At 43.0% G+C, this 72089-nt stretch overlaps 1 protein-coding gene across 1 annotated transcript; it reads left to right on the forward strand.

The window, feature by feature from the left end:
• Window positions 1–4018: 4018 nt before the first annotated feature.
• spop (speckle type BTB/POZ protein) lies at window positions 4019–32573 on the forward strand. Its single transcript, XM_056406976.1, is given in 8 exon segments — window positions 4019–4091; window positions 6441–6530; window positions 6533–6567; window positions 22407–22429; window positions 22431–22567; window positions 27835–27878; window positions 31017–31139; window positions 32433–32573. Coding segments are annotated over 8 exon segments (666 nt in total).
• The last annotated feature ends 39516 nt before the right edge of the window (window positions 32574–72089 follow it).

Below are 72089 nucleotides of genomic sequence, written 5' to 3' on the forward strand. Positions count from 1 at the left end.
ACCCCCCCGCGGTGCAGGTTGTGTAGAAAGGGAAACAATTTTTCCTGCTGAGAAACGTTCCCCGATGTGAACTTGACACCCCACCCTCCCGGTGTGCTTTCATTCCCTCATTTGCTCTCTAAGACCTCTCTCTCCTCTCTTTCCCATTCACAATATCACTTTCTTCTTTCTTTTATTCCTTTTTTATTCCACATCTGCCCCGTAATGTCAGCTCTCAGAGGCTCAGGAAAACTGAACCTACCTTATTGTCCTTTAAAGCTTTCTCTCCTGGCTATTATGCCGTACGCCGGTGGCGACGTGGCATTGCGGAGAGGATTTACCTGCGGTGTGAGTAATAAACAGATTTTTTGAGGTGTATGACTTCACTGCTTGGCCATTTCGTGAGCACTGATCTCCTAAATGACCCCAGAATATCCTGAATGCGAAGAATACCGAGTGAAGTGAAGAGGATCTCATTTTCCTCTGCGCCTCTCGTTTGTGTCTCAAGGGGTTTCGCCTCTAAATGGTGTGCTCTATGGTGCACACCCCATCCCATTCTTGCCATATGCCCTCCTCCAATCTTCCCACAATCCCCCTGGGGAGACCTGGGCCTCTCATCTTCGCTCGCCGTGTCACAGGAGAAAATTACCCAACTGCCACCATTTTTGTGACAGTTAAGTGAGCGCGCCATCTAAGAATATGGCACTAAAGATTGCTCTATCGGTTCTGGATCATTTAGAATCCAATTTAATCGAGGCCTCCAGCTAAAAAGTCAAAATAAAAACAAAGTACCTTAATTAAGAAAGCTGGGTGGCGGTGGACTGTTTACGTGGCAGATCACTGTTTGGCCTTCTCATACTTTGTCCCTGTGGAGACCGTTTTCTAATACAATATTAGTTCTCATACTTTATGGGAACAGGAGTAGTTAGTGAGAATAATTACTGGATAATCAGAAATGAAGGGAACGTTTTGAAATGTACAGTGAGTGCACCGTTTTGAAATATAGCAGGTAAATGATAAAAATCCCCCTGAAGGAAATGCTCCGTGCTCAACCACTGAGGAGCTGAGGCGTGTGTTTGACGTGTCAGATTGGATTTCTGTCTTTTGAAGCTTTTGGATGAGGCAGACTCTCAGGCTGTCATGCACGCAAAGGCACTGGCCAAACACTCATTGTTTGATTTGACCCAGTCTGTGAGCCGGCATACATTTTGATTTGCCTTAAAGCATTCCTGCAGTACTCAAAGCAAGAGGGATGAAAACAATCCAAGATCTGAAGGCTGTACTACGCCGGCGTATTTTCACTGGAAAGCTTGACATCATCTGATGAAACACCACATCCGCTTCAGTCTTCCCTTGAGCCCCCCCACTGGAGAGTGTGTGTCTGTGTCTGGATCCTCTGATGGTCCCCCACTTGCTAATTGAGATAGATTCAGGCAACAGCGGTAGCCCCCCCCCCCCTCCTCACACTGTACTCGGGTGGTCTCGACTTGGCCACATCATTTCTCTCCCTGGCTTAATGTGCTGCTTCTCTCCTCTGAGGCTGCTGGGTGGGTTGTAACTTGTATCCTCCTCCTTTCGCCAGAGAAAATCCTCCTGTTCTGACAAGTCTGAGAGGAGAGAGGGAAAGTTCTCATCCTCGGCCGCAAGCTGTTTTGTATTCAAATAGTCTCCTTGTTAAGTCTCCCCGACAAACAATGGTGTTGTTGTTGCGTAGCCAAAGGCAAAGTGAGCATATGTGTGTCGAGTGGAGTTGCTGTGGGCTGCTTCTTTATTTTGTTGCTGGAGATTCAACGTTTGTGTATTTCGTTGTTTGTTTTTCTGCCCTCGGTAACTGAGGGAGGTGTTCAGGCAGTCCGGTGTGGGTGAGTGGAGCACGGCCGACGGAGGAGGAGCTACTGGTCAGCCTAACATAATCAGATGGTATAGACATTGGTAGAAAGGATGTCAATAGACATGTTTGTGCTGACACCAGTTTATAGAGCTCGGTCTTTAATGGGGATTAGATTTTCTTCTGGGAAAGACTCATGTTTTTACGTGTTTTCTGCTTCATGCAACGTTAATCAATGCGTCTCGGGAATTATCTTTGATTTCTGATTTCTTGAACTCTGTTCCTGGTGAGATGAAGATTTATAGACGGCTCAGTTAACGGATTTGCTAATTACCCTTTCCCGTCAATATGTTTTGAGAGATTGGGAAGTGGTCGTGAGCGCGGTCCGTCCGCGGTTGTGAGTCGGTGGTTAGTGTCAGGATCTCTGCTGAAGTTGAATGTGTAAAGGAGAGGGCCAGAAGAGTGACAGACACGGCGAGAGCTGTTGACTCTGGCTGCTGTTTCATCCGTTATTTTTCAGCATGCCAGCTCGTCTTCTGGCGACCTTCTCGCTCTGTGTGCCAACCGAGCCCCTGAGCCGTCTTCCTGAATATGGATGCCGCCGCTCACTTATCATCTTTTTTTTTTCTTCACCTTCTCCATCACCTTCAGTATATTTTTTTTGTCAGGGTGACAACTGTAACCCTTCGATGCGTGAGTATTATCACAGGGCACATGTCTCACAAGGCGCATGTCTCACAAGGAGCATGTCTCACAAGGCACATGTCTCACAAGGCACATGTCTCACATGGCACATGTCTCACAAGGAGCATGTCTCACAAGGCACATGTCTCACAAGGCACATGTCTCACAAGGAGCATGTCTCACAAGGCGCATGTCTCACAAGGCGCATGTCTCACAAGGAGCATGTCTCACAAGGCGCATGTCTCACAAGGCGCATGTCTCACATGGCACATGTCTCACAAGGAGCATGTCTCACATGGCGCATGTCTCACAAGGAGCATGTCTCACAAGGCGCATGTCTCACATAGCACATGTCTCACAGGGTGCATGTCTCACAAGGCGCATGTCTCACATGGCGCATGTCTCACAAGGAGCATGTCTCACAAGGTGCATGTCTCACAAGGCGCATGTCTCACATGGCGCATGTCTCACAAGGAGCATGTCTCACAAGGCGCATGTCTCACATAGCACATGTCTCACAAGGAGCATGTCTCACAAGGCGCATGTCTCACATGGAGCATGTCTCACAAGGTGCATGTTTCACATAGCACATGTCTCACAAGGAGCATGTCTCACAAGGCGCATGTCTCACAAGGCGCATGTCTCATAAGACGCATGTCCCGCAAGGCGCATGTCTCACATGGTGCATGTCTCACAAGGCGCATGTCTCATAAGATGCATGTCTCACAAAGGCGCATGTCTCACAAGGCGCATGTCTCACATGGCGCATGTCTCACAAGGAGCATGTCTCACAAAGGCGCATGTCTCACAAAGGCGCATGTCCCACAAGACGCATGTCGACCTTGCGAGTCGGGTTTTTCACACAAATTCCATATTACTTATCAACTGCGCTGTGACACAAAACACAACCTCCTCTTCGGCACTTGTTCATCTTTCCACCAGTCTTTTTCACCACTGACACTTTCCCCATTAGATACCCCCGTTGTGCTGACCCCCTCCAGCTCTGTTTGGTGTTCTGGCAGAGGGGGTGTGTTCACGCCACGTCGGCCAACTCACTAAAAGAGTAAGCAACAGCCATCTGACCCGTTTCTGATGCCCCACGAGAAATGGCAAATTGGCATTAGCTGATCCCCCCCCCCCCCCTTTCCCACACACACACATCAGCAGTGCTTTTATGCATGTGCACATTCACACATGCATACACACACACACACATGCACCTCACTGCCTTGGGTACACACCAAAGAAGTCACACCTCTCTCCCTTACCCCCCTAGTCTAGTGGAGCTTTTTTTTAGCACTCCTCATCACCTCTCCTCACCTCTTCCTCTTGGCTCGCTTCCTCCCCCCTGTCTCACTCTCATGCCAGCCTCTCTCCTCACACCCGAGTTCAGCTTCAGATACTGCCACTGGGGAAGTCCTCACTCATCACTGCTAGTCTTGTTTCATACCCAAATAACACAACTTCACAAGGAGCGTCCGTGCCTCGGGACTTCATCTGGGTCTCACATTGGAGGTCTTATCAAACATGTTCAAAGGACATGAAAGTGTGGCTGAAAGTCAACAGAAAGAGTTTCTTCAGACCCTGGAGAGGGATACAGGTACTGTTACTGCGTGTCTACCCAGCCTATAGCAGTACAGTGTAGCGAGGCCACAGCAGTTTGAATCTCTTTTCAAACCTGCTCAGCTTCGGATGAAAGCTCTACAACAATCACTCTTTTTTTTAAACATCGACACTCTCTCTCTCTGTTTCACTCGGTGGCAGAACAATGAATGGAGGAGAGAGCTGTGAAAAAGCAGAAGCATTGGATTTGTAATTTTTGTGCTTGCGTGCTCATGCATGTGTCTGTTTATGGTGATTTCTGTCGGCATCTTTGCATACGCCGTCTCCAGAGGGAGGGGATTACAGTGAAGAACCGCTTGCATGAGCAGTGGTGGGAATAACTGCATATGCACTGCACTCCTCCACCAATCCCCTCTTAGGCCGCCTGCTGCCTCAGATCCCAACAGAGGATTTGACACTTCTTACAGCAGCGTTGACACTCCGTCTTAGTGCTTCCCACTGATCTGCCAGCAGATCTCCTGTTGGGATCTCTGCACAAGAGCAGCCTGAAGACAAATCTGTTTGAACTTCTGGGGCTAAACACATGTTAGTCTGCACACACTGCAGATGAGCATGAGAGGTGACGACCTCTTGGTGTGTGGTGACTTTATAGCCCGTGTCAGTCGATGGTCTAAGGAGTCTTTTACCGCTTCATGTCCTTTTTAACTGGGTCTGAATAGGGCTAGGAGGTTGTTTTTGATGATTTCCCATCATCTGGCATTGACACATGACTTGAATCTGTAGAATGTCCATGGATATAGGTTGTATGCATCTCCACAGACGTCTGAAATGTCTTTAATGATAAGCTGGAGTCATTTGAAAATACGAAATAAATCAATTCAGTAGAGGCTTAAACATTTTTATAGTCTGTAGATTTCTTTTCTTCATCCTTTTGGGGATAAAATAACATTTACATTAAATTAATTCTCATCAAATCCCAGCCGGATGGGGACCTCCCTGCGCTCCTCATACTCCCTTTTAGATCTGCATGTATGATTCATGCACAAATGCTCCTTTACATATATGATAATGTATAGAGTTGATATGTTGGATGTAGACGAGCGATACATCTCCATTTACCGCTGGGCAATACTCTGATATTGTATCGCTAACTTATAGGAGACCAGATCATAATAACGCGTGATAATAAGTGTTGTCTTTTCCTATTAAAAAAGGCTGAAATACTCGCTGTTCTATTATTTGCCTTAACTCACTTACTCATTATATCTACATTATAGGTGATTATTTATTAAAAATCTCATTGTGTTACTATTTTGTGCACCAATATTGATATAATATAGATATTGAAGTATTTGGTTTACGATATTTTGATATGATCGCTATTACACTTCAGTCAATTGGGTTTGGCCAAATGAGCACGAGACAACCTCTGCTGGTGCTTTTGTTGCGTTTCTGCTCCTCAAGACACTCCAATCCCCCAGATGCATGTTATCATCATGTGTACGACATGCTGACACCAACCAAACAAAGGAAAATAATATATGAGTGAATTGGTTTCAAGTGGCTTTCCTGCATCCTTTGATGCCATTTCTGCCATTATCGGACAAGAAGTATAATAACGGATATATACAGCCTTCATTTATTAAATGTCTACCCTGATTGGACAAAGATGTGTCCTCACACAGAAACGGTCTCAGCTGAAGTCCCAGGGCCCGAGGAAGCGTTTTTGACTAATTAACAAAATGGCGGATGATGTAATTTCTCCAAAGAACGGTGTCACATTCCTCCAAAAGAGCTACCTTTCCATCCTCAATGAGCTTTAAATTGTTGTGATCTTTGCTGCAGTCATAGTGCATGGTCATTATCCTTTGACCTTGTATGAGAGCATTTGTTGACCGCCCCCACAGCGTGACTATTGTCCACACAAGAACTCCAGGACCGTTGCTGTGTCTTTGTAGTGCAGCCGAGTGTTACAGAATCCTTCCTGCCACTGTCAGAGATAATTGGCACTCCATAAATACATGATAATTGGACTTCTTTGATCCCTGCAATTTCTCACTTCTTGGCTAAAGAGGCACAGCAGTTCTGTCTCATGTTTACCACTCGTCTTTATGTGGCAGAGAGAGGATACAGTGGGTGAACCAGGGGAGAGGGAGCGACAGAGAGAAAGGGATTCTGTTTTCTTCTGAAGTGTTAAAAGCTTCAGGCAATACTTCCTGCACCCAGCCTCTTTCGCCATTGTTTCTCGGCCGCTTATGGCCATGACTCTTAACTAGAATAACTTTGTCTTTTCGCGCACACATTCACACGCATGCAGAGCTTTATCACGTTGTGAATTTTGTCTCCAAATAATCTAGTTTGTCCATGTGTTTTTTTTCTTTTCCAGCGAGCCAGAGAGCGTAACGCTTTGTCCAGGGGAAAGACTGGGGCTTCAAGAAGTTCATCCGGAGGGACTTCCTGCAGGACGAGGCCGACGGGCGCTGCCTGATGACGAGCTGACACTATTCTGTGAGGTAAAGGCCGGACGCAGATGATTTGTTCATACGGTCTTCATTTTCTGACTCGTAATCATTCCCAAAGAAATTCATAGGACAAAGAGCACATTCAAAAATGAGATCAAAATGATTATTCATATTTCAACATTGCAGACAAACTATTATTATCTTTTAAAACCCAAACTGTGTGAGGGAAACTCGTTGTAATTCCACAAAATGTATAATTTTAAAAGGACCTAAAAATATGGACTGTTGTTGAAATATCTAAATGTATTGTTTGTATGGGGGATTTTGCCTAGAGGGGATCACAACTGTAATTCCTGTCTCCCTCATCTTTCTTATTCAACACTACAGCTCATTTTATGTCCCTGTTAGTAAATAATATATGTTTTTATTGGTGCTGCACAGCCTCCAGGGTTTCGATCTCTCTCTCTCATCATCAACATACAAGCTGATTGTCATTCAGCCGGCGTGGAGGCTTGGCTCCGATTCCTCTGATCCAAAGTCGGCTGCTGCTCCTCATTGAAAATTCCCTTGTTGTTTTTCAGCTGTAACACAGGGGGCAGCAGAGGTCAACTGTCCTCTCTGTCGTCTCCCTCTGCTCCTCATAATGGAGCCGGGGAGCAGAGAAGAGGTTAAACTTTCTGGATATGTTAATGTCTTGGTTGTAATGCATGCACCCATAAATGTTTAAAAAGCATGGCATTGGCTGTTTAAAACAATTCTAATTAACCCTGCGGGTATGGAAGAGAGCACGTCTTGAAGATTTCCCTTTCTGTAGCGCAGCGATGTGCAAGTCTGTTTAAAGTGTTTCCAAACTGGACTTATTGACAGAGGGGTGGGAGGGGCAGAGTGCTGCCTCAGAGCCATGTGGGGGGGCGGTGCTTCCTGTATCTTATAGGCATATATTGTGTGTGTGTGTTTGTGCAGGTGTGTCTCGTTGGGACCTAATTCTGAGGCTGAGACTGTTTGCTGGAGAGAAGGCTGTTTCCTCAAAGAGAGCTCACGCTCTGAATGCATCCCCTCCCCTGAAGGGGAGGAGGTGGGGTCGCTGGTTGTAGTCCTCTGCCGCCACTTCCTTCCCCGTTCATTTCTGGTGCAATTAGCCAACTTCGCTGATGAACAAGCACAAAAAGGCATACCTGATTTATAAAACGAATTTCATCCACAAGGACAAATCTATGTTGTTAATATACTACTGTTAATACAAGTTGTGTACCAGAGAAAAACAAGATGAAAGGCGGAAAGTAGATACATGAAAAGGGGAGGGACCATTTGTATGTTTAAGATTGAAAAACAGTCTCATGAGGTCCTGCAGTGTGATGCCTAATAACCTAAGCTTTACTGTGTGTGTGAGATGTTGTGTGTGTTGTTGTGTGCAGTAATCAATAAAAATGACCAATAGTGAGGTCCGGTAGCGTTTTCGACCAACATGTGACATGTGATGGTTGGTGGAGTTGGGTTTTGGGTGGATGGTGGTAGGAAAGTGCAGAACGGGTGTTTGAATCTTTTTCGCTGGTGTTTCTCGACGTGGAAGTGAAGCCCAGGGTTTAACGCCAGAGTCCTGGCTCCGCTTTCGTCCAGATGGTCTCGTCCCGCATCTGAGAGAACCCCATTGCCCGAGAGCCCAGCTCTCTCCCTCTCTTCTCTTCTCTCATCCTCTCCACTTTTTCCCCTCTCTCTTATCTCTCATTCAAGCCAAATCTCCTCCTCCTCTTTTCTATCTTCCTTTCATCTCTGGCTGTCTCCCATTTTGAGCATCACAGTTTCTTCACCTTTCTCTGTGTCCCTTGTCTCTCCACTCGGCTCAGCCTCCCATACTCCCCCCATCCTCTCTTGTCTTTCTTTCTCTTTTACTCTGTGTAGTTGATTGTCAAAGAGGACGGGAAGGAGGAAAGGCCAGATCCCTGTTGGAGGGGAAACACTGGCTCAATCTCTCCTCCTGATCCTTGGACCCCGCTCGATTCATCGGCCTCTGGAGACATTAGTAATTCAAATGTAGCACAGGGAATCTGACGATATGTCACATCGGAGAGGGACTGAACAACACCAGCCGCTGTTCTCTCACTTTTTGTCTCCCCCTTTATCTCCATCTCTCACTCTCTCTCTCTTGCTCTCTTTCCACCACTGCCAAAGCGCTGCAGACACCTGCAGGTATGTAATGAGGAGATAGCTCCCATTAAAGGTGCTGCGTTGGTTGTCAAAAGAGAGCATGAGGGACAGAGCGAGATAAAAGAGGAGGGGAAGGAGACGTAGTGAGAAGAGATTGGAGGAGAGGCCTTCGAAGGAAAAGTGGGCACACTATAGGTGGCATCGAGCCAACTGGGATGACGAACAGACAAAGAGGAAAAATACAAGATGATTCGTCATAAAAAAGAAAGAAAAAAAAAAAGAGGTCAAGATGGTGGGGACTGGATTTAGTTACAGGGAGAATGTTTTGATGTTGATGAGATGTTTTTTTTAAATTTTTTATAAAGAGTTTAAATCCTCTCTTTCTCTTCACCTCTCCTCTGTTTTTCCTGCCAGGCCCGCATGGTAACCTCCTGCTCTGAGGTCATTGCTATCCATAGCTGTCCATGCTACAGGTGATGCAGATGCTCTGAGAGATATAAGAGTGAAACTAGTCAGGAAAATCTTGACAACTTTGTGCTGCCGTGATTTGCCTGCAGACGGAGTCGTGTGGACAGACTCTGGAAGGGTTACTCCACTGGAAGTGAGTTTTGACTGACTAAAGGAAGAAAAGTGGGTTGTTTTGGAATGAAGAAGTTTATGGCAAAACTTATCTGTCAGTCATGTTAAATTGGCTGCTGAAACCCACCCGTCCACCTTTAGTCAGCCAGAAGTAGAGCAAGTGAACGAGTGCTGCAGGACACATTTGGTTTATTTCTCAGAGGAGACCGACTCCAAGGAGTCGAACGCCCGTTCAAATGAACCTGGCAGGGGGGTCAGAGCGGAGGCCATTTATATGTGTACCTGTTGCCATTGCGATCGCTGTCGTGGGCTCACTTTGGTATGAAAGAAACTGACTTACAAAAAGAGCCAGATTACATGAGTAAAGTGTAATCATTTCTTGTAGAAATTCAGATTTTCCTTCCTCAAAACAGTATCCTCAGATTCATGTGGGCCTATTTGAAAGTATATAAATCAACAGGGATTTTGACAATTACTATAATTTAATCAAAAAAAACAATATTCAAACTCAACAAGTAGAATTAATTAAAACTAGCTCTTTCTCAACAATCACCAACTCTGGTTTGGTTGAAACACACCCTAGATTCCCGGAGTGAAAACATAGTGGCTCTTCCCCGCTGTCTATCTCTGCAGTAGCCGCTTCAGTGCTATTAATAGCTCGCTGAACAAGTCTGTCGCTGCATGACAAAAGTTTGAACTTTCTTTTACATGAAGCTTTGTAGATCTAATATGACTGAAGATTCAGCAAATGTATTGGCAATTTTCTCCCCTCAAATTTGTCAGGAAACAGATTTTATTTTTAATAAGGAAAGAAGATGCATCATGTGAATAGGATGGTGGGTGTTTCAGGACTGTGGAGGACACACTTGTGTCCTTTAGAATCCCCTGAAGTCCTCGTATGATCCTCAACATTTGAACGGTCCTTCGACGGGGTCCGATGATGAGCATCCTTATTATTCAGCCGTTGAAGAAAAGAAACAGCCAGTGTGTGCGAGTGTTTGACCCAGAGGACGGCCGGCACGCAGTCGATAGGCACCACTATTGTTCTTTGTCATGTCGACACGATAATAAACGCTTTGGTACTTCCGTACCGAAGCAGCGCGCCTTGACTCGTTTCTTTTTTTGTGGACATGAGTTGCCTACCACTTTTTCAGGATCATCTTTTCTTGGGTCACATCGCTGTCGGACCAAGAGGTGCTTCCTCATTTATTTATTTTATGCCGATATATTGTTTCTCCAGTATGATATGAGCCTTTTTAAACTTTGATCCATTTTACTGTCTTCTCCACAAGTTACATAACTATGCAGAAGTGCATAATTGGCTGAATTAGACATACATTAAGTGAGAGCGGCATTGAAGAGTTTTCTTTTCCAGGTGAAGTAAACTTTGCTGTGATGTGAGACAAAGAGGTCCAGATTCACAAAGACTTAAATATAACGTCAAAGATATAACTCATTCTGCCCCAAACACATATGCTGTATTTATTAATCAGTTTCACCAAGTAGAATGGAGTCTGAGTTTGCACGTCCTTTTTAAAGTGTCAACCCTCTACTCATTGCATATGCATTTCAGGGTGAATCCCACATATGTGAGGAGGAACATGTTAACATAGATTGTGTGGTCTGATGGATTTGCTGAGGTTTTTCTCTGCCTCTGAGAGGTAGGCGTGAACGCAGCAGTGATGGGATGTAGAAGTGGGAAAGACGAAGGCTAGTAAATACAAAAAAACACAATTAGAAAATCAGACTTTTCATTAATAGACTATCTGACGACCAAAATGCAAACAAATAATGAACAGATGTTGTTTGTGTTTATCAAACTTGGATTTGCACTTGACCACCAATGAACTGTGAAGTGTGCATTTAGCTGCAATTACCTCGGTATTAACATGCATATCAACACCATCTCTCTTAATACGCTAAAGACTAGTTCATTTTACAGTGACAGTGGAGTTTTTCTCTGTATTTGACCAATGTAAACATCTGTAATCCAAATGACTGAGGTATTACACATTAAGAGATGACAATGAGTACAGGGACGCAGGATTAGAGCTTTGAAAAAGTGATTTTTACTTCACATTTTTACTGTCTGGAAATGATTCAACTGCAGCCAGAGCATGTATGTCCATGTATGTGGGAGGGGGTCGTAACTCATTATTCACATTGGTAATTGCAACATGTGCGGGCTAATAATAAAAAGCTGTGCTTATGCATATTTGGTTAACATCAATGTACTGTTACAGTAACCAGGCGTTCACAGCTGTGTGACCCACAGAGAGTGATGAATACATCTGTGAAATCAGCGTCTGCGTGTGTAAACTGGAAGAGGAGCTGGTGTTTTCTTCCCCATTGGTTTATCTTCTACAAATAACCAATCTTTGATGCAATTTACCGAAATATATGATAACCACGTGGCCACGTCCAGCCGATTCGAGGTCTTCTCTTCAAGGCTCCTCCAGTGCCTCGCTCTCTCTCGGGGCGGGGTGGCAGCGGGAGAATAAATGAGTGGGGTGCTGATGTTCAGCTGTTTCCTCCTCTTCCTCATGGTGTTAGTGTGGCTCTCCTCTCCTGTCGGTGGGTAAGCACTTTGCCGGGTGACAGCACCCATCCTTCACAGCGCCCTGCCATATGCCGTGCCGATGTCAGAGGAGACGACTGCAGATGCTCCAGCTGCTCCCTCACTGCACGATGAGACACACACACACACACACTCCTACACACACGCACAACCAGCTCTCTGGGAAAAAGCGGCAGAGGTGGGAGGATGTGACGAGGGAGAAGAGATGCATGTAGAGATTTTGGTTTGGGTGAAAAGGGGAAAACAGTTCATTCATGGGTATGAGGTTAAATATATATTTATATAGTTTTTTGCATGATCAGAACAGGGAGCAAAAAAGTAAAATCGGTGAGACGATTTGGATCATTTAAAAAAGGTCTTTGGGACCTCATCAAAGTGATGGAAAAGCAGATGCTGGTTGAGACGGTGAAGCAAAAGAAGAGAATGAGCTTGATTTTCTCATCTTGTATTTTTACCGAGATAACTTATTGTCGCCGCTTTTTGAGCCACAATGGATCCTCTTGCCTGCCTTGCAGCAGCACCACATCAACAGGTCTTTTATATCCCATCAGAAGCTCGTTGCTTCTCCCAGAGTAAAGACATTAGACATTGAACAAACAGGCAACCTCTGCCTGCTTATTTATTTGTTTTCTTTTGTCCAAACATTTCCTTCAAGCACTTTAGATCGTGCCTCAGAGTCTCAAAGCTATCACTTTAGTGTCCGTGATTTTCCAGCAGAGAAAACAAAACTACTTAAAAAGAGACCCAAATGGCTGGTGCTTTCAGACGACAGGCTGCGGCTCATGCTCACTGCCAGCGGTGAAACCGAGAGTGTGTGTGTGTGTGGAGGTGAAAACCCTACGTCTAAAAGCCTGTCTGCCTGTGTGTGTGTAAGGTCAGGGTTGGCCAGGCACGCCTGGCTGTAAATCTGGGCGCAGGCCCCGACGCTCGTTCAGCAGCTTGGCTTCAAATCATGCATGAAATATGCCCCGTGCAGATATACCTAAATGCCTCTGTGTCAACGGCCGGCCGGCTGCCTGTCTGTGTGTGTCATGGACACAGCTGGGGCCCTGCAAACAGCCAACCGAAATGACCGCTCCGACGCAACACATGGGGACATGCATTATGTAATATTAATAATCTAGTTAAGTTTGTGCCTCAACAGGAAGTACCGTGGCACAACAAGTTGTTTAAGATAACCGTCCTCCTTCTTCTTTACTTTCAAAAGAACAGAAACTATTTTTTTTTTACCAAAATCTACTCCTCTTGGTTACCTTGCTGATAACAGCGGCTCATGACACTGTCTTTAGTCTCTGATTTGTAATGTGCGTTGCTTTGTTCTTGTGATGTTCTCTGATGTGGCGCTCGTTTCTCTTCCTCCTCCAACGTGATATCAGCCTATATCTTCCCAGTTTTTATTCTGTTTTCTGCAAAACAAGACCCAGAAATACAACGCATGTCACACATTGCGCTACAAAGAAAAGAGCAAACGCTATCTTGTCAGGACAGCGACTGTAAATTGTCTTACAGGTGAATAAGGTGCTTGGAAAAGAATTACAACCACTTTGCGTCAAATGAATAGCCTATTATGAAAAGAGGTTCTAGCTCTTGTCTTGTGAGAGCGCTGTTTATTTTGGACTTTTATTTAATAGTGCTGGGACTTGGGGCTTTGTTTGTTTTATGGTGGCACGGGCAAATCCGATTCTGCTATTATTTTCAGTTTGAATCAGTTGAGTCACCTTTTGTATCTGCACAATGACAGATTCTGAAACAGGATTCAGTCATTGTTAAAGTGTGTTTTTGATTTCTGGGGGCGATACCATTTAGAAGTGGAAGACAGGAAGGAAGAAGGAGAAAAGGAGCTGCAGAGTGGGTCACAACATCGAGCCTGGAGAGTGGAGGGCGAGTCCTGATAAAAAGCTCCTTATGAGCTTTAAAGATGCTCGAGCTACTGGTCTCTTTATCCTTTCTTAAATTTTTTCAGCGAATGCAGACCCCCCTTGTCAAGTCTCAGATATTCACCGTGTGATAACAAATGTAATATACGGTATTACCCTTGAACACTTGATTCAGGTTGAGTTACCATCAAATATTGACTTGGTAACAGATGAAGTCCACGATGTAGTACACTGCTGCTCCCCTTCTGTAAATGAAAATTAAACAATTTATATTGAATGTATTAGTTGTGATTCTCTCCAGCAGCATCACACAGACTCATATGATGTCTGAATTGAAACACAGTGTCGGTATAAAACAGTTAAAGCTGTAAAAGAAAGACGACCTGTATTCACGCGTATCCAATGCTCCGAGTGTAGAAGCTTTACCTATCGGCCAATCAGAGGGCTGTCCTGGCATTTATTCTGTTGCAAATAAAAAGGGAAAGTTAAATGTGGAATAATAGAAATCTATTGATATCCTGTCTTCAACAAAGACCGTCGACCCGATACTGAGGTGGCCAAATCGGATTGAACGGCGTGTCGTCATTTCAACATAACATTGGGAGCGCCAGCAGCAGCGAATGAGAGGAGGGTAAATGTAAAATAATTAAGATAAATAGGGAGTGGGCTGCGGCAGGTGCGCAGTGAAATTGAATGTGTTTGGCTAAGTTTTATTATTAAAATACGAGGTGTAATTACACAGGACCGTGATCTCTCTAATTATAAACGATTAAAATACGGCAACCATCCTGGCAGTAGTGTTCGCCAACCAGGCAGCGTTTGTGAAATATCCGACCCCGTCTCTGCCAGCAGAATTGGGTGGAATCGTTCTCCTCATTCTGTCAGTTTGTGTTTGTTTATGTTGTGGAAGTATTTCTAAAACATTTAATAATTTACACACGTCTGTGGAGAGATTGGTAATCCGTGTAACAGTTTAGCTCCACAACTTCCTTTTTGTATTAGTTGTTTTCATCCGGTCACTAACAATCATGTCATTCCAGATCCTGCTTCCCATCTCGTCAATCCAACTCCCCTCACCTGCCTCTGATCACTCCCTCGTTAGTCCCTCATTCCCTTCTCACCTGCAGCCCATCCCCTCATTGTCCCTCACTATTTTGCTCCCTCACTTCCACTTGTCCTCTGCCAGATTGTCTTGTGTTTTTCGAACCAAGCCCTCGAGCGTTCCATAGTTTGATTATTCTGTCTGTTCCGATCTTGCTGACGCTTGCAGTAAAGCATCTTTATTTGAATTATCTGTCTCCTGAGTCGTGCATTTGGGTCCACCCTAATCCCATCGTGACATTAGTGAGGGAGCTAAATAGTGAGGGACAATGAGGGGATGGGCTGCAGGTGAGAAGGGAGTGAGGACCAGGTGAAGGGAATGAGGGACTAACGAGGGAGTGATCAGAGGCAGGTGAGGGGAGTTGGATCTGGAATGACATGATAGTTAGTGACCGGATGAAAACAACTAATACAAAAAGGAAGGTGTGGAGCTAAACTGTTACAATCCGTCACTAAAACACATAACGTCTGCAAAGATTCTAGAAAGACTTTCATCAGACGTTGTGTTCTCCATTATTTCCCTAATCAAACAGGTACTTCTTTTGATGTTAGTAATAACTACCATACTTTATATAATGAAAACCACTATAGCGATTTCATTTAAACCTTTCTGACCTTTGAATTTGCGGCCATGTGTCTTCGGAGCAGTGGTAAGAGGGATTGGAAGGAGCTGACATGTTGGCCTGACCTCTTGACGATTGAGCTGGTTGAGATATACTGTACTCTCATACTGAGTGCCATATCGTTACCCATTAGTTCAGCAGCAATATGGCACAAATTACAAGGGAAACAACAAGTGTTCCCTAACTTAATGAATTTCACTTGATAAGATGTATTTATTTATTTATTTCAAACTATTTCACGCATGGCCAAACACTGTAAATCCATAAACAAACACATAAACAGGCAGAAAAGGATTTATGCTTTATGAATAAATCATCTGGGTACAGAAACTCAATGTTAACTCTGCGTTGCCTGGAGGGTTGAGAGGGAGCTCACGACAGATCCATCTTGATGTCTGAGGAACTAACTGGGAGGCGAGCGCTATGGCAAGTACTTATCCTGGGAACTTAATTACCAAAACAAATGATGATTGTGGTGATATCGCGGCAATGATTCTTCATTACTGGGATTTTTTACCCACGGTTTTACACATTATGCATTTCTGTGCTCATCATCATCTTCATTGTCATAACTAACGCCACTGGGGAATAAATAAAAGTCAGCTGGTGGGTCAGTTCAACACTTTGCTGGGACTGAAGGCCTTTTCACACCTGGTAACTCGACTAATGTGAATATTCATTGGCAATTTTTTGCATTAAAACCAAGGCTGACACCAATATCTGTGTTCAATGCATCCCACCAAACAATAAAGTTTCCCACTGTCACACAATCATCGATTCATTAGTTTTACTGATATAATAAACCAACACTCCACTCTACACATTAGAGAGTACAGCCTTTATACAAAGGGTGTCATGCTGTTTAGAAGAATTGTTCTCCCTGTGATTGCATTTCCAATAAAGTTGTGTGCAGTCTGAACTTCACTGCAGTGGTTTCCCTCAATCATCACTGAACTGATTCACATGTTGCCTGTGTGTATATTGTTATGTGATACATGGCCTTTAGTACAATACCTAATGGTCAGATTTTAATGCCTACAGTGCTCCGTGGATTTCTCAAGCATAGATATTGAGCTCGTATGCCTCCTACACTGATAATAACATAATTAGAGCTGTGGGCTACCGAATAATTTAAAGAGTCATTCATAACTTTGACATTCAAATTGTTATTATCATTAAGCTACAGAAACATTGCGTGCAATAGTCCTCCTCCTGTCTCCCCCTCTCTCTCATTCACGTCTCGTAGGGTCCATTGGACCTGGCTGGGTCTGATGCCATGGCCCTGCTGATGCTCCGCCCACTCCTCCTCTCCTCCATCTGCCTGATGGATCATGGAGGTCTGGATCGTGGTCCATGACTACTACTACTTATTCATACACTGTCATATTCATTGAATGTGTTGTTACTCTGTAATGATTCCTTCTGGTCACATGACATCTATTGCTTCTGTCCATCCTGGAGAGGGATCCTCCTCTGTTGCTCTCCTGAAGGTTTCTTCACTTTTTCACCCTGTGAAAGTTTTTTTTCCCTATTTTTTGCGAGTTGTTCCTGATCCGATGTGAGGTTCTGGGACAGGAATGTTGTATGCGTACAGATTATAAAGCCCTCTGAGGCTAATTTGTAATTTGTGTGATAATAGGCTATTCAAAATAAACTGAATTGAATATATAAACACAGTCCTTGGCTTTGTGTTTCCAAATGTCCAAGTTGAACAAAGATATTTTTAATATTTTCCAAATTTCACATGTTTTCATCTCACCAAGTATGTGTCTAAATCCATGACGTGTGGTCTGGCTGATCGGATCCCAATGTGAGCAAGATCCGATCTCAGAGCGTGCTAGACAGTTAATGTTATCGCGGCATAAGATACTTTCACCACTGCTGGCTGGATTATGACATTTTTTAAGGACATTTATAACACCTGAATAATTATTCTTAATGATTTTGGTTTCCCCCAAAACCATCTAGTCAGATTTTGCCCTTGATTTATACTTTGATACATGACTTGGTATCTTAAAAAGTAATGACTGAATTTTTATGACATTTGCTGAGGACCTGACTACCAGGAAATGTACTAGTGATGTAAAGGTGAAAAAACAGATTGTTAAACCTATTTGTTGTTCTATTTATGCCACATAATAAACAACAAATATAGTCGATTTCTTACTATAGAGTGAGGAGTTTGACTTGAGGAGGTTCACAGCCTGATGAAAGACGCTGGTCTGCAGTCTGTTGGTTTAGCATCCAACACAATTATTGGGTATTATGCCATTGCAAATGTATTTAATCTAACTACATCTCTGTTGACGCCACGTGTTTGAGAAGCAGTGCTTGAAGGAGAAAGAGGAGGAGGTTGACAATGACCGAAGATGACAGCTCATAGCGTGAAGACTGTCAGGGCAGCGAGTGTGTCTAAATAACCAGGTGCTGCGATTTAGTTTCCACCTGGTTAAACACTGGAATAATTGGTCAAGTTAGCCAGTAATTAGACTAGCTCTGCCACGCCGCATCTGAGAGCCAGGCGACGGCTCTGCCATGCTAATTGGGCTATTTATACTGTAACACATTGACCAGGCTCACTGGCCTCCCTTCCAATTCGCTTTTCACACTTGTTTATCTTTTCCTTGTGTACTTAGGATACTCCTCCTCCTCCTCCTCCTCCTCCTAAACCCATTTTTCATTCCAACTTGAGCTGACTGAACTTCTGTCCTCTGCCCTTTGTCTGTGTTGTCCATCTGTCTGTCTCTCTCCTCCTGCTCTTCTCTCCTCCACAAGGCAGCTCCCTTTCTACCAGGCGCTCTGTGTTACTAATCAGTGCTTTATGAATGCCAGTGTGTGTGTGAGTGGGACAGTCATTTCTTCATGTGAATACATATATATTTATATATATATGTGTGTGTGTGCATGTGTGTGTATGTGAGCATTCCTCTGTTTGAGTGTGTTGAGTAGATAGATGTCTGTCAGTCAGACCTGCATCCCCCTGGAGTGTGATTATTAGAGCCAGCTGTGGAAACCAGACTGACACACACACACACACACACACATACACATAGTGGATGCTCTATTCTTCAGAAAAGTCACATTTTCTTATGACCGTGTATCTGTCAAATCTCTATCAGAAATGAGCCGCTGCTTCTAAGAGGGCATCTCCAACTGTAGATCCCTCCAATAGCTCACCCCCCCCCTCCCTTCTTCCCTTCTTTGTATCTACATCTGTATTCTCTATGCATTTTATTATCCATATATCTCCCCCCTCTCTCTCTCCTCCTTTTTCTTACCCTCTTTTTCTGTTTTATTATCTTTCCTTCTGTCCCTCTGTCTTTCTGTCCCCTTCAGGCTAACTCTAAAACCTCCATCAGGAGCAAACAAGGCTCCTTGACATTCAATTTCCTGCTTGCCACGCACTTGTCTATTGTATGTGCTTCTCCTGCTTTTCTAGGACTCTTTTTGTGCGGGTTGAATAGGTGGATAGATTGGACGAATAGGCGGGCAGTCGGGCGGATGGGTATGGGGATGGATGAGGAGGGATGTGTTGTTTGTGGGGTTTTGGGTGCCAGCCTCCGTGAAGCTATAATAGCAAGGTCACTTTGTGTGGATTTTCTGACACAGTTTACTGAATCTGTTCCGTCAGCAAGGAAAACAGAACAAAGATCAACCCCGAGATTGTTGTTTGGCTTATCTGTAGTTATATCTGATCAGTGATGGTGTAGAATTAATAGAAGGTTTCATGATTCCATATCTATTGTAGTAACATGATCGAGAATGTAAAAACATCAATAGAATTATTTGAGTCTTAAAATCCCCCTAATACCATAACAGTATATGTGGGCTATACATTAAACTGTACATTGATGGAAAACATTCAAGTTTCTGTTTGGAGTTAGCCATCTTTATATTGACATAAGGATGCACCTTATTAGAAATCAGATCTTTTTTATTATTTATATAAGCATTATAGTGTAAATGTAATTATGTTTCACATCGTCTGGAAAGAAAAGATAATAGATTCAAAACATCAGGTCATCTTGAAATATTCTTTGATAGGCTTTACAACACGATGGACACTTGTACATTTTGGGAAATCATTTTTAATTTAACACCTTGATTAATAATAGTGGCTATGTCATATGTGCCTGAACGTATACCTACTTATTCAGCTACATAGGAGGAGTAATGTTGCGCTACACTTAATCATAGGAGGAGGACTTAATTGTGGCTTTCAAATATTTCAACTTTATCCCAACATAAATATAAATTGAGTAATGATTCTCTTAACCCTCCTGTTACCTTTCGGGTCAATTTGACCCCATTCAATGTTTAACGTCGGTGTTCCTTGGGGTCAATTTGACCCCAGGCTGTTTTTCACTGTGTCAAACATATAAGAAATATCAACTTTTTTATATATTTAAAGGGCTATTTAGGTAGTCAACAAACAAACATAAAGTACCTCACACTTAAACTTGGGAAACAATATTAATTCTAATAATTTTCTGGAGGTTTTAATTGCTGGGGTAAAATATGTCAGTAAATGTAAAGGTAACAGGAGGGTTACAGTAAGTCAGTTTCGTATGTCAAATACTTTCTCACGTACTTCCTGAACTTTCATCGTATACTGGCTATTGGACAGCAACAATCTGGTTCGGGTTCTCCAGGTCAACAACGGTTAACTCTCTCTGGTTGTTAGTTGTTGTTTCAAAATATATTCACTTTTCATTCAGAAAGGATGATCAAGTATTACTCATTGCTTTTGATGTTCTGCCAACAAGAGACTGACTTCTGGTCAGCCTCTGTCTGCCAAACACGAGCAGAGACACAGCGTTTTGATTACTGGTTGTCTGGGAGGGCTGCAGAGGCGAGCGCTGGAGAGCCCTGGGTGATGGCACGCCGTGAGAATCTCATCTGTCTGGGAGGAAAACAACGGCTACTTCACTTGCTCTGCAGGAATATGCAGCGCTGCTAACAACCAATGGCGTTGGCTGTAAACTGCCATCCTACCTTTTCACAAGCAGAAGGAAAACGTTGCTTGCTCACAGGCTGAATGTGGGGAGAGCGACCCAGGAGAAGCATCTCTCCCTTCTGGGAGACCCAGTTCTGCTTCCTTTGGCCCTTCAGCCTCGGTCCAGGACCCGGGCCCTTAAGGTCGGGGATGAACCGATCTGTTTACCATTTGAAGCTGGCTTCAACAAACCAGTCGATTCCCATGGACCCCCGTGTTAAAATGCCTAACTTTTCTTCAGACATAAACACATTTACAGCCTGGTACAAACATACATTTTATTATATAACTCTTAATAATGATTAAAGGGTGTGGCCGCTTTGAGTGCCAGGTGTGTGCTGTCTCGCTTGCTGCTCCGCTGCTTCACCCAGGCGCCTCCAGCTCCACCTACATCCACCTCTTTGCACAGTTCTGGGCTTTGAGATGGAAATGAAAGTTGTTGATTATTGCTGTTGTCTAGAAATGATCGACTTGAGGATTCTTTTTAATCTCCTCTCTGCCCATCCTCCGACTAATCATCTACCTCCTGTTGATCAGCTCCACCATTTCAATATCAACTGTTTGGCTACTTTAGACTCAGTGGCTCAAAGTGAATTTGGCACCAACCGATCTAATAAAAGATCTCCTTGGCTGTGGACATCTAATACATTACAGTTGTTCCACCAAATCCTTAAAGGTTGCCGATAGATTATAAAGATGGAAGAGTGAAGTGTTTCTCATACTCTGATCATTCAGTCCCCATACAGTACTTCTAGAATCCTATTTCGGACTATTAGTTATGTTGTTGGTTCCCCTCACAGCTCCGACAGGTATGCTGCTCCTCAACCCCCCAACATTTGAACCCATTTTAATTAAACCTATTTCATCCCATGTCAATCTGATCAGATCAATGTTGAACAGCAGTAAACCGCATGTGTGGATTATCTATTGAACACCTCTCGTCCAAATTCAACCAAATGTTCCAAGATACCCTGCAGAAAATGATCAATGTGTGTTTTTAAAATCACCAATCAAGACCCACGTACACCTTTTCAACAATTAATTATTGTTTGTGCTTATGAATTAACTGTGAGAGTTTTAACTCCTTGGTATTTGATGAGATTGAGATGACACATCAAGCAGATACAAACCAAACTGTTGGAAATGACTAAGTAATTAGTGTGTGTGCATGTGAGTGTGCGTTTGTACTCATGAGCCCGCGTGTGTGTGTGTTTGTGTGTGTGAGTATGTGTGTATTGAATGTATGTGGGTGAGTGTGTGTATGCTGAATGCATCTGTGTGTGTGTGTGTGTGTGTGTATGGGTGTGTGTGTGTCTTTGCAGTGAGTCCTGTAGAGAGATGAATGAGTCTGGTTGACATTGTCTGGAACAGGTGGTGAAGTCAGCAGGGAAGACAACCCCCCCCCCACACACACACACACACATGCTTACACACCAAATTTGACGACAATGCCGATTTTCGGGCTTGTTTGAGAGCGTAGTCAATCTGATTGGATAAGGAAGGAAAAATGGTCTCTCAATAGCCTCCATATTGGGTTTCTGATGTATTGATTACGGAGTCAGAGAACTCCCATTAATCATTCACAGCATGTTTGATTACCTGATTCGTTCACTTTTCATGAACATTGTATGCTTTTATTTGCCTCTGCGTGAAGTAGTCAGTGTGTTAAAAGGGCAGTTTGCCCTCAAATTAAAACTCTGTCTGTGTAATTTATGGTTGCTGCATGCAAACTAGAAAGGTGAACTGGGTAGATCTCCACCAGGTGTGGCTGCCAGTATGAAGCAGGCAATTAAAGGTGTTTTGAGAAAAAATGAACAACAATGGGAGGTCCTCGCGCATGCAGCAGCCATAACTCGGCATCCAAAAAACAATGCAACATTCAAGATTATCTGTGGACAGACACATTGATACACACTCAATCCTGGACTCACTCACAGACGCACATACACAACAGAGTGCATGATACTCATGAACTGTGTGTGTGTTTTCAGGTGAGTGTGGTGCAGGACTCTGTGCTCAGGCCAGAGCACGATGCACATGGGGAAGGTTCCTGAGTGCAGGCTGGCCGAAGAGCGGGACAACGCCAGATACACTGACTGCTTCCTGTGTGTCGCTGAATAGAAGTTCCAGGCGCACAAAGCCATCCTGGCAGGTGAGAATGACCTCCTATTCATCTCATGTGAAAAAGGGGATGGATAAAGACTTCTGGAGTCAGGCAGTGGATGAGAATAGAATAGAATAGCAGAAAACATTGTATGAATGAAAACATTCATTTTCATCACTCGAGTCATTGCGTGGTCTCGACTCAGATGCCATGAAAGGAGACACCACAGTGTTCATTTTTAGAACATGATCACAGTCCTTGACTGTAAACTGTTTGCGGTTTGCGATTGCTCTCGTGTTGACGAACCACATCAGAAGACATGTTTTTATGCTCAAGTATACGTGGTAGGATGTGATGTGTGATGTAATAAGACATGTTGTGGAAAAACGTGTTCATGAAAAAGTGCTTAGCACATTTCCATCTTGATGTCTTTATACATTTTTGCTTTTAAGAGGTAAAAAATGTCGAGTGCTGCAGATAATCTGGTGGTTCTCGTGTGGTGGGAAAAACACACGGTATCAATAACCGAGTAGCTTACAGGTTCATATAAAGTTTACACAGAATGTCTCTATATTTCATATACCAAGGTAAGACTGGTATATTTACCTTTGCATTCGAGAATGCGGAAGGTTATGTTTTGATCGCTGTGTATTTTTTAATTTATTTGTATGTGTGTTATTCGCATAACTCAAAAAGTATTAAACCGAATCGCATGGAATTTGGTGGGATGATTGGTTATTATCCGGGGACCATTTGATTAGATTTGGGGATCGATCGGGTCAAAGGTCAAGGTCATGAAAAGGTACCAAAAAAGTGGCTGCGGCGAAGGTATGCGCTCTACCGAGTGCCCGTTCTAGTTTAGTATGTTAGACTGAAGGATTTAAATGGTTATTTTTGATTATTTATTAATATATTGATTGTTTTTTTAGATGAATTGGTTTCTGTTTCTAAAATGTGAGAAAACAATACAAACTGTTCATCATACTTTCAAAAATAATTGAGTCAGATTCTGATATTTCAATAAATCAAAATTTAAAAAAAGCAGCAAATTCACTTGTTTTAGAAGCTAGAAAGAGATAATGTTTTCCATGTGTGCTTGATAAATGAGCAACATTGATAGATTAACAAAATGTGTGTCTTTGGAACTAAAACAAATAAATAAGTGAGATCTTCTTCGGAATCAGCTTCTCACAGAGAGCATTACATAATATTAAAATAACATCAACATCCATACACAACATAAGCATTATACAAAACATAATGAAAGGCACACTTTGGGATCAGGTGTCAACTATTGAATAGTTATAAGATGAGATGACTTTCAAACTAATATGTGAGCTGGAGTCGATGTTTTGTCACCATGCTGGATTTCATTTGAGAGTTTTAGATTCGGTCTATCTGCTGCCACAGATGAGTTCCCACTGTGACTACAATTACATTCCGGGCGAAGTACTTAATCAAATTTTACATTTTAATGAATAATTTTTGTTTGCCACAAGGCTGGTCACATTTTAATAATGTGATCATCTATTGGCACCTTTAGCACTTCATAGAATCCACATCCTGACCACACCCTGTTGTGTTGGCACACACACACACACACGCACATGGTGCGCGGCGAACAACTTGTTGCCGACATCGACACTTTAATGACAGACGGCGTCAGACGGTGAATGCTTTGAGCAAACTGGTGAACTGTGTCTCCGTGGAGGAGAGGAGCGGCTGTTCATTATTGGATTTGTTGAAATGTGTGGCTGAGGAGCCATTTTAATAATGTGCTGCTGTGGTTTGGGGTCTTCCTCTCTCTCTCCCGCTCCCTCTCTCTCCCTCTTCTCTGCTGTACTTGGTCAAGATGACGTCCCTTCTCGTTATTTCCCCTCTCGGCCGTTCCCGTGACAACTCTCCTGGCCGTTAATCGCCGTCGAGACGGACAGAGAAGGATCAAACGAAGGAGGGAGAGCAACTCAAATTGGCACGACGTTGGCCATGTGATCTTTATACCATTCTGGTTCTCCCTCTATACCTCTTACCACCCCTTTCTTTTCTCTCTGTCCTACATCCTTCTTACCTTCTTTCACTTTCATATCACCTTTTTTCATTATCTCGTCTCCTTCTCCTGTCTCCATTTTCCTCCTCCTCCTCCTCCTCCTCATTGTTCCTCTCTCATACCTCACTCGTTCTTTCTTTTGTGTTCACATTATGTGTCTTCCATCCTTTCAGTATGTATCTCTCTCCTTTCAGACCTTGCACAGTTCTCTTCACTCCCCATTCCTGTCTTCTATTCTCGTCCTCTGACTTTCTCTCTCCTCTCCCTCCGTTCACTTTCTATGACCCTCTCTCTCTCTCTGTCTCTCTCTTGCCCGCCCCTTCCCTTTGTTGCTGCAGTATGAGCTCACCAGCATTGAGCTGCGCCACACAGACTTACTGTAGGTTGGTCCTCGTAGTCCTACCTGCCAAGTTTGCTTTCAGGGCTCCGGGATGCAGCCATTAATTCATGGCTGCACTTTTTTTGAGGGTTTCTGTCAGTTGATGAGTATGTGACAAAAGGATTGGCAGCAAAGTCGTGTCAGACATCATCACTTGACCCAGATGAAAAGCTCTCTTTTTTGTGAACTGTAGATCCATATTTTCTGACGGTGTATTTTTTCTTCTTTCAAAATCAACCGTCTGAAAACCCCTCAAATTGTCCGACCAGCTTCCCTCGATTGGTGGAGTCAGGCGATAAAACAAAACAAAGCAACGTACCGTGGCTGGAAAAACAGATGATAATTACATTTTTTAAATCCTTTCAAAAAAATAATATTTCAATGATCACTTTACAACCCTGATAGTTGAATAGATGTGTGATACAATGTGGCCTGCTTCCTCTGACACTAACTGAGAGATTATTTAGGCCTGCCGCCTCTATAATCTGATTATAAGATAATAGGAACAAGTACTATTGTAACAAGTACAGTAAGAATACAAATATATATAAATCAATCAATTTACCTTAAAACAATACAGCTTTTCTTTTGCTCCATCAAATGAATGTCATGGGGAAACCCGGAGCTTTGAAGTCATTTTGACCGTGAGCCACAACATATCTGAAAGTCACTTGTAACAGCGAAATGCTGCGGGACCTGATGGTAGTGACTGTTATTTATTTAGCTGATGATTTAAGTCTTAAGTGCTGCTGTCCCATTGTTAGCATATTCTTTCACTCATTGGCCCACGTTTTGCTGATATCAGTATTTTACCTTTAGTGCCTTGTTGATGGATGACTCCCGTTCTAAAAGCGTAATTAAATGAGGAGCAAGCTCTGAGGTTGATAACACATTATTAAGAACTTAAATTAAGAACTCTCACTGACATTGACACATACTTAAAGTGTGTTGAAACATTTGTTACATTTTAATCAGTAGTTGATTAAGCATTCATTTCATCAGTGAACTGTTATGGAAAGTGTTACCCAATGAGCACATCATTAATACGTTGACTGATTGATATGTGATTTTCAGTGAAAGGCTGAAAGGGTTTATCTTTTTGTAGAGACACATTCTCTCCACTGTTTAACAACCAAAAAGTAATGGAGTCCATCTGAGAGGTTCCTCCTCATCCTCAGCTGAAACTAACTGATGAGAGAGAAAATACACTGAGCCTGAAGCAGAACTACAGAGACGATGCGGTGATTATTGTAAGCATGCGGAATTATCATACAGCAGAATTATCATATAAGCAGAATTATCATACAGCAGAGTTATCATACAGCAGAGTTATCATACAGCAGAGTTATCATACAGCAGAGTTATCATACAGCAGAATTATCATACAGCAGAGTTATCATACAGCAGAGTTATCATACAGCAGAATTATCATACAGCAGAGTTATCATACAGCAGAGTTATCATACAACAGAGTTATCATACAGCAGAATTATCATATAAGCAGAATTATCATACAGCAGAGTTATCATACAGCAGAGTTATCATACAGCAGAATTATCATACAGCAGAGTTATCATACAACAGAGTTATCATACAGCAGAATTATCATACAACAGAGTTATCATCATACAGCAGAATTATCATACAACAGAGTTATCATACAGCAGAGTTATCATACAACAGAATTATCATATAAGCAGAATTATCATACAGCAGAGTTATCATACAGCAGAGTTATCATACAGCATAATTATCATATAAGCAGAATTATCATACAGCAGAGTTATCATACAGCAGAGTTATCATACAGCAGAATTATCATACAGCAGAGTTATCATACAGCAGAGTTATCATACAGCAGAGTTATCATACAGCAGAGTTATCATACAACAGAGTTATCATACAGCAGAGTTATCATACAACAGAGTTATCATATAAGCAGAATTATCATACAGCAGAGTTATCATACAGCAGAGTTATCATACAACAGAGTTATCATACAACAGAATTATCATACAGCAGAGTTATCATACAACAGAGTTATCATACAACAGAATTATCATACAGCAGAGTTATCATACAGCAGAGTTATCATACAGCAGTGCCTTCGACAGAACTGAAGTGGGACTGACGTACGTAAGTCGTGGTTCTGTGGTTGGATCACACAGTCGGCATTTACCATACTCCTGCTGCTGCATGTCTGGAGGAGTGAGAGAGAAAAAATACACCGTGCAGCAAGTTATTGGTCACCAGCATTTTGGTGAAGTGTGCCGAAATCTGATCTGAAAATGTATAAAACAGAAATTTGGATGATAAAAATACCATTTGCATTGCAAACACTTTGTTTAACGTTTTTCTTTTTCTCCGAGGGATGTTGGCAGCAGCTCTTTTGCATTTTGTCTCCACTTTAAGCCGGAGCCGCCCTTGCCTCAAGAGGATTTGTCGACTGGAGTGAATATTGTCCTCTTACAACAAGAGACGGAACCAATTTTGGATTTGCAGGCACACAAAAGCTGGCTGAAAATCACTTGAAACATCTCTATTCTGAAAGAAAAGTGTATTTTCTATAATATAAACTAATCCCCAGCAGTCCTCTCTGTTCCGACAGAATAGTCAAAACAGGAAGCCAGAACTTAATTAAACCGTAATGTGTCAAACAAGCTCCAGTCAAGTCGGCCTATCAGCGTTCTCCTGGCTAAACACAGAGGTTGTCACCGGTCTGTCAGCAGTCGACTCGTTCCACTTCCACGTCTCCTGCCGTCAATCGTCCCCCTCGCTCTCCTCTGGCCTTGTTACCGCGTATCAGAGACCTCACCATGCATCCACGTTACACACAATAATAAACCTCTCTCTCTCTCTCTCTCTCTCTCTCTCTCTCGTCTGTCTCAGCTCGCTCGCCGGTGTTTGAGCTCGAGATGGACGAGAGGAAGAAGGTGAGTCGAGCTCTCGACTCTCGTTCCCGCTCCCTCAGAGCCGAACGTCTAACCTCTCTCTGTTACGTCAGGAAGGGTTCACCTCTCAAAACATCTCAGTGTGTCTTCTCGTTCTTTACTGTAATGTCTTGTTGACTGCGTCTCTGTTGTCTGGAGTCTTTGAAGCCACTGTATGTTGAAATAGTGTGTACGTGTAGCATCTTTTTATTGATTCTGAAGAGCAGGCTGTGTTGCTTTCATCCTCTCAACTTTAGCTTATATTATTATATTAATATATTGAATATTCAAGAGTTCAAAAAACGTGTTTATGAAATATATCACGAATGTGACCATGACATACTTGGCGAGACTTTTTATCAAGCTTCTCCAACCAAATATCTCTGAACAAAGCCAAATTTACTTACAGTTTTTCTCGATTGATTATATACAAAAACTGGAACTTGTAACACAATGGCCACAACCTGTAACTTATGTGCCAACTCCCTAAACCAATTCTGCTAAACTATAAGCACAAGTATCTGCTTTAGACACAGATTTCAATTGTTAGCCACACTTTCTTCAAAACACTAAACACCATCCTCTCTACTTTGCACACTTCATCAATGCCACACCTCCTTGTGTTCAGACAGAACACACTGCTATTCAATTGGCAAAACTTCCATTTCCATGGCTGTTGTGCAATTTGGAATCAAGGCTTTAGCAATATAAGGGCCACAGGTGACCTCCTGATTTGAAGAAGAATGGGTGAAAACATGGAAGGTAGAGGAGACCAGAGAGGCAGAGGAGTAAGGGTAAGAGGATGAGGATGAGGACGAGGAGGAGGAAGAGTTGGAGGAGGATGTTGATGAGGTCCTGTGGCCAGACAGGAACCAACGACAGGACGAAGACAAATTTTTTTCGTCCTTTTTTATTTACACTTTTCTTTCTTTTTTTGTTGACTGTTGTGGTCTATTTTCTATTGTTTATTCTGTGAAACAATTATAAAAAAGAAAGACACATTTTTGTTGTATATTTGTGTGTTGTTTTATATTTTGAGTTAAAACACTATACATTTACAATATTTTACAACAGGAGAAAGTGTACAGTACCACTGGACATGAAAAGGCATAATGCTCCTGATAAGGCCTTCATACTGGTGTTTCCCCATTTCATCGTAGTGTTTTCCATTGAGCACATCAGTGTTCAATCGATGCTTAGAATGTCTACTCATATAATGGGCTGTATTTGTCATTTGAAAACAAAATACCCTTTTGAGGTGACATAACACTGTTCTGGAAGCAAAGTTGCATTTTGCAGGAGATATAAAGGGTTTTGCATTTTGTGTGAGTGGTTTTGGGATTTGTGTTTAGAGTTTTGAGAAAACGAGGCATGCTTTCAAAAAATGTGTTTAAGCAATCGAGAAAAACTGTAACACAATGAAGGTCATTGTTATTTCTATGGCGTGTCCACGTGGGACGAACACCTTTTTAAAGGTCTTGTTTTTGCCCTCAGTAACATGCACATTTTAATTTCGTGACCTTTTGTCAAGGGCTGCAGCATTAACATGTTTTGACAATAACTAATGACATTTTTTATCAAACCTGCACTGCATATAGTTAATGATCAGTTGCCCACAGTCAAACTGATATTATTGATGTGTTGAATAGTTTTACATACATGAATTTTACACATTTGCATTTTTCCATTTTTGTGTGTGTGTTTGCTACAGTTGGTTGTGTTCATCTGGTCGGAGGTGGTGAGATTGAACATTGGTGATTTAGCCGTCATGTCAGCGGAATATTGATGCCTGTGCGGCTCGAATGGGGAAATTATAAAGCTTGGAGCCAGGAAATGCATCTTAATTGCTGTTTAAGTGGGCGTCTTCATCAGAAAGAGGGAGAGATGGTGGGCCACGTCCCCATGCAATTCAGAGAAAACAGATAGATGGGTTAACACTCCTCTGCAGCACTCTATATCGGGGAGACAAATGAGCTCATAAAGAAACACTCTAATAGAGGACTGCTCTGTGAACAGAGGGGCGCCTCAGACACTGTAACTACAGGAGCGACGTCCTATTTATGAGCTGCTGTTGAACGCGCGCAATGCCGAAGCCCCGCGGTTTGTCTCGTGTGACTTCCACTGCGGTGCTGCTTTGCCTTCTTTATTTCATCAACACTCCAACACGCTTTGCGGCCAAAGGCTCTGCAGAGGGAAATGAGTCCAGTGTTCATCTTCATCTCACCCTCCTCGTTCATCGCTTGCGTGCCTCCAAACGGCAGAAGTGAGCCCGGGCCGCGATGGGAAACGTCGGTTTTCTAAGAAAGTCTGAGAAACAATGTGCACATGCAGGTTCGATACGCACGATGTAGCGAGTAGAGGATTCCCGTTATGTGTTTGTTGCCTGCACGTGTGCTCACAAGCTTTTGTGTTGTCTGTGTGTTAGAAATAAACTGTATTGTTATATAATATTGTCTGTAAAAGGGCATTGTAGCACACTGCGTGTTGTAAGCGCCACCCGGCTGCTTTCAGCCCCCCCGCGTCATGTGACGGTGTGTCCATGTTGCTGCTGAGTGGACACAAGCGCACTAAGTTGTCGGTACACCCGGCCTGAGTGACCCTGCTAAAACGCCGCTGGTCACCGTGGTGACGATAAAGCGCCGTTATAATTGGTTTCCTGCTCTGCTCTCCTGCCTCTCAGTGAGGAGAGAACGATGCAGGTTACGTTGCTGGCTGCAGGCAAAGGCCAGGAACGAATGTTCAGGAAACGTTTTCTGGAATCGGCTGGAAAGAATGAAATAAATGTAGGCTACGAGGATGGCTGTTTATCGTTCATCTTTTCTTTCTAATTTGGCACTTGGAACTTGTTTTGCATCACTACAGGCCAGTCCCTGTGTGTGTGTGTGTGTGTGTGTGTGTGTGTGTGTGTGTGTGTGTGTGTGTGTGTGTGTGTGCTAAACAAGGTGAGTGACTTTAATTCAGGTGCGTTTTGGGATATCCACATGAAATAATATGTAGTCAAATCAAATAAAAAACACACTCTGCTGCTGTTGCTGGTGGTTTTGAGGGATTGTCGAGCCATCTGTCTTTTTCTTCTTTCGCCTTTTTGTCCCGCTAAACCCTGTGTGTGTTCCTCCTCTCCGGTCCTCTCCTCTCGTTCAGAAGCGTGTGGAGATAAATGACGTGGAGCCAGATGTCATCAAAGAGATGATGTGCTTCATCTACACAGGCAAGGCCCCCAACCTGGACAAGATGGCTGATGACCCGCTGGCTGCAGCTGACAAGGTACAGAGAGGCAGAGAGAGGTAGAGAGAGAGAGATGTAGAGATAGAGAGAGAGAATGCACCTGTACATCATCGAGAGTATGCACCTGTTACGATTTACACAAGCCAGCATGCATAATAATGTCCCCAGAAATAACAACCAAGTGCTCCTCAAGTCCTGGAAACACACACACAGACAAAGACACACACACAAACACACCTACACACACACACACACACACAGGTTCAAGCACTCTGTTGTCGTAACATCTCAACATGTGAACGAGATACAGATGCACACATGCCTCCGGCTCCTCGCTGTGTATTCCTGTACGCTCAAGGTTTCCTGTCCATTCACCCCTTTGCCACTTATTTCATCCAATTTTGCTGTTTTTAGCTTATTGTATTTGCTTGTGTTGGGGTTAGCATAGTGTGCAGTACGATTTATATTTCCCCCACTTTTATCGGCACGGACAGGTCTGTTCCAATATGTTCTGTCTTGACTAGAGCATCCAATTATACACTATTGTGTATACTCTTCAACCTAGGATCGAGGCGTGGCTCTTGGTATGGCAATGCTGGTCAGGCCACCACTTTTCAACGAAAAAACAACAACAAATAACATGGAAAAATCTGTCAAATGATGTTCAAAGGCCTTTTTTTGTCAACCAGCCACTGATTTGAATGTTAATAATAATAATAATACATCAAATTTCTATAGAGCTTTACATAGTTCTCAAAGACGCTTATATACTGTATAGATGTTGTCAACTTATCTCAGGAGAGAAATCTAGATATTTATCCACCTCACTTCCAGCCGTCACGCTTGAAAGCAAAATGTCAGTTTTCAAATGAGTGTATTTTCAGTTTAGTGCCAGAGATCTCGTTGTTTTGTTTCTGCTTGTGAGACGAGTCTTCAACATCCTTGCATAAGTTTAGTGGAAGTTAATTTTAATGAACTCCTTTACATCATTAGTGTTAATAAAAACCACGCTCAATATGAAATTGCCCTGAACCAGCATGACTCCTTCTGAAGTGTGAATAAAGATGAGAGAAGAGTATTGTTCATAGCACTTTTATAATTGGTGGAAATAATTGTTCACCTCCTCAAGTGATCCCCTTTTCCATCACCACTCCCCGAACTGTCACCTTTCCTTCTCCCGACCATATTTTTCTCTTAATCGATCTGTCTTGTTGGCGGAGTAATTCTGTGCTTCCGTATCGTTACACAGTGCGACAACAGTTGTTTGTGGCAGCGCGGTTTAAGTAATTTCGTTTAGCTGCTGTTGCTCCTCGCTCTACCTGCCACTGGCAGTACGCTCTGGAGAGGCTGAAGCTGATGTGCGAGGACGCTCTGTGCACCGGAGCGGAGAACGCCGCGGAGGTCCTCATCCTCGCCGGCCTGCGCTCCGCCGAGCAGCTCGAGTCGCGGGCCGTGGACTTCATCAACGAGTGAGTTACACACACTACTTCCAGACTTATGAAAACTATGTTTTTTCTCTCTTTCACACACACACACACTTATACACTTAGCTTTTACTCAAAGGAAGTCATTATTTTTTGCAATTTTTGTCTCCGGAGGACATTTGATTTAATCCCCAGATTGGAGCATTTTGCTTCCGTATCATAGAGAGCCGTTTTAGCGATAAAGCTCAGCTGCTGATGTTAATCACGTTGCAGGCAGCCTGTTTGGGTAAGATGGGGCCTTTGAGCATCAATGACTGCTATTGATGTCAACAGAGAGGTGGTTGGCCCTGTATTTGTATTGCCTGTTGAAACAAAAAGCGTTCTCTCCGTCACGACATACATTCATCACTGTCCCTCTGAGTTCTCTATCTTTTAGCCAGACACATTTTCTATCCCTTTGTTCATCCCTCCGTCCTCTATTTACAGCTCTACTCCATCTCCTGGCCTTGTTCCTGCTCCTTCTCCCTCCCTCCTCTATTCCCTCCCTTCTTCCTTCCTTTCCGTTCTCCTCTCTCCTCTTGTTCTGTGCTTAAGAGCTCATGCATGCCTAAAGGTGTTCAGTAATGCAGATCTCTGCCCCTAGTCCCAGTCATTAATTGTGGTTATGGGCGTTATGACAGTTTAATTTGCCACAGTGTTGTTGAAAAAAATGGGAAAATTGGCCACGGGGGACTCCAGGCCGGCAAAGCGATATCAACCCTCCGCCTGGAGACACAATGGACGGCAACGAAAAACAAAAATCAATTGAGAGGACGAATGTAGAAAACAGACAACACCAATAATCCCCACCCCCCCCTCCTCCTCCCCCATCCCCCCTGGTGGCGCCTCAACCTCTTTCCAGACCGTCTTCACAAGGAGCATGCAGTCATTTAGTCGAGACAATAGGAGCCGTCTTCATCCTACCTCTGTGTCATTTATTGACCCTCCTCAGGGATGTAGCAGACGGTAGAGCCACCCAGACACTCTTTATTCACCTTGTTCACAGATAAGAATGGACCCACTTTTTCTTCGCCCAACATGAATCTTAAGGTCAGAGTAAATTCGCAGGATGAAAAGCAGTATGTTGTGCAAACGTGACGTGAGTAATATGAAGGAAAAGCTGTTTAAGGCACAAATAAAGTTTTCTTTCCGGTAGGATGACCACTGGCTCCAGGTCATTTGGTCTCTTTTTAATTTACCTGCACATCACTGCTCCTCTACTTCCCTCTGTCCCCTCCTATCCTCTCTCTGCAGAGTTTCATTACCATCACCTCCCTGTTTTTTATTTATATATTTATTGTTGCCGCTGTCTTTTACTCTCTCCCCTCTCGGCCCATCCCTCCTGCCTCCTCTCCTGCCGTGACTGCTCTCTTCGTTGCCTCAGCCCACTGGCCATTAGTGGAGGCAGGGGTTCACCTCCTCTATAGGGCTTGGGTCAGAGGTTGGCTGGAGGTCTGGAGCTGCAGTGTGGACAGCATGTAAACACACACACACACACACACACACACACACACACACAAACACCGAAATGCCAAGAGTAGCCATGCCAAGACAGAGACACATGTGCACACACACACACACACACACACACACACACACACGCTGTTTGTTTATACACACACAACAAATCAAGAAAAATGTCATTAAAGGCCACACAGCGGTGTGCGTGATAGTTCAGCGGGTGTCAGGAGGTTGGCGACCGCCACAGGGTCCGCTGGTGGAAACACATCTGTGGGTGATGATGACCACCAGAACAACTCATCAGCAATTAATGACAGAAAAGTGTTTTGGCCAACCTTTTAATTATTGCTGTAGCCTTAGAGTTGAATCCAAAGAGTTCATAATGTCTTGATAAGTAGCAGTCATTTTTAACTGGCGACCAAAAATAAATCATGTGTAGTTGTTGATATTTGACTGCCATATATGCATCATCTTATATTATCTTCAATAGGTTAACCAGCCAAGAGATATAGCTTTAACATTTCACAACTTAGTTTAATGCATGTGTTATTGAAAACATATACCAAATTGCAGAATGTATTTTAGCCCTTCATATTAGATTCAGTGTAAAAAGTAGGCTACAATTATCAGAATATGCGAACTTTCAGGCTCCCTCCTGTGGCTCAAATGTGTACTGCATATATAAATGTTCAACTAAAGACTTTAGGACGTAATTCCAGCTGTCGTTCCCGACCCAGTCTGAAGTTAACTTTAGCAAGAGAACAAAAGTATTATCTGCAAAGTGTACCTGCTATATATATATGTATATATATATATATATACATATATATTTGTATTATTATTTTTGAAGCAAAAATATATAAGCAGTTTAAAAATATAAAGTAGATTCAAATGCAAATAATAAAGTGCAAGGACCCTTGAACTGGCGACTCTGGTCAGCATGTAAAGAACTGAAATACAACAGTTAATACAGAACGACTAAAATAGAAACAAATTATAATAATACAAACGATATTACTCCAATACAAGTGGAAGGCGGAGCTCCCCAGGGGGTCACAGAATAAACCTGATGGACTGTGAAGTAATAAACAACAGAGAAGATATTTTATTTGAATTCTGCGACACACAATTATTTCCCCTTTTTTCTCACCCATTATTTTTTCAGATGGTGTGAAATGCTGTCGAGCTCAAACGCCTCTAGCCTCTATACACCGGCGCGTGAAGGGATCATACATGTTTGGGTGTGTAATATGTGAAGAGGGGTTGCAAGTAGGCATCGGTAAGAAAGAGTCACGAGCAAAGCAGGTTTACAACCAGTGCTGTGAAGAATGTGATATGACGTGACTCAACAGACTTTCTGCATATTTTTGCCTTTTTTTATTTGTGTGATTTTTTTCTGAAAATGACCTTTGGGGTTAACTATTTAAAAATCTAAAGTAAATAACAGCTCTGCCAGCTGGTATGACAAATCCTTAATGTCTCAGAGTTGCACTCCACACAGATGGACTGATACAATCCCAAGCTTTTGAGAAACTTGTTTATTCGTGCATTTGTCCTTTTAGCTCCTTTTCTTACATTTTTGGGGGACTTTCCTCTCTTTGCTCTCTTCCTCTCAGCGGATGTGATGGAGACATCGAGCTGGAAGTCCTCACCCTCACCTGGTTGCAGAGGCCTACCACTCCATGGCATCGGCTCAGTGCCCCTCACTCGGCTCCCCAAGGAAGCGTCTCAAACGGTCCTAGCGGTCGAAGCGCCTCTTCCTGTCCTCTTGTACTGGCAACCTTATTGCTCCTTCCTATGTCCTCTCTCTGACAGCACCCAGAGATGCCCAAGACTGAAACCCACCCAGCACTTGGACGAGCTGTTCAGCCGTGCAGATCAGAGAATTACAGACCATGTGGGAGGAACTACACGTCACTGTCTGTGGCGACCCGGTGAATGTCTTGAGATCTAAAACTGGATATGTTTGGATTGTAAACTCAAATCCTGGCGTATTCCATAAATCCTTTGGCCATGTTATTGGAAAGCTACAGCCATAATCTGCGAAGCTGTCACGTAATGAACTTCTGGCTGTGAAGGAAAAGTCAATGCTGAGTCCCTGTAAATGCAAAACTGTGGCAGTCACGAGTGTTTGAGCTCAAACTGTGCTTGTAAAGTGACGGGGAAAGACTATTGTTCCCATTGTTGATTGTTTGAACAGCGTTTGTAAAAAGTATTGTTGCATGTGCACAGTGCTGCCGCTCCCACTACGCGCTGTTGGTAGGGCACCAAGTCCTGAGGGGGAACTAAAAAATCATCATAGTTATAATAATTATAATGCCGATATTATTTCAGTATAGAAATATTAGGCACCTTTTAGGCATGTATATCACAAAACAGGCAGATACAAATACACATTCAACTTCCCAAGCTCGCCGTGGGTGCCCTTTCCTATCTCAGTGGCCTGACGAACTTTGGCAGGAAGCTTCAACTTTTCGAAAATGGCCTCAAAAAGACAACAGGAGTCATGGGCAGAAAGAAACTGCATCATGAAGGAGTTATGCTTAGGGCACCAAAATGGCAGCGGCACTGCATGTGTATATGTATCTATATACATTTTTTATTTTTATTTTTTATTTTTTTTAGAGCAGAAACAATTCACGGTTTGAATGAGAGAAAACAAATAGAAACACGTTTTGATGTTCGCTATTCAACCTCTGCTTTAAGGTGGGCAGACACAGTGCGGGCCCATCAGACTGAATTCATCCAGATCGGTGGCCTTTTGAGGGTCAGTTTGAGGGTCAGTTTGAGGGGCTCATTATGACAGATTAACGGCCTGAAACATCAGTAATAGGTTGGATTTATGACATGTCAGAAAATATGTGGTTGGCTGTCTGTCAGTTTGAGCCGTCGTATTTCCCACATGGCTTCTTTCAAAATATGTGTTATCAATTGCACTGAGCTTGTTTTAATGTTATGAGAGAAGTTGGATGTTGTGGTTTCAAACTGTCGTCTTGACTTTGCTGACACACGGATCATATTGTCTGCTTCTTCCAGCCATCTGTGTCGCCATATCTTTCTTTTTTTCTCCTAATCTACCTAATTCAGAATAAGGAGAGGTCCTTTCTCTCTTTTTGACGACGCAGAAACAGTGTCTGCCCAGCTTTAAACATATACAATTTAAAAAACACAGATCATAGTGAAAACATGATCACCTTTTACAGCAGAACAATCCCTTTGACTGAACCTACAAAATACAGCTGTTTAAAAATATTTGTCGTCCTTGATATATCTTCATTATTTCTCACTACGCAGTCTGGACACATGTACCAGTTACTTACTCATTAATGCACAGCCCACTGTGTTAGTGTTTGTGAGCAGGTGTGTGTGTGTGTGTGTGTGTTCCAAGCGTAATCCTGTCGTGATCAAAGTTCAGTCCTCGCTGCACATGCTGCTCACCTGGTGTGATCACCAGGGCTCACGTCCAGCTGTGTTCGCGTGTCGACTCGTCCCTCGCTCACAGGCCTGCTCGACTCGGTCTCCGTGGCGATGCTGGGATTGCAGTCCATCAGAGAGACCTGGAACCTTCTCCTGGACAGTATCTTAACAGGGATTTGATTTGTTGACCCATGTTGACGCCCAGAGGGCTTTAAGGAAGCTCCTCCCTGAGCTCGGCAAATCGCTCCTCATCAAATAGTCCTGGATAGCCATCTTTGGGGATACGTGGCATTGAATCATCAAATGGAGGGAAAAGCCATTTATTGTCATACACATAGTAGACTGTCGCTTTGTCTCAGACCACATATTAGTAGGATTCAATTACATAATTTGTATTCATGAATATAATTTTTTTATACATCAATACCATCTTTTTGAGACAAGTGTTGTCTGAGATTGTGGATTTTAAAATAAAGGTTGCCTTTGTGTTTTTCGGGTCTTTAATGTTGCATTTTATTTTACAGTAAAGTAAACTGACGCGAGAGCCGAAGCATATTTGAGTACTTCAGTTCACCCATGATCGATGGATGCTTCACATTACCGGTGATTTGCTTACTCAAAATGTTCCGTCTGAGAACATCACCTCACAGAACGTACACACGGAGTCATTTATTTAACTCTGTAATCAAGCTGACACTGTGTTATGTGTTATGTATGTTTGTGATTTATGAACTGCCAGATGGACCGAAGACAGGTATCCGTCTTGATGAGCAATAAAGTTATCCCTAAAAATATAGTCGCGTTATACTGCGATAAGACAGAAATCCAACATATAGTGAATTAAGCATGTTTGTGGGTATTGATACCTGTCACAATATGTGAAATATATGCAATAATACGACTTAATTTGCTTGGAATTATTTAATTGGATGACATATATATGTATATAAGTTAATATATAAAAAATAGAATAAGTGATAATTTACATCAAGCCGGTATTTATTAGGAAATCAATCCAGACATGTAACATACATCAATTACTTTATACAAAATATTGATTTCAATGTTACTTGAGTTCTAAAAATAAATAATATTCCTCTTTCTATATACGGAGATCAGAACTGCATCCATAGCAACGCGCTGTCATTCATAGCAGTGGTTAAGTCTATCCAGCTATGTATGTACGTACGTATATATATTAGGGCTGTCAATCGATTAAAAAAAATTAACTAATTAATCGCACATTTTGAAATTGCGATTAATTAATCGCGATTAATCGCAATTAAAAGTTAAAAGTTAAAAGTTCATTCTTTTTAAAGACAAAACTTCACACAGAGCTGTGTTTTCAAAGAGGCTCCTACATATACAGTGCCAGCGAGGTATTTAATATCGTGGATGACAAATTGTTTCTTCAGTGAAACATCAGATTAGTAAAAAAATAGTATATTGAGACCCCATTGGTCCTGTCATCTTTAACACTGAACACCAGCAGAACCAGTGGCCTTGGTAACTGACATTCAAATATGTCACGTTAACCCTCTGGAGGCTGGGCTCATTTATACATTTACAAAAAATTAAATTCACCGTTTAACCCTTGTGCCTTGGTCATTTGACCGAATCAATACCCTCCTCTTGGTTAATTTGACCCCATTCAATGTTTAATGTCGGTGTTCTTGGTAGTCAACAAACAAACATAAAGTGCCTCACACTTAAACTTGGAAAACAATATTAATTCTAATAATTTTCTGGAGGTTTTAATTGCTGGCGTCAAATTGAACCCAAAGGGTAAAATATGTTAGTAAATATAAAGGTAACAGGAGGGTGAAACATTGAATCGGGTCAAAATGACCCAAAGGCGGGGAGGTTAAATATTTAATCGGGTCAAAATGACCAAGGCAACCTAAGGGTTAAAAGTGTTTTCCTTCTTTTAAAGACAAAACTTCACACAGAGCTGTGTTTTCAAAGAGGCTCCTACATATAAAGTGCCAGCGAGGTATTTAATATCGTGGATGATAAATTGTTTCTTCAGTGAAACATCAGATGTATATTGAGACCCCATTGGTCCTGTCATCTTTAACATTGAACAGCAGCAGAACCAGTGGCCTTGGTAACTGACTGACATTCACATATGTCACGTTAACCCTCTGGAGGCTGGGGGCATTTTATACATTTGACAAAATAAATTAAATTAACCGTTTAAAGTCTTTTGCATGTGACACACCCCCACGTGTTTTACATCAAACATTCCAGAACAATCTCAGCTCTGAAATGAGCCTCATTGTCCTTGCGCCGTGTGCTCTGGTTGTCTGACTAACAGGCTGCTAAATGAGCCTGACCTGTGAGGTGGGAGGTCCTTTGTGATTTACTGAGTGTTCATTGGTTTTTTTTCCCCCGAAATGTTGACAGACAAACGGATTGACCAATCACGTTGAAGGTTTCGTGTGTCGCGTTCTTTCCGCGCCGCGTCACCCGACACGTCCCCTCCGTTCCTCTGTGTATCAGAGGGGGAGACGGGAGGAAGGAGGAGGAAATGATTGTTTTAAAAACGGAAACAGTGTCAAACCGTACTGCCGCGGTTTAAAAAAAAAAAAAATTGTAAAAAACAAATTGCGTTAAAATATTTTAGTGCGTTAACGCGGCCAAATTAATCGCATAGATTAACGCGTTAACGCTGACAGCCCTAATATATATATATTATATATATATATGTGTGTGTGTGTGTGTGAGAAACACACAAATAAATAGGCCTTCCAGACAGTATTATTGAGTTTGACAATTGCTTTGTAAAGGTCAAGGTGTGTATTTGTGTAGGTCTATTCGAGTGTGTGAACATGGCAGACTCTATGAGTGGGCATGCATTTTGCTTTTTGGGAATGTCCCCGAGATGGAAAGAGCCTTTGTTAACCTGATTCCGTCCTGCCAGTGTGACCTTCAGGGTATACATCTTTTTTTCTTTTTTTTCGAGGTTTTCTTCTTTGATAGTCAACTTGTGTAGCAGCTTGCAGCCAACCTTGTTTGTCTTTGTAAAGTTGTGTGTGTGTGTGTGTCCATTGGCCTTAGATGAGACCGTCAGGGGGAGATAGATGGAGCGATGCGTGTGGAGAGGCGTACTCTGTTGTTATGCATGCTGTATGTATCGGTCCCTCCCTCCCCTCCTCCTCGCCTCCCCATCATTCACTCCTCCTTTTATGGGAGGAACAGGAGCGAGGAGTGGAAGGTCAATGCTTTGAAAGCCTCTGACAAGCTCCGTGTCTGCCTGCCATCACTGCTCTGCCCGGCAGGAGGAGGAGGAAGAGGAGGGAGGTCAGCAGTGAGGAGACGGGGAAGTGGAGAGAGTTGTGGGGGGGGGGGGGGGGGGGGGGCAGTTTTATGGGTGGTTGAGTTCAGGCCCTTGAAATGTCAACGTCAACTATTTGTATGTCAATGCCAGCCAATTATCATCAAATCAAGCATCTCTATACATTTAAACATGGTCATAAGTTCTCTCTCTTATGTCTTCAGGAAACACCATGAAGGAAAAATGACATCTCCAACGCCGTGACCGTTATCTCTCAACAAACGGTAACGGGAACATTGACATAGTTTAGCTTTCATTGTTGTTCTGGTGAACTTGTTAGGGAAGTCCAATATCCTCTGATCGGGTCGTGGTCAGAGCCTTTTCACTGCTGCTTGTTGCTCAATAAATTAAGAGGCATTCAAAAGAAAACTACCTCTTTTCTAATGGTTCATCGTTGTATTGGAGACATTCATAAGGAAATCCAATGCTTGATCTTAACTTCAACAAAACATTGTTATTCTATTTTTTCTTCTTCTATAAGATCTTAAATGTGTCTGATGGACAGTTTATTATTATTATTTTTCATATTTTATTCGTGTTCAGAATCTCACATACACATATTGAAATTTTTCAGATTCTTTGTATCTGATGGACAATTTAACAACTTATTTGTTGGAAAAGAGCAGACCTGATAGATTACTGAACCGGGAGAAAATCATATGAATTACTTCCTCATTTTTTAAAGATTAATTAATGAGATACCCACATAACTAAATTGGTAACATTAATAAAGCCATTAGTTACAAGCTCTACACCCTTAATAAACTATGCTTCATTAATGCCAAACCACGTGGAGCCACCAGCATTGCCTGGCGTCACATTGATGAGAGCGCATCATAACCTTTTGTGAGGAGGTATTTGAGCGTATATCCCTCATGATACCCCGAGTAATCCACTCAGATGGTATCATCTGTGACAGGCGGGGGGAGCTCAGGCCTTGGGGCAGAGAAATGGAAGGATGAAGTGACAGGGGTAATGGATGGATCGAGGGATGAAGAGTGATCGGGTGTCATACAGGTGGGATTGGGCCAGACATGGTGAATGAAGGAGTGCTGGAGGATGGATGGCCAGAGCTCCTCAGACATTGACAGCGTGGAGAGATTTGTCTTCTTTGTGCTCACTTCGTCTTGTTTCTCCTTCTCCTCTGTGTCCGAGTGAGTTAAATCTCACAAAGCTGTTTACCTCGACAGTGCAGCAGCGGAGGTTTTGCTATCATACTGTATTTGCCAAACCCCCCATTTCAGGAGAATTCTCTATTATGAGAGGGTTGTCTCAAGGATTAAGAGATGTGCACAAACAAACAAACACACTGAAATCCACAATGAACTGTTTGCTAATATCACCGGATGTGGAATTAGAAAACAAGCCATGGGAAATGAGTCATTAATTAATATATATACATATATATATATAGATATCTGTATATATTTATATAAATAAATATATATATATAGATATCTGTATATATTTATATAAATAAATAAATATATATATATATATAGATATCTGTATATATTTATATAAATAAATATATATATATATAGATAGATATAATTAAATATGAGCTGCTAATTGCTTTCTGTGCACCAATCTGTCCTGTGGATGTGCCGGTGCAATATTGCGGTGCTGTGGGTGTTTGCTCGGCTCATAACCGCCGACCAATGTGGCGTAGACAAGCTCGTATATTAAGATAACTCGGAAACGGAATGGAATTGTATTTCCCCGGTGGTTCAAACGACTTCTGTGGTTGTAAACTGATAGCGGATGAGATTTGGCTTTAATGAAGCAAGACTTATTGTGCCCAGTGCAACAGAGGAAGGTGCATGCGTTTCATTATTTAAGTGTGTGTCTAAATGTGAATGCGTGTGTCTGCCTGTGTCCATTTTTTTGTTATCTATAACCCCATGTTTGCTCGCGCACTCACGGCGGTTTTTATTGAATCGTTTTTTTCCCTGCCCGGAGTTTGCAGTGTGTGTGTTTGAGGGCTGAGATTTTTGCCTGAAATAAACAAGTGGAAGTTTTTTTTCTTCTTTTCTCTCGTCTCTGGTGTAATTTTTCCTCAAGGTTGTGTGTGTGTGTGTGTGTGTGTGTGCATGCACAGGCTGTACGAGTGCCATCTTCATCTGTTTATTAGAATGTTCCCTACTGGCCTGCCTATAATGAGACCTGTGGAGCCGAGGAGTGATAGAGTTGAACTCATCAGGACAAGACGCATCACAACAGAGGGAAAGAGAGAGGCGGGAGGGGAGGAGCGTGAGTGATAGATGGAAGGGTAGCACCGGGGCCACAAAAACACAAAGCAATAAATGATACCATCATATTGTTGTCTGAAGCTTCATTTGTTTATTGGGATCTAACAGACACCGTACATTTAGAAGTGAAATGGCTAAAATAACGCAAATGATCAGGATCACATTAAGTATTGTTAACCACACTTTACTCTGTGCTTAAGCAATAGCTGCTATCCAACTGGAATTATAGTCTTACTTAAAGTCTCTGGGGAAACATGTTACTACCCATCTCTCTCTGGAGTATTAATCCTGTCTAAATAGGGCTGAAGATATATAATGGAAGGAGAGATGAATGGAAAATAAATGGCATCCAAGCATGCATTAGGAGAGAGTAAGGGAGGTACAAGTAAAGTAGAATAGAGCGGTAATGTCCCTGAGGCCCTGTGTAGTTTACGGAGAGTAGTCAAATGAATAGTAAAATACAGTAATAGGCAAAACAGAACAATAAGAACTAACAAGACTAACAGTCTCAGCCGTGCTCGCGGCTCTGTGAGCATGTTCACAGCGGTGACAATGTTAACGTGCAGATATTCAAGAGATATAATGTCTGTCATGTTCAACGTCTTATTAAGAGCAGCTGAGGCTGATGATGAAGTCATTAGTTTTGCAGGTATTTGGTTATAAATCAAAGTATTGGACCAATAACATGTATTATTTACCTGCCGAGGGCACTCAGAGGATCCCCAACGTCATTGGGCTTCATCCCCTGGACACCAGGAGTGTCTGCATACACTTTTATGGCAATCCATCCAATAGTCGTAGCGTTATTTCAGCTTGGACCAAAGTGACCGACCAAGAGCCAAAGTACAGACACACAGATTGATGCCATTTACATTTGACCCATCTAAAGAATGGAAAGACAACACATAAAGAAACTAGAATGGGCACTCGGTAGAGCGCATACCTTCGCATATCACAAGATTGGGCATTGAATTATGAACATTTTGGCATTAGTTGCATGCCAATTGGATAAAAATTGACCGTGCTATGGTAAAAAGAAGATTTTGACCTATCCATGACCTTGACCTTTGACCTGATTGATCCCAAAATCTAATCAAATGCTCCCCGGATAATAACCAATCATCCCAGCAAATTTCATGCGATTCAAGAAGATTTTGACCTATCCATGACCTTGACCTTGACCTTTGACCCGATCGATCCCAAAATCTACTCAAATGCTCCCCGGATAATAACCAATCATCCCACCAAATTTCATGCGATTCGGTTTAAAACTTTTTTTGTTATGCGAATAACACGCATACAAATAAATAAATAAATGGCGATCAAAACATAACCTTCCGCATTTTCAATGCGAAGGTAACCAGAGACAGCCATGTTACACAGTACACAGCTGGTAAAAGCCCAACATATATTTTATTTAATGTTTTAAGTGATGGAATAAAATACGTTTGCCAGTCGATCAAAACACCAACCCAGCCAGGTGTCATGTTTTTGGATATTAGCTGAATCTTCTCAGGGTAATGCAGTCCGATCCAACATTACAACATTAACAATTTGTATCAAGGCTTCAAAAAAGTGTAAAATAGTAAAAGTGGAAAGGCAGTACAGACTTAAAAAATGAGATAGTCTGTGAGGCTGAGGTAAGGATCGAAAAAGAGAAGAGGTACGCTGAAGGACATCTCAGGAGGAGAGGAAACAAGGGTTGTCTCCTGTGCACTGTGGTCCATTTGTTTCCTGCGCATGGGTAAATGAAAGCCCTCTCTTAGCCTCGTTAAGCATGATGCACTGCCCCGGCCATCGGCACGCCGCTGATTAAAATTCGCCCTGCGGAGTTCGTGGGAGCAGCTAGCTGAGGCTGCACTCCTGTACTCCCAAAGCAAATGGGCCGAAAGGTCACGGCTCGACGACCCCCACAGCCATGTCTTATTTATTTAGCCTTTTACCTCGTCTGCCTCGGGGACAGAGGGAGGAGAGGACATCTTCATTCAACTCATGCTCATACACCCGTGGCAGTATACGACGCCGTCCAGTCTGGACAGTGGATGATCTGAATATTGATGTACTGGTCGTCTATGTTTAGGCCTCTAACTGATTGAGGTGTTGTAGTTTGATCCAATTACACAGATGTAAACATGAATATTACAATTAGATTGAGTGAAGAGTCTTAGTGCGTTTTAGTCCATCACTGTGATCCAGAATGATCTCAAGAATTACTAGATTGCCATGGGATCTGGTACATATTTTTAATATTTACATATTTACATTCAGGTTCCTCAGAGGATGACTCCGACTGATATTAGTGACCCCCTAACTTTTTCTCTAGCGCCACCATTATGAAGGTAGATTTGTGCCAACAAAAAAAAAGAATGACATTTCTCGTTCGTAAGTAAATTAATTGGAAGTTTTGCTCATGAAACTAGAATGTGTTGCTGCAAATCAAAAATCTTTGCTCTCAAAGTAAAAACATTTGCTTTGAAAACAACCACTAATAAAGACACACATTTACCTTCATACACCATGTGGTGGACATTTGTGGTTCAGAGTTTTGATCTGCCACCTTCAGGTCAAACCAAATTAAAACTAGAACAGGCACTCGGTAGAGCGCATACCTTCGCCGCAGCCACTTTTTTGGTACTTGGCATGAGAATGTGGGGAGCTTGATGTCATGTGAACATTTTGGCATTAGTTGCATGCCAATTGGATACAAATTGATCGCGCTATGGTAAAAAGAAGATTGACCTTTTCATGCGAAGGTAATAATGACATACATATGACTACTATTGTCCGTTTGCAGAACTTACATGCCCTCATATGATATAGTATCGGGAATGCACAGTTTTGACGGACTCATGTGCTTAAAAACAATCCGGCGTACAGACAGACGATTCTGGACCAAGTGCAAAAATAAAAATAACATTGTCAGTGTCCCAGGGTCTAAATGTTGGTCCAGATGATGTTCCATCCTGCCAAGAACAAAATCCACGAGGAAGCAAGCTTGCAACTTTTGGGATGAATTGGTATTGGCTTCCAAAACCCTCCCTCATCAGTCACCCGCAGCAGACCTGGTAAACTCCACTCTATCTGTGTAAAGAGTCTCTGCTTCCAGAAGGAAGCTGAGAGAGACGGCAGACGTAGGCTTTTAATCTCTCCCCTGTTTCATCTCTTCTCCTGGTGTCCTCTTCTGCCGGGCGGTTCGTTGCATCGATCTCTTTGACACACAAACACCAACTAACTGCATAATTACTGTGAACATTTTTGGAGGCTGTGAAGGGAAGGTTTTTATCATTTGTTACTGAGGATTCAGTGATATCTGGGTGTTAGTGTCGTTCGAGTGGCACATTAAACTGTAAAATTACACTTGTCTAGTTATCCTGCAACATGCTGCAGGATTATACTGGTATCTGCGTACATTAAATCATGGAGTGGGGTACGTCATTGGCAGCATAACTACTCCAACTCCAACTGGTGACAACAAATATCTACAATTGGAGCTATTTTTTGTGAAATTAGTTTTATTTTTATTTTCGAGAAGGCTTTTTGACAACAAGAGAGAACTGAATGAAGTGGGTGGTTGAAGCCTTGACGGGGAATAAATACAATATATTTAAAGAAAAACTTCCCGAACAAATTATGCCCTCCGGCTGCGTTGTTTGAAGAAGCAGTTGACCCAATAGATATTGATCAAATATCTGCCTCAATGAGAGCGTTTCAACATGTTGATGCAAACGTTTGCGATGTCAACCAGCTTACCTTTGCTCATGGGCTCTTGTTCACCATGTAAAGCTGAGGCCGATGGGAAAGCAATTAGTTTAGACCTGATCAGGGGATCACCAGTTATTATTATTATTACTGCAAGAGGAGAACATGGATATCAGTATCACATTTAAAGCAAAATGACTTTTACATTTAGCAGCACAATTGAAGTTGATGAAGTTTCCAACAGTAAATAGTTTCTGCCATTTGGAGGCACGTCTTTTAACTGAGTACAATAAACAACACTTTCAGGAAATTGTAACAGTGTCCACTCTCACTCCTAATTCAAGCCGGTCTCTCCTTCACAGTCTTCTTTCTGTCCGTAGTTGGCTTCCATTTTTTCTGCAACCCAGTCATTTCTCCTTGTCCCTCTCTTACAGTTTCCCAGTCTGTGTCTTTCCTCTTGGTTCATGCCCAGGTGCAGCGAGGTGTAATTGGGTTGTGCTCTGTTAGAGAGCTGCTGGGAGAGGAGCTTTAATATTTAGTCTCACTCAAAATGTAAAGCAAAGGCCGGAGGCCCCCTCACCACACACGTCTTTGCATATTCCCATTCCTTTATAAAGACACCATACACTAATACATATGGTGGATTATTTACTCGATCTTTTTCCAAACAGAAAGGATTACACACACTAACTTCACACTGATCACATTTGTTCTTCGCCATCTCCCACACCTTCCATTCGGCGTCGGTGCTTTCTAAAGACAAATGTACATGCTGATTCGTCCCACAGCAAGTAAAGCGCATTAGCGCTCTCCAGGTGGTGTGTTGACTGGATAATGAGCGTTGAGGTAATTGATTGGGGGTTGTAATTAGTGGTTAGCTGTCACTGATTAATCACAGTCCGCTACTTCCAGCGTTATCATCTCTGGGTCTCAGGTTGTCTTCAGCATGTGGGTCTGCTTCACCAGGCAGCAATTGTGCCTTCGTTCTGATCGCCTCGGTGCTTAGCGCTGACCTGATGCGGCAACAAACACACGCACGCACTCGCTCCCCCTCCAAACATTTATTTATACGTTGTGGCCTCCGATCCCTTCCTCATTGCACTTTTAGCTGTTCGGTTTATTAAATTCCCACCTTGGCACCCGTCTGTCCCTTCAGTCGGTCTTATTAACAATATATAAATAAACGAGAGCCTGTAATTTGTGCCCGGGCCTCGAGGCTGTCCTATTGTCATTTTTTATTAGTGCCGGTTTGTCAAATTAGCCCGCTTTAATCTCACAATTAAATGATTTAATATGTTTCGCACCAGTATCATGATGACACTTTTGTAATGAATCATTTGTATGCTGAAGCTAGCAAAATCATTTCGGTTAATAGGATAATTCCGGTGCTAATCAGCAAGTTTTTACTCCGATGAGGTGCTGCTGAGCTTCCTGCTACATCTCCAGATCACTAGATAGCCGTACTGCACACTGATATTACGCAACAGAGAGAAAGGAAACAGATGCAGCACTGTGTGTGAGTGTGCCCACTTACCTATGCAGTAGCCTGTGTGTAGGTTGTCTGTGATTGATAGTCAGGTTTTGTGCAATGTCATGGAAACAGGCAGAAACACAAAGAAGGTTGACCTTCTGAGAGGGAGGAATGAATGTGGACTTGTGTGAATGCGCGTGTGCGTGTTTATACTTTTATTTCTGCGTGGACCCGTTTTAGAGTTTTAGACCTGTATTGAGATGTGAGAACAAATTAATAAATTGAATACACATTGGCCTGTCCTCTTTAAAGCGGACCCATTACAGTGGAACATATCAGCATGGTGTCACATTGCGAGATATGTGCTTAAAATGTTAGAAAATAACCATTAAAATGTTCAACAAAACTTTTGGCAAATTAAATTAAATAAAATCAAAATGTACAACACCGACCCGTGATAAAGCTACAAAAATAATAATTTAATAATGGGAGTGGTTAGCTAAGTGGCTCACATTACAGTTCATTGCATTAAAGGTGTATTTATATAGCCAAATTCAAAATCCAATATTCAGGTATGTTTATCTCAAAAATAGATATATTGTAATATATTGTTTTTTTTAAAATGGCATTAAGGCAGAGAAAGAAGAAGATTATTTTAGAAAAGACATCCTAATAAAATATATATATTCAGTGTTTAAAGCAGCATGAGCTGATTCTGGTTACTATTTTGGTTGCAGCCAAACAAGGTGTTAACTATTATGGGCCTTATTCCTCGTACCTGGCTAACTAATTTTTGGTTCCACAAAGCAAGTTTGGCAAAATCACCATAGCAAGGCTAAGTGCAGGCTAACTTAAGTTAGCTGGGTAAGCTTGCATTATTTGTATTAATGTGCAGGTACTTATTACATCATGTCCCTCAAATGACATTGCTATAAAAACAATCGTATGTCTTTGAAAATAGGGGTCATGGACCTTGCAATTGCCTGCTGTGCGCTAATCGTGTACTGTAATGTAGCGTACAATACACATGGAGTGTACAATACTCATGTACTGTACAATATCCATGTAGTGTACAATACCCATGACATCTTAGATGATCTGTGACTCCTCCTGCCTTATATCAAATGCTGGGGCCAAATGGCCGGGCTCCAGAAAATGATTAAGTTGGACTCATGAGAAGAATAGCAAGAATCACGCACACTTTCTTTTCACTGCTTCAATTGATTTAATTTCTGATTATGAATAATACATACTGTACATACATACATAAATACATACATACATACTGTACATACATACATACATACTGATCCGCCGATACACATATTTGCACACATATTCAAACTCCTAGTTCTATATTGTAATCTACACATACATGTACACTACCGTTCAAAAGTTTGGGGTCATCCAGACAATTTTGTGTCTTCCATGAAAACTCACTTTTATTTATCAAATGAATTGAAAATTGAATAGAAAATATAGTCAAGACATTGACAAGGTTAGAAATAATGATTAATATTTGAAGTATTAATTTTGTTCTTCAAACTTCAAGCTCAAAGGAAGGCCAGTTGTATAGCTTATATCACCAGCATAACTGTTTTCAGCTGTGCTAACATAATTGCACAAGGGTTTTCTCATCAGATATTAGTCTTCTAAGGTGATTAGCAAACACAATGTACCATTAGAACACTGGAGTGATAGTTGATGGAAATGGGCCTCTATACACCTATGGAGATATTTCATTAGAAACCAGACGTTTCCACCTTGAATAGTCATTTACCACATTAACAATGTATAGTGTGTATTTTTGATTAATGTTATCTTTATTGAAAAAACAGTGCTTTTCTTTGAAAAATAAAGACACTTCTAAGTGACCTCAAACTTTTGAACGGTAGTGTATATACACATGTACTGTATAGTACATGATACTTAAGTGCATACAGTACATATATCCTCATAAGTATCTATTAATTCGTACCAATTAGATACTCTTTGGGCTTGTTTTTATCTACTTATTCTAAAAGAGTTGAGATCATTATTTTAGATCTCATTAGATGATGCATTCCATTAAGCCGACTGCCAGCAGGCACATTTAAAGAAATAAATAATTGGATTGATTGGATGATGAGGCACTTAAAATTAGCCAATACATTTTCCCAACACTTACGCGGCGTTCATACCAAAAGCTGTGCAAGTAGATTCCATGCAACATCAATGCACAGACGAGAATGGATGTGAATAAAGCAGATTTTCATCCAGTTATTCAGACATATTCGGTGAAAGTCCCCGAGCTGTGTGAGCCTACAGGTGATGTTATGTATATGTGTATATACATATATATATGAAATTAATGTTATAAACACAAAGGGCGTTTGATGTTCTGACGTATAAAGCAGAAATGTTGGTTATTTCTTCCATGGTGATTGGTGGAAATTCTAACTGTTCCCTATGAGATAAGCCACGCCCCCTCTCCAGCGCAAATGAAGTGAATGAATTAGCCAATAGTCGGTCGAGTAAACTCACTCGAATGAAGTGGTATTAGTGTGAACGCAGCATTTGTAACGCCCTGTTCCGTTTCTCTTGTTTCTCCTTTGTGTCTCCTCTGTCTTGATTGGTTAATTCCTTTCACCTGCCCTCAGCCACTCCTCTGTCTCCTTGATTGGTTGATTACCTTCACCTGCCCTCAGCCACTCCTGTCTCCCTGATTATCTCATGCCGTTCACCTGTGTTTCCCCCTCTATATATTGTGCCAGTCTTTCGTTTGTCTCCTGTCAGTTTGTTGTCTTTATCTCAGTCGCATTGCGTCGCTGTTGTTATATCTCACTCTCTGTCTTTGTTCGCATGGTGATTCCTAGTGTTTTTTTGTAGTTGCTTTCAAGCCGGAGTTTTCATGGTCTACCTTTTTCTAAAGTAAAGTTTGCTGTTTTTTTTCCCACTCAATCCCAGAGTCCAGCCTGTCTCTCTGCACCTGAGCCTCACCTCGTGACAAACCTGTGACAGCATTACACATTTGACTTGTCTGATATGTTGCCATGCTTCGTGTCTAGCCCTCGTGGCGGTATTAGATTTTGCCATTATGATGGTTTGGCATTCCGTGTTTGTGTTCATGATCATCTCCTGCTCGTCAACGGAGAAAAAAGAGGCTCCTTCTTTGACTTTATTTGCCATTGTGCCGTCAGAAAATCATGGTTTCGGTGATCAAGTTATTATTCGCAATTATCCCGAGTACTGACGTCTGGTTCGAATTAACGAGATTGTTTGAGCGCGGATCAGCCTTTGCAAAACCGAGCTAGATTCTACTTTTATGAGTAAAACTAAACATTCTGTGATTGATGATATATTCACTTTAGTAAGCCAACATGGTTGACATGTATCAAACAGGGATTACCACCTCCTGAAACCAGCTGCCTGCTACAGCTAAAAACAATGCTGATGCCATAACAATGAGCAGCAGGATGCTGAAAGTGCTGAGTGATAATTATCTGTAGCTACCAGAGACCCTTTTTCAGGTAAACATAGTCCCATAGTTAATGTGAAAAGTATGAGTGCAGCTTTAAACTTTGGTTTTAGGGGTAAGGTCGGACGTATAAAGATTTCACGGATTAGATTGGTGTTTTGGGCTCATTGTATCAATGATGTTCCCCACAAGTGGAGGTAAAGATGTGTCTGTTTGTGTATGCGCAAGCATGTGCGCACATGCATGTGTGTGCATGTAGAAGGGAGTGTGACAGGAAATCCTTAATTCCAGAATGATGCCTGCATTGAGTGCGAGTTCACTCGTCCTTGAATTCATGATCCGCTTTTTATCATGCAGGCTGTTTTCTCAACGCACTCACACACACACACACACACACACACACCTGTCCCCACCTGAAAGGTCATTGTGAGACATGTTGGTCGATTACTCTGGCTATTACCCTTCATTATTTGTAAATGATCTCTGTATGGCTGAAATGGCTACGTGTGAGACGTTTCTTTCAGGACTACATGAATTGAATGAACAGCCGATTGCCCTCCTCCAGCCAAAATCACTCCTCCGCCGAAAATCACTCCTCCATCGATCACTTGGGCGAATTGATGGGTCCAAGCTCAAGTCATCACAAACTCTCCTCACACCTGACTGAGGTGAATGTGTGTGTCATTTCTCCACGTCGGTGTGTAACAGTCACACACACACACACTCCCGTCTGGTCTAGCTGAGGCTTGCTGGCCTTTTTCTTTTGTTCATGTTCTCCTTTAGTCTTTTCTTTATTCCCGTTCAATTAAAAGTTTTCATTAAAATGCAAAGGATTTTTGCCTCTCGCTTATTCTTTCTCAATCTGCCAATTTTCCCACACTGCATTTGACAATTATTTTTACTTCTATAAAGATATATGCAAGTTTGTTTGTCTCTCCCTCCCTCCCTCTCTCTTCCCCCCTCCTCCCTCTCTCTGGTGCTGCTGAGGTCCGGTTTATTTCTCAGCTGGGGAAATACAAAATCTCTGCAGTGGGCCAATTACACGCCCTGACTGTTTTTTCCGTGTGTGTCTGTGGAAAAGGTACATTAGATGTGATTCATATGAAGCCACCGTTAATACATTTCATGTGAAAGAGCAATATTCAGAGAGCTTCACAGTAAATAAAATATGACAGCAAAAAATAGTCTTTAAATAGTCTCCCTGCTGCAAGCACCTCATGAGAAGTGACACTTCTCACTTCTTTGCCATGCCGCTGTCTGAATAAAGCATCCACGGCCAGTGAGGTGGTGGGTTCCTAACAAAGCAACGAGATGAAGCCTGTTGTGTTAATGAGCCACGTCGTCATGACATCCAAAATAAATAAATAAAAGAATGCATTACAGTAACTGCACAAAGGTGTGTGTGCAATGATGGGAATAATAATCATCAATGTGCTGTCGCTCCAGCTAATGACTATGAGCATGATGCCTTGTACAATATGTAAGTGCTCCATTGCTGCTAATTTGGAGTGTGTAATTGCAGCCTGTCATAGGCTCAAGCCGATAGTTCAGCGTAGATTATAGCTGTACGACATAACTTCTCTTGACTATGTAATTTCTTGCTTTATGGTGAAAGTTTCTTTGAGCCCTGCAAACGCATCCTATCTTCTTCTATTTACTCCAAAAGGAACAGAACACACATAATTGCCTGAGCTCAAACGGGGAGGATTTCAGCTCAGAAAAGAGTGAACAGCAGCGTGAAAGCTTTCATAAACTGTCCCCACAGTAAGTCGGCTCAATCGCTTCTGTGCTGCATCACTCGGTGAGATGTGAGTTGCATGTGACGCTCCGGTGGGAATCCATTAATAAACAGCTGACGGCATGACGCTCACGGTAAAGCAGGAACAGTGGGGGTGGGGGGAGGGAGGGGTGAGACTCCAGTGGTTGATTATAATAAACTTCAGAGACACTTCTCGTGACGAGGAACATGCGATAGTACATATTTCTATTCACGGTGTGTTTAAGATGGCCAGTAGTATGTGAGGGGCTGCAGTCTGGTGGGGATTCTCTGCTTTGTCGGAGCTCTTTTTTCTTCTTCATCCTTTCCCCCCTCGGTGCTGAGGAAAAGATGCGGCTCAGATCTCAGTTGGACAAAACATCTGTTCCGCCTCCGAGGAGGTTCAGACGAAGTGTGAAGTTGTGTGTACATGTTTGTCACATGCGCTTCCTTTTATGAGTCGGTCGTTGAATTGCTTTTAAATATAACTCTGAATATTTAGACCTTCATTAGTAGGTCTAAATATTCAGAGAGTAAATGGAGATGTTTATGTGTGAGACCACTGTTGACGCCTCTGATTTAAGCTTACCATCGTACTATTATAGATCGTTCTTCTTTTCAATCTGCTGACTCACACGTTTGTCTTTAATTAGATTTCGCCACCACTGAGCTAATCATATACTTTTAGTCATATTTCAACAACATGTTCCATCCAGATCTTCAGCACGACTTGTTCTGCACTGATTCAGCCCCACTAGTGTCTCCACTCCATCGGGCTTTTGGTGCGACGATCCACGTCACATTTTCTTTTAAAAATGGGGTCAAAAGACTCCTCATTAATCTCTCCAACTTGTTTTTATTGCACACAGTAAATAAAATACATTTATTTTTTTAAGTTGATATTTTTGAACTACATTGTTGATATTAAATGTACCTTAAAGTTTCTAGCATGTTCTCTACTGAGGTAAAATGATGCAATTTAATTATTATGTTGCATAATGTTGGACATTGTTGGGCTGTCTTGGATGACACACCTTTTCAATGTCGCATGGGGGGTCGGGAACAATGCCCATGGACGGGCACACCGGGTTGTTGGTTCCCATCTTGGCTGACCGGAGAGTGTGATCGAACTATCCTTGTATCACACTACTCAGCCTCCCGGGGAAAGCCTATGCCAGGGTTCTGGAAAGGAGCACCTCCGATTCAAAAGGAGCAGTGCGGGTATCGTCCCGGTCGTGGACTAGTGGACCAGCGCTTTACCCTCTCAAGACCCTCACTGGTCGGTCTACGAACACAAGCGACCGAAATGTGTTTCCTCCGTAGGGTGGCCGGGCCCAGCCTTAGAGAGAGGGTAAGGAGCTCGGACATCAGGAGGGAACTCGGAGTTGAGACGCTACTCCTTCGTGTCGAAAGTCAGCTGAGGTGGTTCGGGCATCTCATCAGGAGGGCACGTCCAACTGGGAGGAGACCCCGGGGAAGGGATTATATCTCCCAGCTGGCCTGGGAACGCCTCAGGATCCCCTAGGATGAGCTAGATAATGTTGCTGGTGAGAGGGAAGCCTGTGGGTCAGCCTGCCCGGCCTGCTGCCACCGCGACCCGAGCCCGGCTGATCATGGACAATGGGATGTTTCCATTCTCCAAATTGTCCACTGAAATACAGTCTAATAACCACTACAATATTTGCATATGTAATGGATTTTGGAGTAATGGAGCAAAAAGTTTAGCAAATTGTTTCTTTAATAATTTTGACCAGTGGGAGATTTAGTTCCAACTTGTCAGTGCTCTCTGCTGGTAATTTGTAATGGTGAGACTAAACTAAAACTACAAAGTTAAAACTAAGAGACTAATAGAGCCAATATTTAGATTTATATATATATATACAGTATATATATATATATCTATATCAGCCTGCTTGATTTACCTGTGTAGCTTCATTGCAAGTATGTTTTGACATTCAAGTTAATGGACGGTTCGCTCTACCTGCTGAGGCCAGACACCTGTACTGTAGGAAGCCCTCACAGTGTTTGTGTTTCTCCAGTTCTTTGGGCAGAAGTTGGGGCATATTTCACCCCTTCAGTAATTGTTTTAAGGGATTATTCCACCATGCATATACAACAGGATGGATTAATTTAAACCATTGAGGCACAAGCCAATTTCCCAACAAACAAAAAACAACATTAAAGTTGTATATTTGTGGACAAGACATACATTTGTTAATGCCAATACTAATGTTCCATTTTTTTTTTTTAAAGTTACATGACATGAGCAATATTTTTGTTCAGAGTATTGTTCTGATTATGTAATACTAAATTAAATGTAAATGATTGCTTTGGAATTCATGCCATACTGATAAAGTCCTTTGTGTTTCCCATGCACTAAGTTGTGCAGGCCAGGGGTGGAGGATATGAGACTGCCGCCGGCTGGCCCTGGAGCCTAAACGATATTGGTCCACACTGGAGGTCTTTAGTGATAGAGGTGGTAATAAAATAAAGATGAGACTGGAACCGTGATATTTACAGAAGGACAATGCGATTACGAGATGACGGTTAGTTCTGCTATGAAGCTCTTGGGTTGTGATGAAAAGCAAGGGGAAGATATTAAAACCTGAACCGTTTTGAAAAAGCCTGCCTTTTGCCACCCGCACCTGCCTCCAACAGAACCTCTGTCATGTAAATAAAGAGGGAGGAAGAAGGATGATTGCTTTGGAGGGAGAGGGACAGCGAAGGGAAGAAGGAGGAGGGGAGGAGGGAGCTGAAAGAAAAAAGGGCTGGAAAATGTGTGTGAAATATAGAGAGAAGGTAAATGGAATCTTCTGAGAAATGAAGGATGAAGCACAGCATATTGAAACCTGGGAGGGAGAACGTCGGGGCGGAGGTAAAGATGAAAAGTGAGTGGTTGAGAATGACAGTCAGAGGCTGAGGCTCCGCTCAGTATTCGGGGCAGAGTGGAGGTTTGGATGTGACCAGTCAGACTAGCTCCACGGCTCCTATACAAAAAGCTGCATGCAATGCTTTTAGTATTAATCCAGGACGATTCAAATCACACAGTCCTGAAAGAAATTCATAAACGCGAATAGTCCTGAATGTGGTTTGGTATTAAAAACATAAAAGAAGACTTTTTTTAATATTTCAAAATGCAATATCTGTCACGGTGTACGCTCTGATAACATTTCAGAGCTGCAGAGTTTTTTAGTGCCTGTGCACACAAAGTGAGGATGTTAATCTGAAGAAAAAATCAATATATAATATATATATAACATTAAGAACCAGGAATGACAGCAGAGTTATATTTAATTATTCTGCTAATATGTATGCTTTAGAGATGAAGTCATGTCGCTACAACGGATCTCCCATGTCATAAATTAACCAATTCACTATGTACACACATGTCACATTGTATGAAGTAATGTAATGTGAAGGACGTGTGTATCAAAAAAGTAACTTCCTTAGTAAGATAACATGAGGAACACAAAGAAAGTGACTTGAATATGTGAAGTAACCCGGTACAGACTTGTGTTTGTTCTGATTTGCCTCCAGAGCTCTTGGTCACACCACCATTCATCACACTGAAATGTCTAATCCAAAACAAATGAAGCTATACGAGCCGTGTCACGAGATCTCTTTTGATGCAACTACCGCTGAGTGAAAAGCCACATTGTTCAAACTTTCCTCATCATATTCATTTTGTCATGAACAAAAGCCACAACCAAACCGTTGCCAGTGCACAACCAGCGAGACACAATAAACACATTGCATCACCTACTTCCTTCATTTTTCCGGTGTCAACAAGTAATCATATCTGTGCTTGCATTGCATGCCGTAGTGCAGCAGAGCCGTGATTAACGTCATGGGTTATACGTGTGTTGTGCCTGCTATGAGAAGTCAAAATGCCTCCTGTGAAAATGGTCGCCTGGAAAGTCTCCTTTGAACAACTAACTAGAGTTACAGCAGCTGAAAAGGCTTTTTACATGGAAGACATGTTGACATGTCACTGTCGAGAAAGCTCAGGTGTAATTGATAACATTAATGATGGCGGATTCATATTCAGGACCCTGGTCATGCTGGCTCAATGTCACACTGCCATGGCTTACAAGGAGGCTTGAATTTAATTGAACTGCTTTTTGTTGTTATTGCTTATTAACACTTGTGCTTTTTACATGTCAAAAAGTCCACAGGGGGAAATGCCCATTATCAGCCAATAAGTGTGATTTAGTTTTTTACCACTTCTCCATATATCTGAGAACAAAACATGACAACTAAATATTATGGAACCACTCCATACTGAAGGTTTGACCACGCAGGTCCTGCCAGTTCATAAAAACTCTAATATAGCGTCTGGGGTCAGTGAGAGTATCTTGTAACAGTTTGGGGGGCCACTTTCTGAGCTTGAAGGTCACAGCTCTCTAGCAGCGTTAAAGGCTTTACGGACATGTTTGTCCTGCGAATAGAATTAGCAGGCCATCTGTTTTTGTGCGGTGTGCCAGCCCGGAACCCCTGCTAATTATGTTATAATATCCCGTTCAACGGTAGTCGTCTTTTTAATATTCCCCCAGCAAAAACTCTGGGGGCAGGCTCCAATAAAAGCAGGTGGCTGGAGACAAAGATGCAGAAACACAAACCCACACGCTCCGTTCTAATGAAATAACAGTGGATCTGAAAGTGTATATCTTACCCAAACTGGGAAATATGTTCAGCCGATGAGCCATGTTGCCAGGCGACTGATGCCTGGAATGGCGTGCGTGTCTGTGGTGACAGACAGATGGATGGAGGAAGGACGTGGTGGAGCCAAGAGGCTGGAGTTACAGTCTGTCTAAGTCTGTGTGTGTTTGTTTGTACGAGATCATTGTTGTTGTTGCTTGGCTGTCATCACTGCGACTATGATAGCAGTGTTTGCAGTGTCACACTTTAGCACATCAGGGAGGCGAGCACCGTTTAATATTCTGGCCGGGTCCTCTTCTCGGTAAAATGCTATTACAACTCTCTCGCACAGCAAACAATGTTTACAACGTGTCTGCTATCATAGTTTAATTATTTGGATGTTTTTCAAGTTTCAAGTTTCAAGTTTTTATTGTCACATCCCCTTTTATACAAGTATAATCGGTTCGTGAAATTCTTATGCAAAAAAACACGACAGCAGTAGCAGACTAAAAAAAGAATAAGAATGAGAATAAACTATACAATATCCACACACAAAAAAGAAGAAAGTATTAACAATATATATATAAAACAGTGTAATAGAATATACATCATGACAATATATATATATAACAAACAATGTGTAATAAAATATACACTTTTTGAGACTATATATATATATATATATATATACATACACAATATATATATATATATAAACAATGTAATAAAATATACATGGCCATAGATATTCACAGAATATGTTCTGGTGTGTAGTGTTAATGAGGGTCTCAGTCCTTGTTCAGCAGCAGCCTGATGGCCTGACTGAAGAAGCTGTCTCCTCAGTCTGTTTGTCTGGCACTTGATACTGCGGTATCGCCTGCCTGACGGTAGAAGGGAACAGTTGTGTTTGCCGGGTGGTTATTGTCTTCAGCATCCGCTGGCCTGGCCACGCACCGCTTGTGTATATGTCAGGATGGAGAGCTCACCTCCAACGATGTACTGTGCCGACCGCTGCACCCTCCTGTGCCCCTCGCTCCAGGCGGTGCAGTTCCTGAGGCGGTGATGCAACCTGTCAGAACACTCTCGATGGTACTGGTGTAGAATGTTCACCTGAGGATGCGGGGGCCATGTTGAATTTCCTCAGTCGCCTAAATACGGCTAGTTGTGGGTTTTCACCACGTGAGTGGTGTGCGTGGTCATGTGAGGTCTCGGAGATGTGCAGCGCCCAGGAACTCTGCTGACCCCTGCTACTGCAACTCCGCTCATGGAGATGTGGAGATGGGGGTGTGCTCTCCTCCTCCTTCCCCTCTCCACGGTCAGCTCCTTGGTCCTTGGTCACTTTGACGTTGAGGACGAGGCTGCTGTTCTCCTGGCCCTGAGTGATCCCTGATCAAACCTCCTCCCGTAGTGATCTCTCCTCCTGTCGAAGCTGTCTAAATCGGTGATCAGCCCCCAACACTGTTATGTCGTCAGCAAACTTGATGATGGCGCTGGGTGCATGGCCGCAGTCGTGGGTGTACAGGAGTGGAGAGATCATACGCACCTGAGGGCTCCAGTGTTGAGGTCTGAGGCTCCTGAGGGTACGGCCTGAGGTGGTACCGCCCATCCTCACCACCTGGCTGGCGGCCACAGGTCCAGTGTCCAGCTGCACATGGTAGAGTGCAGGCCTAGGGCCCTGAACCTCTGAGCTTGGTGGGAGCTTGGCGGAATAATACAATAGTGTTGGGCAGAACGCTGAGCTGTAGTCCACAACCAGCATTCGCACACAACAGTTCCTCCCTCCAGGTGGGGCGCGGAAGTGAGTGCCATGGCAATTGCGTGCACGGGGTGGATCTGGTGGATCTGCACATTGCCATGGGTCCAGCGTGGCAGGCAACATGGAACAAATGAACAAATGAGTCCTTGACCAACCTCTCGAGCATTTACTGGACAATCGACAATCGAGGTGGCTACGGTCTCAGGGTCTCAGTCATTGCAGGGCCTTGGGGTGTTTGGGGACAGGCACAATGGCACAATGGTGACAGCTGAAGGCTCTCACAACAGCCTGGGACAGGGAGAGGTTGTAGATGTTCGCGAAGACTCCTGCCAACTGTAACTGGTCTGCACATGCTCTGAGGGCGCCGCCTGGATGTGGTCGGGACCTGCTGCCCCGGATGTCCACCAGCTAGCGTTTGGCCACGCCGCCTCTGAGATCGCCAGGCGGTCTCTGAGATGGCGAGCTGGTCTCGGCGCGCTTGTTTTGCGCCAGCGGAGCTGCCGTTCCGTCCACGCCGACCGGAGCAAAGAATGTATTTAGCTCGCCTGGGAGGAGGTAGAGTTCTCTTCACCGCTGGTTCTCCCTCTCTGTCCGTGATTTGTCTGTAGCTCCACACACACCTCTCACGTCATGGCTCTTGAGCTTCTCCCTCCACCTTGTTCCTGAACTCCCGCTGCAGAGCCGATGGTCTTACGGAGGTCGAAGGGCTCTTTGTATTCCGTATGTTCCAGCCATATTCGTGAAAACTGGCGAAGCGTGTTACAACAGGCGGGCCGAGTGCAGCGAACATCATTTATCCACGGTTTCTGGTTGGGATAACCGAATCGAACCGACTTGGTGAACAACGAACATCTGCTATCTTGATTGCATTTTTGACCTGCAACCTGGTGACGCTGATCGCCAGACTACTGACGTTGTTGTCGACGCGACCCGACGTACGCGGCCCTGAACATATCCCAGTCCGCACGCCAAAACAGTCCTGTAGCATAGACTCCGATTGGTCCGACCAGCGCGTTGTAATTTCCTTCCAGCAGCGATTATTGCTGCCAAGTTGCTTCCGCCTGGTCAGGCGGGGAGTAGTTGGATGGAGCGGTGGTCTGATTTGCCTGAACGGGTGGGCGGTGGAGGGCTGGCTGTATCCATCCCGGAAGGAGTGGCAGTGGTAGAACTGGTCAAGAATCCGCCCCCGCTGTGTTGCTTTTATGTTGGTAGAACTTCGGGAGAACTTTTCAGGTTCAGGTTTCGCTTTTGTTGGTCCCCGCCACAATGAAAGCAGCCTCCCGAGGTGTGCCGACCCTGCTCGCTGATCGCCCCGTAGAGTTCCTTCAGCTATCCGTGTATAGCAGAGGGCTTGAGGCGAATGTACACAGCAGCCACGGTGACTGCTGTAAACTCCCTCATGTAGCCAGAATGGTCGCCCAGCGAGCATTAGGTACTCCAGGTCCGGGGAACAGAACTATTTGAGACTTGAGAGTATGTACATGACTTTGGTTGCACCAAGATCTGTTTATCATGAGACATACCCCCTCCACGATCTTTACCAGAGAGAGTCTGTTCTGTCCGTGTGGACGGGAAAATCCTGCCGCTCATGGCAGAGTTTGTAACTCCTCCTCCGACGCAAGGCAGATGATCCATGTCTCCATCCAGATGATGGATGTCCTTAGTTGCCGGTGGAATTGAATACGAGCCTGTAGCTCGCATAGCTATTGTCAGTAAAGACTGTACATTTGGGCCAGCAAAAAAAGGTGGGTAGTGCCGTATTGGCTCATTAACAAAGCGGTTCTAGCACCAGCCTAACCAGCGCCAGCTCGCTTCCTCCGCGCCGACGGCGTTTGGCGTGGAGATCGCGCCTAAAATGGACGGAGTTCCGCTAATGTTCCTGGCGGACGTCCGGTAAGTTGAAAAACTTGGCGGCGTGGCATCTGTCCGTCAATAACTCGAAGTGCATCTATCGTCGTTACCGCTGCTGCTTAACCGCTTTTGTGCAAAAATAGTCGCAATAAGAAGAATAAATATAAAAAAACTGCTACAAAATCCGGGAGCTCGCAACACAGCGGCCATCACGTACGGCGCCATGATGTTCTAGGATGCCGGTGTGGCCTTTCTTGTTTGCACTGTTGGTTGTTTGTAATCTGACTTTCTCATTTATTTATTTTCTGAACAAGTCCTTTGTGTTGTTGTTGTTTTCTCCGTGTGCCCTTGTATTTGCCGATTGACCTTGTTACAGACAAAGTGAGACCGAGACTGACCCGAGCGCTCACAGTGTGCCTCATTAAATTAGAGTACTGTCAGAGCGGAGTTGAAATACTGCTACTCCGCCCATTGTCTGTCCCTCTTTGTCATCTGAATGAGGCCCACTACATTTCTCCCGCGTTGCATCTCCTCTCTCCGCAGATGTAACTACCGATGCCGTACACGGGGGACGTCACACTTTCACTCAGCATGACTCTGAGACGATGAGTGTCTGCCCAGCTCAGCAGACACTCATCGTACAGATGGATGTTCAAGTCATTCTATTTTTTCATCGTCCAACCGTCTGGGAGAGACTGCTGAGGAGACACAATACACATGTTCAATTGAATTAGGATTTAAATGAGTCAATAGAGCACACGTAAAAAGGTTTGCAACTCGAAATGTGCACACATGCATAAAATGGCAAACGGTCAATAATCGCACCATAATATTTCAGCTATGAGAAACAAGAGGGAGATCCTGCAGGATGCAGTTAAAACAAACATGGAAATACTCTCTTCAGGGCATTACACATTAATAATGATCCAAAATACAAACTATCAAACTATTTAAACTCAACAGGCTTATTTTTGACCATCTGTGTTGTTTGGGGGAATCAGCTTGTTGCAACTAAGCATTTCATGTGGCATTCCTAAGCCCTTCCAAGATCTGTGCTATATTTTGAATCGCTCAGGATGCTGCATCCTGGGTTTAGCACATTGTGATGGAAAAAAGAAACAGAAAGAATCCCAATACAGAATGATAATGTGTGAAAGCAGACTTTTCTTTAGCGCTGACACAGCCCTGTGGAGATCTGGCTATGCAAGACTATTCAAATGCAGTCACATCATTATGTTATAGGATCAGTAGTTTAATATGAATATTTAATATTGTGGTAGTATAGGGATACGGTGCGGTCTTTGGCACTGTCTGTTTTGAAGCCGCTGCCTGGCTCTTCTGTGCGGAGTTTGCATGTCCTCCTCGCGTCAGTGTGCGTTTTTTCCAAGCTCCCACACAGATAACATGCAGGTTTATTGTTAACGTTAAATTGCTTGTAGGGCATGTGAGCATGTGATTGTGAATGGTTGTTGTGTGCGTCCGCCCTGTGATAGCGTGGCGACCTGTCCAGGGTGTTCCCCGCCTTGGCCCTGAAATAGGATAAGCGTTTACAGACGATGGGTGGATAGCTGAGAGGCAGTGGATGTCCGTCTGATCTCAGTTCTTCCCCCACAAACTCTCCTCATTAGCTGTAAAGCTTAAGGAATCGCACAGAGAGGATGAAGCCATTTCATCTCCTCAAGCCGCGCCCTTGTTAAATGTGAACAAATTGCTCGATGATTAACATGTCAGGAAGCTGGCCACAGCGTGGGCCAACTGAAGCTGCTGCACAATGACGCCGCGAGAACGGAGAGATAAGAGATGGTGTAAAAGGAGAATTAATATCCCTATGAAACTGACAGCGGATGTGCCACATTACTATGCTGCGGCTGTATCTGTGTGTCTGACCAGTTGTGTTGATTGGGATTCCTCCCCCGAGGTAAAAGAACCTCCGACAGGATTCAAGGCTTTAGCCGAGCGTCAGACGCCTGTCTATAATTTGTGATTACAGCACCAGCACAAGGGGGGGCAGGGATTAATTCAATCCATCACACAAATCTGATTCCACACATTTGCATATTAATGACAAAAATGTTGAGTGTTTTTGCCAGGTGGCAAAACATAAAATGGTTAAAACTTAGAATTTTAGATATGTACTGGTCTTGTATCTGGCAAGTTGAGGTCATTGTATGGTTTTGCATGTATTTACATTGAAATTATGTTATATACTCGTAGATAAGGCTGTGTGCCTGCCACTGTCTCCTGTCCAATCATTACAGTCCATACACTGACCACTCATTTGTAAAATTCATGAACAGTCTGTTTTTACAGAAATCTATGTTTCAGAAAGTCAACGATCTCCATTGTCCTTTGGTTACAGAAAGTCACTGGATGCTGTGGTTTATAATAAAGGTTTGTTTATGGTCATTTTAATAATATTATTGTGACAATATGAATGTAATAATATAATATGACAGATTGGTCTCGCCTCAAGCAGGAACATTTTAAATTCCATTATATGACCAATAGACTACTTTAACTGTAAAAAGGGTCAGTATTATGAGGACTGAGTAGAACAAAGTGTGATATTGTTGATGCATGTATTAATACAAGACAGATTTTTTTACACCACAGAGTATTTAATTACTATGAGAATAGTTTATATTGCAATTTATATGCATCATTATTGTCACTAAAAATATCTGCCTTTTATTATGATTTCAGCATTGATTTAAAATACATATAATTGTCACAGTTCAGCTCCACACCTTCCTTTTAATAGTTGTTTTCATCCTGTTTGCTGTTTCACTAACTATCATGTGTTCCAGATCCTGCTTCCCACCTCGTTAGACCAACTCCCTTCACCTGTTCTCTCACCTGCCTCTGGTCACGCCCACCTCATCAATCCCTCGTTCCCTTCACCTGGTCCTCATGCCCATCTCACCTGTTGCCCATTCCCTCGTTAGTCTCTGTCTACTTAGGTCCCCTCACTTGTTCATCTCCTCTGCCAGATTGTCTTGTGTTTTGCAGCCCATGCCCCCGTGCATTACATATTGTGTTGATATGTTTCTTAGTGTTCTGTTCCTGATGATACTCTGAGTAAAGGATCATTATTTGCAGTTCTGTCTCCTGAGTCGTGTTATTGGGTTCACCCTAATACTCCAGTGACAATAATATTTTAGTATTGTATTTTAGTTGGCTTGTTTAAAATAAGTTAACCTCTTAAATCCCACTTACATGCAAGTTCTCTAATCATTACAGACTCAGATATTGTTCAAACACACAAAATGTACATAACATTCTCGTGGAGATCACAGATTCTAAATATTCCAAAAATACCACCTGCACACATGATTAGATGTGCAGGTGAAAACTCTAGTTCTTTATATGAATGCATCCTAGTTATTGAGTTTATCATGAATGTTAATCAAATTGGCTTGGATTTACTATGATATTTACTAAACTAAACTTTAAGTTGCGCAAAACAAGTATTGCAAAATTATGCTGATGTCTACTGCTTGACTTTATTGCTGTTCTTCTTCTGATTGCGCAACATTAGGCAACTTCCCACCACAAAAGCACGAATGGCTCCCATGATGAACACTTTGGCCCTGAGAAACATAGTAGTGTCTTCGTCGGCTGCGGTTGTTGGCCGGGCCCAGATTGTTGCAGTTGTGACTGATTCATGCAAAAGTGACACGCCGTTGTTGCCACCAGAGTGGTAACGTTTCTCTGCAGCAGCCTTGAGTAAAGCCGGCTCTCGGTCTCTGTTGAAGTTGGATGTGGTCGTGGTTTATGAGCCACGCGGCCAGCCCATTAAACCAGGCGCTCTTTTGTAAAGGTTGTCTGCCTCTTAAACGGTGTCATCTTTATTGATGTGTTTCTATCTCAGGCTCCCTTCTCTCATGTACGGAAATATGCGGTATGGCCCTGGTTTAAATTCAGTTCTCCAGCACGAGCTGTTTATTATGGCAGACAGGCCAGCTATATAGCTATGCCGTGTGTGTGTGTGTGTGTCCCAGCATGAAATGATATCGCAAATTAATGTCTTCCTTTCGTAGGCGACGACACAAACACACATACACACGCGCAGAGAGAAATACACACAGCACCGGCGCTGCATGCCACATCCTGCTTAGCCCTGACAGTGCAGCAGCTGTAAAAGTGGCCGCCTCTATGATCGGACGCACAAATCACAGCAGGAGAGATGAGATGTCGCCATCCCGTCGCTCAGAGAGCAGGGGAGGGCCACGGCAGAGGACAAGCTGTCAGTCTCCCGCCGCAGGAAAAAAAGAGAAGAGAAGTCACTCCTCTTCTCTAGCTTCTCTCTATGCATCAATGTCATTTTCCGCAGATCTACTTTGTTGTATACGGCCATTCGGCTTGTGTTTATCTGGGAGAACGGCCGCCTAGGTTCGCTCCGGCGTACTTACGATGCCAACCTGCCGCCTGGATCCCGCTCTTATTTGGTTTTGCCTCCACATTGTCTTTTATGCTCCTCGAGTCACCTTTGACATCAATTTCTCGTGGTTCACCGAGGTTGGCCTTTCAGAGCTGCGGTTCCAATATAAATGTAATACACTGGGTAATAACTCTGCCTAAGTATTGATCCTGTGGGATTTCTGCACTGTGTTAAGTACTCCATCTCATCGGCTTCAATCTCTACATGACAGCGATTGTATGTAAGTGGTTATTCTGTTCGGCGGCGTGAGCTCCTCTGTGCACGATCACCACCACACACACATCAAAAGGGACAGAGTTTGATTTGGCGGCGTGGACGAGTAGAGTCATGGGATGGAGACGCAGGCCTGATTAGCACTATGAGCTATCGGCGTGCCGCTGGAGTCTGTCCCCTACCTCAACGGCCCCCCCGTCCTTGTTCCCCAGAGCTGCTAATGACTGCTAATTGTGGCACGGCAGGGGAGCGATGATAAAAATCAGATATCACCCGCCATGCCTGGCATCGCAACTGCCCCCCCGCTGGGAGGCTAGTGGCCCTTCATCTGTCAGCTCCATCTATCAGGAAGTTGACTCAACAACTTCTGTGTGTTTGGGAAAAGTAGCCCGAAAAAACCCTGTTTACATCAGTACATTACAGATGAAGATAAGGCTTTATTGATAACTTAAGCAAAATCAAATGTGCTATAATCCATGTTTAGAACATTCAAATATAGCAGTACATTACATATAGTGAAGTAATGTTGATTTTAGTTCATCCTTGCTTTGTTGACATGGGCGGGTACTTTTAGTGAACCCCACTACTCGCACACACCAGTTACAGCTGATCACATCTTCTCGACCGACGTGAACATATTAATGAATCTATTCTGATTATATATAATATTATCATCGGTATAATCAGTTTTATTAATTAGTTTTATTTGACTGTAGGGTTTCCAGCTAATATGACAATCTATCAGAACATGTTCCCTGATTGTTTTATACATTATTATCTACAAAGCAGGAGTTGTCAGTGGAGGACCTTATTACTGCTCTCCATTGATCTGGTCTTATAATTAAAGGAGCACTGCAATGATTCTTCACAAGTGGTTCAGTTGACTTGGCAAAAGAATAGTTAGTCTGCATTACAAACTTGAGTTTGAAAAGGGGGGATATAGGAGGCGTGGGAAATAAAATATTGGGATTTGGATAGGTTCCATTTTGTGGTCAGATTGCTACGGTGGACTAATCTGTAAACAACGTAATGGATATTTACAGCCAGCAACCAAGGCATTATTATTCAAGTTTTGACAATCAATTGATCAGCAGCATCATTTTCTTCAAAAGTTTGTAAAATGAAAAAAACACTCATTGCCTCTGCAAAAAACACACAATAGGGACTCTTATTCCCTCAGTGTTCAAGAACAGTAGCTAATACGTTTCTAAATTTTAACTCACTCGGCATTTGATGGCAGAGTTACCCTCTTCTGTGTAAGAGTTACTCTCCTCCGTGTTAGAGATACCCTCTTCTGTGTGTTACTTCCTCTGTGTTAGAGTTACTGTCCTCTCTGTAAGATGTGTAAGAGTTACCCTCCGTGTAGATCCCTGTTCCGCTCTCTCCATCCTTTCGGCTCTGCACCGCCTCTCCTGCTGAATCTCCTCCTCTCACCTTCACCAGTCCTCACTGGCTTGTGTTTGGCTCGGAGGGAGCAGGACAAGATGGGGACACACTGTGACAGACGAGCAGGGATATACATTCTCCATATCCTCGGGCGTCCTCGCTGCATTTTCCTGAAGTGCCAATTATAATGCCAGTGGATGAGAGATCAGAAGCCCGCATGCAATGCTGTGATGAATTTCTTTTGCCAACTCTGTGGCATATTTCATTTGGAATGGGATTTGGCAGAGGGGAGGAGGTAATGCTCAGATGAAGTGCCTGACCTGTTTCTTTGTCCTGTGTTAGCTCTGCCATATCGCTCCATCTCTCATTTCAGCGAGGACATTTCCCTCTTGTTTCAAACCCAATTTTACCAAAACTCTGTGTGTCAGCAGCAGCCCCTGCACCGCCCAGTTGAGAGCACAGTGTCCAATTAAACTCTCATATCCATGCAGAAAAGAATCATTTCGTTCTCTCCCTCACTCTGTTCGCCCACTCAATCCATCATTAATATTATTTCCTCCCGTTCTCAATTACCCTTTTCTTACTCTATTACCCTGCCTTGTAAAAATAAATGAAATTCTAATTAAAACCCGTATGTGGAACACAAATTTACATCTCACATCAGCAGCTTTTTTTTCACCGTTTTTTTAATTTAAATGTTCTCAAAGTGCCCCTCTCTTTGCCCCCTCTCTGTCTGCCTGCAGCAGATGGCTTTGGTCAGAGGTGGACAGCAAACAGACAAACCTGTAACTCCCCTCAGGGCACCTGAGCCCTGCCCTTCCCCGCCTGTCCCCCCTCAGTCCACCTCCTTGTCCCGCCACCAACCCCATTCCACCCCTCTGGCACGGCCCTTTCCACACCTCCAGCCCTTTCTGCTGCACCAGCACACCAGCACACTACTCCGTGTCTCCCTATATATTCCCCTCCTCCCTCTCCTCTCCTCTGGGCTGTATCTGGTGGGCCAGCTCCCACCCCCGCCCCCCCCAGTGGTGCAGGCCGTCTGGATGGAGCAGATGGTAAGAGAGGGCCAGGAGGAGACGTCCTCTAACCTGGGAGCCCAGCCAGACCTGGCTCACAGCGAATGCCTGATGCCTGCTTAATAGACCTGGACTGCAAGAAATCGTCTCACTATGTGTGTGTGTGTGTGTGTGTGTGTGTGTGTGTGTGTGTGTGTGCTCGCATATGGCAATGTGTTTGTTTCATGGAGCCAACATTACTGTGGATTTGGTGTCGCGATTAAGTAAGTGGTATTGGAATGTTTGTTATTTTAAAATGTTTCACTGAACCCTAGACTTGTATTTAAGTACAACTTGGACATACTTGTATGCTACTTTACTTTCTGTACCTACTGTGTACGAATGTGTATGTGAATGTTAGTTACTGCTGATGGTCAGGTGGAACCTTAGCCCCTCCCACCAGGGTATGAATGGGTGTGACTGGGTGGATGATGTCATAGTGTTAAAACGCTTTGTGGTCGGAAGACAAGAAAAGCGCTCTACAAGTAGAGGTCCATTTACCATTTACAGTCATTTGATAACGAAAGTAACTTGTAGATACAGAATATTAATAGAAAATATAATCAACAAATACATTGTATGTATTAAGATAACATACAACTTAATTGATCCCCAGGGGGAAATCTCAGATATTGGGTTATTTAAGCCCATTTGGATATTCCATCCATCCATCCATTATCAATACCGCTTCATCCTCATTAGGATCGCGGGGCGCTGGAGCCGATCCCAGCTGACATCAGGCGAAGGCAGGGGACACCCTGGACAGGCCGCCAGTCCATCTCAGGGCACACATAGAGACATACAGCCATTCACTCTCACATTCACACATATGGGCAATTTAGTCATCAATTAACCTGACTGCGTGTTTTTGGTCTGAGAGGAAGCCGGAGAACCTGGAGAACCCGGAGGGAACCCACGCTGCCACGGGGAGAACATGCAAACTCCACACAGAAGTACCGCCCCGACCGGGAATTGAACCCACGGCCCTCTTGCTGTGAGGCGACAGTGCTAGCCACTACACCACCGTGCAGCCCCTCCATTATTTATTTATTTATTAAAAAACGAAATTGATTTAGATTTTCAGTTTCATAATAATAATAAAAAAGTATTCAGGTTGCTCAATTTCGATCAGTTTCAGATAAAAAAAATCCAAAGTCAAAACATTTCAATTATCTACATTTGGCCTCATCCTTGAATTATTTGTTTTTCTTGTTTTTTTGGATTTAAATTGGATTTTTTTTATTGAAATAGGTGAATAAAAACAAAAAAAAGCATATACTTGTTTTTTAAAGTAAATTATTGCTGTTCCAAATATATGCTAATGAAGCATGTATTACGTATTTGTTTACATTTTATTTCAAACAATGGTGTGTATTTATAATAAAGTATCTTATTACAAGCTAAGAAGTTTATATTTGAAGATTCAACATTCTGTGTGTGTGTGTCTTTGTGGTTACACGTGATACATATCCAAACAGTTTCTATGGTAAGATGCCTCCACTTGCTGAGGTCGTACACTGGTCGTGTTTGGGTGTTTAATGGGTGCTGCGAGGCTTCAAAGAGTTCAGAGGCAAACTTTGAACTCAAAAACTCCTGCCTGTTTTGATTTTGCAAGTCACGAAACACAAACACAATCTACACGTGCGGGTGAGGTGGATCCCTCTAAGTGCATAATATGGATTGAGAGATGTATCGCGTCGAAAATAAATTTTCTTCTGTAGCTGGCGGAGAATAAATGTCTCTATCAAATCTACCTTGGAGAATTCTCCAAACCTGATAAGCCTTAAATCTTGCTGTCGGCTCTAATACCCAGAGCTGTGGTTACAGTGCACCTTCAATGTAAAGAGTCAGGTATTCTGTCTCCAAACATTCCCCCGTGCACTGTTTTCACAGTGTATTTATGGCTATTCCATCAAATTCATTTAAATTCATTAATACCACAGGGACAGATTCAGTGAGCTCAGCCTAGTTTCCCTCATTTGCCCACCCAGTCCAAACGGATTGTTGTTCTCCCCAGACACGGCTCCTCTCCAATTTCTTCCTGTTATTAAATATTCAAATCTCCACTGCAATCACTCTGTTTAGGAAACACTCAGGGGACCTCAGTAAGACTATTAAAGCAGAGATGATTGCGACGGCTTGTTTTTGTTTCGTTATGTTTCCTATATGGCCGACATGCTAATTGCTAAAGCATTGCCAGTTAATTGTTCGACCACCGTGGAAGTATATCTCCATCACCCGACTCTATGCAACGCTTTCCTCTGAAAGTTTTTCGTTCTTTCCCTCTTGTTTTTTTTCTCCTTCTCATGTTTGCATGTAATGATGAATTACACACAATATGCACAGACATACTCTCAAAATGATTCCAGACTCCCACACCTTTGATCTGTTATTCGTAGGTCCTCGCCATCAGATTATATGCAGGAACATTGAATTTATCTTCCATTCTCCTCTTTTACATCATTTATCATGGTTTTCCGCTCCCTTCCCTCCACTGTAGCAGATTGCTTCTCATCCGATCTCCGCTGTCATGCAGTTCTCTCATAAGCGAGCGACATAGTCATTTCTGTTTGTTATTAATGGCGACGCACATTGGATCTCCAGTTGTGTGGGCATCTTGTGGCCCCCCATGCCACCCCGCCCCCCCCCCCCCCCCTCACTGCCTGGGGAGCATGCTTGCTTGCTCTGGAGGTGATGCTAATGGGAGATTTTAACTACATTTCCCTCTTTCCTCCCATCGTTGCATCCTCTCCCACTGATGCTGCGGATATGAGCCTATAGCAAACACAGGGCACTCTCATTAAGGGACTTGTGCTGGTATTAAATTTGCTGTTATTAGAGAGGCCTGCTTTCATTTCACTGGCACAGCAAACCACAGACACCCACAGGAGACTCAGGGTAAGGACTAGATTACACTCAGACGGCTTTTGGTGTGTGTGTTTTCTTTTCCTTTTTTTGGGCCTGAGATATAAAGGGTGTTTAGATAAATGGGAGTTGCAATTCCTGCATCCATTTTTTTAAAGTGCCAATTGCATCAAGGGACCCTGGTTTTAAAATAATAGGCCGTAATGTGCCTGGGCAGAGGGCTTTGCTTTCATGGCAGGGTTCCCTGCTGTGTTTTGGCCTCGTGTCTTTGGCTCTCTGGCAGAGAGGGGGGGGTGTCATTTTTCACATTACTGCTCACTCGCTGCCTGACATGTCAAAGATGGAAAAAATCAATATAGATATAGCAACAAAGACTCTAGCTCCACAAAATCAATGCCGTTTATTTGATGTAAGGCCGCTTCCACAAGCCATATAGCAGAACGTGCACGAATGCCTCTCCCATGTGAGCGG

The sequence above is a fragment of the Pseudoliparis swirei genome, chromosome 23 (assembly GCF_029220125.1).
Source record: "Pseudoliparis swirei isolate HS2019 ecotype Mariana Trench chromosome 23, NWPU_hadal_v1, whole genome shotgun sequence".
In the NCBI taxonomy this organism is placed as follows: Eukaryota; Metazoa; Chordata; class Actinopteri; order Perciformes; family Liparidae; genus Pseudoliparis; species Pseudoliparis swirei.